The 72,089-nt window shown below is 34.7% G+C and overlaps 3 pseudogenes across 3 annotated transcripts; all 3 read left to right on the forward strand.

The window, feature by feature from the left end:
* Positions 1-22,882: 22,882 nt before the first annotated feature.
* Positions 22,883-27,314, forward strand: LOC143630125 (G-type lectin S-receptor-like serine/threonine-protein kinase At4g27290; annotated as a pseudogene). Its single transcript, XR_013153104.1, has 7 exons — positions 22,883-24,585; positions 24,754-24,879; positions 24,974-25,116; positions 25,357-25,564; positions 25,643-25,880; positions 25,964-26,114; positions 26,206-27,314. The product of XR_013153104.1 is annotated as a G-type lectin S-receptor-like serine/threonine-protein kinase At4g27290 (transcript).
* Positions 27,315-50,827: 23,513 nt separating this feature from the next.
* LOC143630127 (G-type lectin S-receptor-like serine/threonine-protein kinase At4g27290) lies at positions 50,828-55,170 on the forward strand (annotated as a pseudogene). The gene is made up of 7 exons (XR_013153105.1): positions 50,828-52,252; positions 53,239-53,382; positions 53,459-53,598; positions 53,836-54,043; positions 54,111-54,348; positions 54,473-54,623; positions 54,720-55,170. The product of XR_013153105.1 is annotated as a G-type lectin S-receptor-like serine/threonine-protein kinase At4g27290 (transcript).
* An 8,880-nt stretch (positions 55,171-64,050) lies between these two features.
* LOC143630130 (4-alpha-glucanotransferase DPE2-like) lies at positions 64,051-70,334 on the forward strand (annotated as a pseudogene). The gene is made up of 21 exons (XR_013153107.1): positions 64,051-64,901; positions 64,976-65,093; positions 65,182-65,236; positions 65,325-65,579; positions 65,673-65,869; positions 65,960-66,038; positions 66,146-66,184; positions 66,310-66,429; positions 66,514-66,615; positions 66,703-66,786; positions 66,874-67,116; positions 67,216-67,341; positions 67,436-67,509; positions 67,597-67,668; positions 67,876-67,995; positions 68,080-68,177; positions 68,266-68,425; positions 68,513-68,611; positions 68,704-68,901; positions 69,873-69,966; positions 70,069-70,334. The product of XR_013153107.1 is annotated as a 4-alpha-glucanotransferase DPE2-like (transcript).
* The last annotated feature ends 1,755 nt before the right edge of the window (positions 70,335-72,089 follow it).

The raw sequence follows: 72,089 nt of genomic DNA on the forward strand, positions 1-72,089 counted from the left end.
AAATAAACCCTAATATCTAAAGAACACAATCAATAAATAAAAGATCTATGTGAAGCAATAGTTAACAATCAATCAAGATAACAAACACTCATATGCATCATGAAAACAAAATCAAGTCTTTACTATTAAATCAACAAAACCATAATCAAAATAATTGTCCAAAGCAAGAATCAAATCAAAGCATGTTCATCAAACCTAGGTAGACATGAAGTCTAGCCTAGAATCATCCTTAAAAAAAATTCCAAACAAGTATTCAAAACAAAGAAGAAAGACATGATAAGAATAATGAACAAGGAACGAAAGTTAGAGCGAGAAAACTCTTGGTGATTGATCCTTGAACACCTCCTTGAAAGAAATCTTGATCCTCCTTGATTCCTAACTTCAAAATACCTTAAAAACCTTGTTTATCTCCTATAATCGGCTGCCCAAAGTGTCCAATCTGTCTAGGTTTGCAAAAGAGATGTTTATATAAACGAGCTGGGCCTTAATTTGTGAAAAATAGCTGATCAGGATCCCTAGGCGCCGCGCGACGGGCCTTGGCCTCCCCGGTCGCGCGGCACGGCGCACATTAGGAGGGGAATTTCCAAATTTTCTTTTTTTATTATATTATATAACTTATTAAATCTCTTCTTTGAACTCCATGTAACGATTAGGAACTTCTAGAACTTCTTTTCCTTGACCACCAAGCCATAAATCTATGAAGAAAATAACAAAACATTAGTGATGTAATCATGTAATCATTGACGGGCAAAACGAACAAAAACTTCACATGAAATGATAGAAATAATTAAAGCTTAACATCAGACACCTAAAGATTTAAAACATGATAAATATAAAATAAACTTGACTCAAAACCTTAAATAATAAAAGAAGAACAAAACACGAACTAAACCGAACTCAAAACATTAAATATACATAACTTTACAAGGGATTCGAGATGTATAAATAGACGTATATCAACACACTTTCCATATCCACCATCAGATCAACATATCTAATGCACCAGATTACTTCTTACACTTCTTAGACACACTCTACTTCTTATTATAACCCCACCCTATATATATATATATATATATTAAACAAAACCGAAAGAAAATTTAAAATGAATCGGGTTTTAAGGTTTGAAAATTAACGAATGTTGCAGAACACCACCATAAACACGTCACAGCTCCAACATCATTTTTTGCCGGATAAATTGTCACACCCTGACCAAAGGCGGCGGAACATGCCAAGGTGTAACGATTGCCCATAAGCGCATGACACTAATTAAAGTGACAATATTTAACAAACTCATTTCATTTCACAACATCGAAAATGTCACATTACAATATTCATGAGATTGTCACAAAAAATATAAAAATATAGCAAATCAAATATTGTTCATTTTTGCTAATATCCTAAAGGTATTTGTGACGTTTTCTTCAAGTCTCGAGTTAACCAAAAGTCAAACCTGAAACATTTCATAAATAAAGTTTACCAACACATAGGTTGGTGAGCAATTCATAAGTTTGAGCATAATAGTATATGGTAAGAAAAAGCCACAATCTTGTATATGAAACAATAAATAAAAGAAATAACTTGGATAAATAGATATCACAAAACACGCGACACCTAGCTATAAGGGATGCCACATAGTCTAGGATTTTATAGTTATCGTTAATTGCATTACGTTAACGATACCTTGCTATAAGGGGTTGCCAAATAGACTATGATTTATAGTTCCACCAACTAAAAACGATAAACACATAGGCATATAATCATAGAACCCCAAATCGAGCGATTATTTAAGTAAAGTAAAGAAGCTTCATATAAGATATAATTTTTTTCTATGTAATTAAATAAAGTTTTACGTGTTAATTAACATGAAAATAAATTTAGATTGGGCCAAAGATAAAATTAATAAAATTTTGGAATATCAATAAACGTTTGGTGAATCCCATACACAAATTGGAATCTTGAACTATTCATATAAATTGGAATCACAAAAATGTTTGAATCTTAATAAACATTTTGAAGTAAACTAATCATTCATGTCATGTGGTTTCATATCCATCCACATGTTCCACTTCCACTAAGGCTAAGCAATGAAAACCAAGTTGGTTTCATTCTCACGTAGGAACACATCATGTCGAAAGATACATTGTATTATCATGTATGCTTGGATTCTATCGCTCTATTAAATTCATTATGAATGAATAAAATGTTAGTTATAAGACAAAATGTTAAAACAAATAGTAATCTGGTTTGGAAAAACAGTTAAAGAATGATAAATTAAGGATTTAAGTTTAGTATAATTGTTTCTAATATTATATTTCTGAAAATTTATAAAATTCAACGATTTAACTCACACAAATATAAAATTTTACTTATATCAACAATTATACTATGTATAATAATTATTAAGCAAACATTTTGGAATAAAATTTTAAGAACCATCCACAAATGTCAATTTCGTCATATATACCGTTCTGAAAATTTAAATTCAAAACCTTTTAAGAACCTAACAAAAGGAAATATTTAATTAAGGAATTTTTATATTCTAATTAATTATTAATTATTATTTGATTAACTATTTGACTAAGCATCCATAAAACATTACATTTTAGTAATTCAAATTTTGAAAAACAATTAATTCTCATCCCCTACTTTTTGTCCATACTTTAAGGTAATTAAAATTACCTAATTTTTGGTTTTTAATTAATTCAGTATATACATTCCTTATTTATTCAAGTCTCCTAAAATTCAAATACTTTACTATTTATGTATAAATACTTCACTTTCACACAAGAATTCTTACATTATCACACCACCACCAAGCAAAAACAATTATCTTTGTTTCTAAGGTTTATATTTTTTTCTTGTGTTTATATCATCCATTTTGTTATTTAGTTTTTTGAGTTAAAAGTGTTATTGTTCTCATATGGTTTGAGATGGACACATGGCAGGTTGAAGAGGCTAGCATCTGAAGATTGTCATGATGTTTTGAATGTTATAATTTATGTTATGTTTTAAAAGACAAATTATGGATAATTGTAATAATGGTTGATGTTTTATATTATTCCGTGAAAGTTTTAATTAACTCTGATATTTAGAACTGTGTTTATGAGTAAATTCAACACCAAATGTAGGGCACCGGTAACGGAGCCTTACACATTTATCAAAATTAATTACTTACTAAAATAAAATTGGTGAGATTAACTTTTCTAATTTCATCAAATATCTCAAAATTTAAAATCATTTGGATGACCGGATTAAAATCACATTCAACTACCAAAATTACATATCATTCAATTTACCATAATTATGTAAAATCGCCGGTTTATGAATTAATTGTAATTAAAACCTTTAATTATTACATATATAAACAGGAAAATGTGTTGACTTTTTTTATTTTCAAGAGTGCTAGGGCCCAAATTGTATAGTCAGATCTGTGGTCAGCTCAGGATCCTAAATATGCTCAGGATCCCGAATGTGTTCAGGATTCTCGAATAAGTTTAGTATCCTGAGTATTAATGCTAATAAATAGATACTTCTCTCTTGGCGTTGATTTATAATTGCAGATATTCATTGTTGATTTAGTCCATCCGAAATTCACAATTGGTGGTTGAAGAAAACGTGTCGAATGAGCTATAACCGTTAGGAGTAAGGGCCAAGTAATGGTTAACATTCAAATATTGACTGTATGCTGAAATCTCGCACTTATAGTTAATATTAGCACGTGGGATGAACGTTGATGAACGTGGATAGACTCAAAGAAGAGTGCTCCAGCGGCTATTTTGGAAGACTCTTTCAGTTCCGGGATATTCGGAGAGTTAGTTAGGGATTTCAGCCTATCCTGCCGATACAAGTATTCTGAGGATTATACTTCGGGATATCCAACTGTCCATTATTGTTTTGTTTGTTTTACAGATATAACCACGTGTTTAATGTGCTTCTAAGAACGTGGGTTTGCAACGGTTATTTATAAGGCTTCGTCAATTTGAACGTGGGAGGCAATGGAAAGTGGAGGACTTAGTCTAGGTTTATCCCGGATTTCTCAGAAATTCTGTTGTAACTTTTTGTTTATATAAACAAGCTGATATGATCATTTAGAACACACACTCCACTTATTTTAGCTACTAGCACTCATTGTATCACATAGCATTCGATCATTTATCAGCTCCACCAGTTGTAACCACCTTTTTGTTATTAATAAAATTGACGGTGATAGTTTTCACCGTCTAGGGGGTTTTTTTGTGCCGGAGATTCTCACAATCAAGGGCTTTTTCCCTCGTAATCAAATCATTGTGTTCACTCTTTTTTCGTTCAAACACTACACCTCACGTATTAATTTGATCAAAAGTTACTTTGTTAATTTTTGACCGAAACAATTTGGCACCCACCGTGGGGCAAACGGTGCTTTGATCATTATTCACTCTCAAACTAAACCCTACTTTCAATATCCACAACATGTCTTCCCAACCAAAGATTGTTTCCTCTTCTGCCGCAACTTCATATTCCTCTGCGAGGCCGCCTATGCCTCATCCTCCTCCTCCTACTGGTGGTATCCCGAAGAAACCTGACAATGTTCAAAAGAAATCTGCTACTCCTATGTTCTCGGGATCAAGGTCATCTCCCTAGGATCCCGTCATGGTGTCCAACAACGACCTTCTGTCTCTGTACAGACGGTTACAGGAACAGATGGATCACCAGAAGAAGACCAACCAGATGCTCGTGAGGGAGCTGGAAGATTTCAAGAAAACCAAGAAGTCGGCGAAAGAATTAACACCACTAGTCCCGAGATCTTTGGATTTCACTCCTCCAGGATCTTCAGGATTGGTGCGTCCGGAGCCAACCATGGCGCACAACTCTAGATCCTCGTCTTTCCAGCATTCAGGATCTGCGGAATTGCACTTATCTGGATCCTAAGGATACCCGTATGCACCCTCTACTGGGCCTCTTCAATATGCAGGATCCTCAGGATTGTCACAGCTGGGAGGACCCTCAGGATTGTTTCAACAGTCCGGATCCTCAGGATTGTTCCGTCAGACGGGGTCCTCAGGTCCTTATCAGCAAGCGGTATCCTTAGGATTGTTCCATCAGGCGGGATCCACAGGTCCTTATCAGCGGGCGGCATCCTCGGGATTAGCTCAAGCTCAGCAGCTCTCAGGATCCTCTGATGTGCACTAGGGAGACTTTATCCCGATGCAGGCTAACGCTTCGATCGCTCCGTTTACCACCCCTGGAAATACTATGTTTGGGAATACGAGCTACAACGCCCAGACTGTTCCTCAGAATATTAATCAGGGTAACTCTTTCAATACAATTCCATTTAATTCTAATCAAGGATTTTTGCAGGATGCAGGCATAAGTTCCAAGTTTAGCCCAAGAATTACAGAAGCTTAAGGACATGATATCAAATGTTCCTGGTGTAATCCATCCCATAGCTGAAGTTCCCACTTATAGTTACAGAATATCCCGATTTGTGCCATCAATTGGTGACGTACAGATCCCGAAATGGATTCAAACCCCAAATATGAAACTATATGATGGTTCAACGGATCCTGAGGAACATGTCGCACAGTATAGAGAGAATATGTAGAGCAATCCAATCCCTATGGAAATCAAGGAAGCATGTCTTTGCAAGGGGTTCGGGTCTACCTTGATCGGAGCAACCATGAAATGGCTACTGAGTATCCCTCCTAACACTATCACTTCTTTTTCTTATTTAGTTAACTTATTAAATAACCAGTTTTCTTGCAGTAGAACTTTTGAGAAAATGACAGGTGATCTTTATAGGGTTACCCAGAATCCTGGGGAATCCTTGAGAGATTTTATTACAAGGTTTAGTAAGAAGTCGCTGGAGATTCCAAATCTAAACCCAACTTCAGCAGTGGAAACTCTTAAGTTGGGGTTAGAAAAAGACTCCTCTTTCTATGATGATCTTGTTATGACTCCATGCAGGTCGTTAGATGAAGCAAGAAGCAGAGCTCTGAGGTTTATCAGGATAGAAGATGACAAGAAAAACTTTAAAAAGATTGATATCCCGAAGTATGATCAGACGAACAGGAAAGCAGAATCCCCGGTAAAATCATATCAATCAAAACTTTACTATAAGCCTGATAACCCCAGGATTAATACAGTAGATGATGAAGACTATCCTAAGGTCTCTGAATATTGTTTTTCTGTTGATATTGGTGGATTAATGTGTGCCATGCAGGATTTAGGTGAGAAATTCAGATGGCCAAGGAAAATGGAAAAACAAGGAGCCTAGAAAGACAAATCGAAATGGTGTGCCTTCCACGAAGACTTTGGGCACTTGACTGATGATTGCATCGTACTCATAAGAGAGATAAGCTATCTTCTCAGCAAGGGACACTTGAAAGAGCTACTTGGCAAGAAGGGAAGAGAGAAGGATCCCGATAAAGTTCTTGAAAAGCCGACTCCTCCACCAACGGATGCAAAAACAATCATGTTCATATCCGGAGGATCTGACATATGTGGAACCTCTTATTCTGCTGCAAAGAGAAATGCTGACCAAAGAATGTTAGAGGTGGCTGACAGACCAACAAAGACATCCGTTCTCACTCAAGAGAGGATCATATCCTTCGATGAAAGCGATAGAGTCGATGTTCAGGATCCTCACCATGAGAGTTTGGTAATAACTTTATATGTGGCTAACCATTATGTACGCAGGATCCTCATAGACGGCGGAAGCTCTTTCAACATTATTCAATTTGACGTGCTGAAAAAGATGAATATTCCTGAAGATGAGATCGTCCCCAGTTCCTCAGTATTGGTTGGATTCAGTGGAGAGACTAAGAACACTATTGGGGAGATCAAGCTCCCAATATATGTCGAATGGGTAAATAAAATGCAAAAATTTTGTATTATTGACTGTTTATCTTGTTGCAATATTATATTAGGCAGGCCCTGGATACATGACATGAAAGTAGTACCCTCCACTTATCACCAACGTGTGAAACCCCCAAGTCCGTGGGGAGTTGTCAAAATCATCAGTGATCAACAAGATGCAAAGAATTGCTACACCTCTTCTATGAAGTGTACTGCCAAACTCCAGCACGCGTAGCAATTACAGAAGCCTGCACGGATGTAATGGAGGCCAGGGAACAAGAAATTAAAGAAGTACCTCTTTATCCTGAAGATCCTGAAGTCAAAGTGCTGATAGGAACGAGCATTCATGAGGATATTGAGTCGAATTTGCTCGATTTCTTCAAGTCAAGGCTGTCAACATTTGCATGGAAACATGAAGATATGACAGGTATTTCCGAAGATATTATAACACATAAACTTGGAATCGATAATTCTTTCAGGGCAATCCATCAAAAGAGAAGAAAGTTTGCACCTGAAAGAAACATAATCATTCAAGAGGAAGTAGAAAGACTCTTGAAGGCAAAAATGATTAGGGAAGTTCAATATCCCCGATGGTTAGCAAATGTGGTGGTTGTACAAAAGAAGAACGGCAAATGGAGAGTCTGTGTAGATTTCACAGACTTGAATAAGGCCTGTCCTAAAGATCCATTCCCTCTACCACACATCAATTCGATGGTAGACCCTACAGCTGGCCACGAGATGCTGACATTTATGGACGCATCTCAGGATTTCAGCAAATCTAAATGGAGCCCTCAGATCAAGAAGACACGGCCTTCATGACTCCCACAGGTATTTATTGTTATATTGCTATGCCCTTTGGACTTTGAAATACAGGTGCGACCTATCAGAGGTTAGTTAACATGATGTTCAAAGAGCAACTGGGGGACACGATGGAGGTCTATATTGATGATATGGTGGTGAAGTCCAAGAAAGCTGAGGATCACCTCCAAGATCTCAAGACCGCATTTGATATCCTCGACAAATACAACATGAAGCTGAATCCTTCAAAATGCCATTTCGGAGTAAAGGCTGGCAAATTCTTGGGATACATGGTCACCAAAAGGGGGATAAAGGCGAGTCCAGAGCAGATACAAGCTATCCTGAATATGAAATCCCCAGCATCAGTCAAGGATGTTCAAAGGCTAACTGGTAGGATAGCAGCGTTCAACAGATTCATATCCAAATCCTCAGAAAAGTGTAAAGAATTTTATAATATCCCGAGGAAAAACAAAAGGTTCGAGTGGACAAGTAAGCATGAGGAAGCTTTAGCATCCTTAAAAGCTTATCTTTCTTCTGCTCCTCTATTGGTAAAACCCGAGGAAGGTGAATCTCTATCTCTATATCTAGCTGTATCAAATAATGTCGTAAGTGCAGTTTTGGCTAAGGATCTCGAAGGTCAACAACATCCCATATTTTATGTAAGAAAAAGTCTTTTGGATGCTGAAATAAGGTATTCTTATCTTGAGAAATTAATTTTAGCACTTATTATGGCATCTACTAAACTTAGACACTATTTTGAAACTCACCCTATATGTGTTAAAACTAATTACCCTATTAAGTCTGTTTTGAGAAAACCAGAAACGTCAGGTACGATGGCAAAATGGGCTGTGAAGCTGAGTGCATATGATATAGCATATGAACCTAGGACTGCCATCAAATCCCATGCATTAGCAGATTTTGTGGTTGATTTCACCAGTGAACTTAAAGAAAATGCAGACTTGGAAGTCCAACAACTTGAAGAAACCAAAGATAAGTGGACTCTATACACTGATGGTGCTTCAAATGTTAGAGGAACAGGTCTCGAGATCCTGCTGAAATTGCCACAGGGGGACATTATACCTCAATCCATATCCTGCAGATTTCAAGCCACAAATAATGAGGCAGAATATGAAGCTTTGATAGCAGGATTACAACTAGCAATCGACATGAAAATTAGGTCTATTCAAGTACATGTTTATTCATTATTATTAACTAATCATTGAAAAACTAATGAAATATCTAGAGCTAGTAAAAAAACTAGCAAAGTGTTTCGAAATGTTTGATATTTCATAGGTACCTAGAGAAGAGAATGTTGAAGCAGACGCCCTAGCATATTTAGCTTCATCCTTTAGGATACCGAAAGGTGTCAAGATCCCTATCATACATATCCTGAGCCCAGCAATAGAAGAGCAAGGTGTCAATGAAATATCAAAAGATGATGAAGATATGAGAGTCAAGAATCTTGAGGATAATGAAAAATCTTGGATTATCCCGATCAGGAGATATTTTCAGGATGGAGTTATCCCAAGCTATGAAAACCAAGAGCTTTTCATACAAAGGTAATTCCATATACTATAATGAATGATATATTATACAGAAAATCTCTTGCAGGACCATATCTTAGGTGCTTGGAGAAGGCAGAAGCTCAAGAAGTTCTTCAGGATATCCATGAAAGAGATTGTGGGAATCACACTGGGGGCAGAGCACTATTCTCCAAAATCCTGAGGACAGGATACTTTTGGCCAACGATGAAGAGGGATGCTATGAATTATTCTCAGAAATGTGATGCATGCCAAAGACATAACAACATTTTGCACCAGCCAGCAGATCCCTTGTATCCTGTTATATCCCCTTGGCCTTTAATGAAGTGGAGAATGGATATTGTGGGAAAACTACCAAGAGCTCCAGGAGGAAAAGTCTTTATGATGGCTATGACAGATTATTTCTCGAAGTGGATCGAAGCAGAAGCCTTTGTTCAAGTCAGAGAAAGAAGTTATCTCATTCATCAAACGCAATATCCTGAAAAGATTTGGGATCTCGGCAGAGATAGTGTGTGACAATGGCTCACAATTCATTGGCAAGAGAACAACTAGCTTCTGTGCCAGTTGGGGAATAAAGATGATCACGTTAACACCTGTCCATCCTCAGGCTAATAGACAGGCCGAATCAAGCAACAAAATCATTATCAATAACTTGAAGAAAAAGTTGGGGTCTAAGAAAGGAAAGTGAGCCGAGGAACTACCTTTTGTTCTTTGGGAGGATAGAACCACTTCGAAGAATGCTACTGGTCAGACTTCTTTCTCATTAGTATTTGGAGCTGAAGCAGTTATCCCTACAGAGATGGTTATCCCGACAGCCAGAGTCAGTCATCAAAATCCTGAAGATAATACTCGAAGTCTACTTGAAGATCTAGATGCGGTAGAAGAACTCCGGGATTTATCAAAGATCAGAATGGCATCTTATCAACAGAAGATAGCAAAGTCCTACAACAAGAATATCAGAGTTCGAAGATTTCAAGAAGGGGATTTGGTTCTCCGAAAGGCATTTCAAAACACTACAAATCCTACGGATGGAAAGCTTACACCAAAATGGGAAGGTCCTTACTTGATCGACTCAGAAGCAGGACAGGGGGCATACAAATTGTCTACTTTAGATGGTGACTTGCTACTAAGGGCTTGGAATGCTATACACCTCAAAAAATATTTACGTGTAAGATTTCTATCCCGAGGATAACTATTGTATTAAGCAGCTAAGGTATGTATTCGAACTTATATTTTTATTCATTTTCAATATTATTATTCTTCAATCAAGATACTGACTTAAGCATCGGAGGGGTGTTAGCAAGGCTAACACCCACCCCTCACTTAGAGTTGACTGTTTTGTAGCTTGAAGATATGAGGTATTCTCATATGAAATGAAGTTAATTTGGGCCTTGTCGCCAGATATATTGGGCCTTGTCGCCAGTTCATTTGGGCCTTTGTCGCCAGTTTCTTTGGGCCTTGTCGCTAGTTAAGGTATTATTCAATGCCTTCTAAGGTTTAAGGGGTTTTCTCCTCTTCTTAAGATCGGCTGTAGCGCACGTTTATTCAGCCGTAGCTCGAGAGGCGGGGCCAGCACATGAAATATAGTGATTTGTTACCTCGTTATCCTCGGCTATTGGTCTGAATCTCAAGTTAATGGTAGACGTACCATTCCTAAGGTTTAAGGGGTTTTCACCTCTTCTAAGGGCCTTGTTGCCAGTCTATTCCTATGGTTTAAGGGGTTTTTACCTCTTCTAAGGGCCTTGTCGCCAGTTTGGTTGACCTTGTCGCCATAATTTCTGAAATTATTTTCAGGATAATGTTGATATTGCAGGTCTATCTGTGTATCCTTAGAATTGAAGAAACATTCTGGAAAATAAGGTTGAAGTAGTCTATACATTATCAGAGTTAGTTGCTATGTGATTCTAGTATGACTTCCTGTTTATGAATATTCTAAATTACTTGTCTTATTTATAAGATGAAATTTATGACTTGCTATTGGTTTATTGGGTAAAACTTAGGCTATTATTAAAGAACTCCATTTCTAATAAACTCAATTTTTTCTCTAAAGATTTAATAACAACAACAGGGATTTCGAAGGACTGGTCTATTCTCGTAATGATGTAAACTTTAGTCAGTGCTAAGTCATAAAATTTTGGTGCTACATGGAAAACAGTTTATCGTTAGAAAATTTAACAGCTGAAATTGGTAAAAACATGTCAAATTTTGGGGACAATTGTTAGGGTCCAAATTTTATAGTCGGATCTGTGGTCACCTCAGGATCCTAAATATGCTCAGGATCCCGAATGTGTTCAGGATTCTCGAATAAGTTTAGTATCCTGAGTATTAATGCTAATAAATAGATACTTCTCTCTTGGCGTTGATTTATAATTGCAGATATTCATTGTTGATTTAGCCCATGCGAAATACACGATTGGTGGTTGAAGAAAATGTGTCGAATGAGATATAACCGTTAGGAGTAAGGGCCAAGTAATTCATCAATATTAGTATTCTTCTTTCTAACTCCATGAACCTTCTCAAAATTACGCTTTCCACCACCTCTTTATCCAACACACTTTACCATTTCTCGAGAACTAGAAACCGCTCGCCCCTTTCCCGAACTAATACTCACCAAACGGCAATCGTCAAGATGAGGACCCATGCCCGAAATAAAAGATTCTATCGAGTAAACTGGGTGACATGGATAAATGAGACCGTCTGACCACTCGGATGTCTCATGGACTTCACCAAATAAGTGGCACTTTCAACACCGGCTCTAAGAGTGATCTTACCTTCAAACACATCAATGACCGCCCTAGCGGTACGTAAGAATGGACGACCCAAAATGATAGGAACTCTCTCGTCGGGCTCCATATCTAAAACAACAAAATCCACGGGGAAAACCAACTTATCAACCTTAACGAGAAAATTCTCCACGACACCCCTCGGATACTTAACAGAATGATCGGCTAAAGACAACGTCATATGAGTAATGGTGAGCTCTCCTAGGCCCAACTTTTCATATAAGGAATATGGCATGAGGTTTATGCTAGCTCCAAGACCGGCTAATTCTTGACAAGTCGTATCACTTCCGAAAAGACATGGACTGGTAAAAACACCGGGGTCGGGTAATTTCTCCGGTACTTTATTAAGGACTACTGCAGAACACTCTCCATTCAGCGGTACAGTCGACAACTCCTCCAACTTATCCTTTCTTTTAAGAAGATCTTTCAAAAATTTGGCGTATTTAGGCATATGCTGGAGGACTTCGACGAACGGGAGGTTGACATTCAATTGGCTAAATATATTTAGAAAATGCCCGTAATATTTCGTATACCTTTGATACTTTAGACGGGCGGGATACGGGACATAGGCAGGGTCAATGATGTGTGGTAGTGGCTGGAGTTCAACCGGCTTCTTTTTAACTTGTGGCTCAATAAGTGGTGTTGTACCTTGTGACTTACCCGGAGCCTCTATATCTTTCTCCTCATATACCAACTCATCATCCCCATCTTTCTCAACTTCTATGCTAACTCTCTCCAGACCAAAAACCCTACCACTACGAGTGGAGATGGCTTTCAATTGAGCAGCCGGATTAGTTTGAGGAATACCCGAAAACTGACCTGGGGGCCTTTCTTCTAAACGACGAGCAATATCACCAACAGTCCTTCGAATATCAAGAATAGCAGATTGTTGGTTTTTGAAGAGTAAGTCATGATCGGCGAACTTTTTATGTGTTGCTTGATCTCTCTCCAGGATTTGCTTCATCATATCTTCCAATCGACCTATTCCACCACTTGAATCCTGCACATTATTTTGAACATTAGTACCATTGGTATTATTATTATTGAAATACTGACATTGTCCTTGATTATAAGAATTCTGAAATCCGGGTGGTGCGCCCGACGGACGCCAATTAGAATTATTCCGATTCGGGTTTTTGTAGGTGTTCCAGCTCTGATTGTTGCTACTATTAAAAGAATTTGGAAACCTGTTTTGACCAGCAATAAAATCGACCTCCTGATTCATCAACGGGCACTCCAAAGTGCCCTGTCCACCCCTACAAACCTCACACCTATCTACCTTGGCCTTCAGCTCCTTAACCTCTCGAGTTAGTGATTCCAAAGCAGCAGCCACACTAGTATCCAGATTAACCTAGTGTACACCTCGAGCGGATGAGGATGTACTGCTAACAGGAGTGGAATTCCCGCGTTGTGGCCTTTTGGCGAGGTCTGATTGAGCGAAGCTCTCAAAAATCTCGTTACATTCGGCGACATTCTTCCTAGCTAGTAGACTTCCTCCCGCGGCTGTGTCGAACCGAACTTGGGTTTCGTAGTTCAACCCATTGTAAGATTTTTCCACGAGAGCCTATGGAGCATCGAGACAACAAGCTCTGAAAACGCTCCCAAGCATGACAATATTGTTCACCTGGATCCATGTTAAACGAGTGAATCTGATCACGAAGAATAGCCGCTTTAGCCGGTGGGAAATATCTCTTGATAAACGCAGAACGTAGTGCTTCCCAAGTGGTGAACGTGCCAGGCGGCTGAGTGTCGAGCCAGATAGCCGCTTTACCTGCAAGTGAAAACGGAAACAGATGTAAGAAAATAGCATCTTCAGTAGCACCTTGTAAATTAAAAGTTTTAAGAACGCGATAAAGTCGGTTAATATGAGCGGGTGCATCCTCGTCATCCCGCCCCGTGAACTGATTAGTTTGAACGATATTGTTCATGACGTATGACGAAATCTGCCACGAGTTGGGATTGTCGATCTGGGGAACAACGATGCATGAATGGATTCTGGTTAAGCCATCGAAGGCTTGAGCAGCAATTATCCTATCGTCGGCCATTTAAACTTCTGGTTGGCTTTTCGGGCTTTCTGGTGGTGAATTGTGCGGTGACGATTTTTTTGACGAACTAGCCTCGGACTTCAACGGGGAAAATTCAAGATCAGCCAGTGGTGGTCCTTGCGAACGAAGATGTGACATAAACTTGAAAAACGCAAAAGACCGAGTGAGTAGACTCGAAGACTTAAAAATAAACAAAATTAAACTAAATTTAAATTAGACTCCTACGACTCAAACAAAAATAAAACAAATAGCACGTATGTAGCAATTAAGTCCAATTAAAGCTAATAACGCAATCGCCAAAAGTCCCCGGCAACGGCGCCAAAAACTTGATGTGTTAAAAACAGTAAATTAAATATTAACTAAATTAAACAAGTAATATAAACTAGACCTAAGACTCAACTACACAAAACACAGGCAAGTGAACCGGTCAATTGTACTAAAGCTAAGTAAGTCCGGAATATGGAACCCACGGGACTCTATAAATTACGTAAATTAACTAATTAGACTCGACTTACAACACGACTATTTATTATTAATGTTTAAAGGGGGGTTTTAAACTAATATTAAACTAAGAAAATAAATAAGCAAGTAAACGAGAAACAAGCAATCAAACACAAAATCGAAACCAATAAGAGAAGGAATCTACCTAGGTAAGAATCCCATGTATCAACAATCATCAAGCAATGGATAAATAACAAGTTATGGAAACTGATTTCTAAACATATTCATCTAACAAACCCTAAAGGACCCTTCACCGAATCAAAAGAAATCCCAAAGAACAGTTATTAGATTATTAAGCAATCAGTTATATTGATTTCCTTACAGTCATCAATTAAGGTTAATTAATAGTATCATAGGCAAGCAATCTCACGAAACACTAAACCCTAGATAACTTGATAAGCTTAACACGACATCATGAACAAAGATCAACACAATAAGCAAGAATATTGTCAATAATCTATCCTAGCATGCGATTGACCAAGACACATGAACAACTCCTCACCTTACAGCTATTGGAATTTAGCAAAACATTCAAAATCCTAATCAACGATCAACAAGCTTCTATGATCTAATAGGCTTATTCAACCATAATAATCAAAACACCAAGTAGTGATTAAACATAAACCCTAATATCTAAAGAACACAATCAATAGATAAAAGATCTATGTGAAGCAATAGTTAACAATCAATCAAGATAACAAACACTCATATGCATCATGAAAACAAAATCAAGTCTTTACTATTAAATCAACAAAACCATAATCGAAACAATTGTCCAAAGAGAGAATCAAATCAAAGCATGTTCATCAAACCTAGGTAGACATGAAGTCTAGCCTAGAATCATCCTAAAAAATAATCCCAAACAAGTATTCAAAACGAAGAAGAAAGACATGATAAGAATAATGAACAAGGAACAGAAGTTAGAGCGATAAAACCCTTGGTGATTGATCCTTGAAAGAACTCTTGATCCTCCTTGATTCCTAACTTCAAAATACCTTCAAAACCTTGGTTTATCTCCCAAAATCGGCTGCCCAAAGTGTCCAATCCGTCTAGGTTTGCAAAAGAGATGTTTATATAAATGAGCTGGGCCTTAATTTGTGAAAAATAGCTGATCAGGATCCCTAGGCGCCGCGCGACGGGCCTTGGCCTCCCCGGTCGCGCGGCGCGGAGCACATTAGGAGGGGAATTTCCGAATTTTCTTTTTTTTTTTATTATATTATATAACTTATTAAATATCTTCTTTGAACTCCATGTAACGATTAGGAACTTCTAGAACTTCTTTTCCTTGACCACCAAGCCATAAATCTATGAAGAAAATAACAAAACATTAGTGATGTAATCATGTAATCATTGACGGGCAAAACGAACAAAAACTTTACATGAAATGATAGAAAGAATTAAAGCTTAACATCCAAGACACCTAAAGATTTAAAACATGATAAATATAAAATAAACTTGACTCAAAACCTTAAATAATAAAAGAAGAACAAAACACGAACTAAACCGAACTCAAAATATTAAATATACATAACTTTACAAGGGATTCGAGATGTATAAATAGACGTATATCAACACACTTTCCATATCCACCATCAGATCAACATATCTAACGCACCAGATTACTTCTTACACTTCTTAGACACACTCTACTTCTTATTATAACCCCACCCTATATATATATATATATATTATAAACAAAACCGAAAGAAAATTTAAAATGAATCGGGTTTTAAGGTTTGAAAATTAACGAATGTTGCAGAACACCACCATAAACACGTCACAGCTCCAACATCATTTTCTGCCGGATAAATTGTCACACCCCGACCAAAGGCGGCGGAACATGCCGAGGTGTAACGATTGCCCATAAGCGCATGACACTAATTAAAGTGACAATATTTAACAAACTCATTTCATTTCACAACATCGAAAATGTCACATTACAATATTCATGAGATCGTCACAACAAAATATAAAAATATAGCAAATCAAATATTGTTCATTTTTGCTAATATCCTAAAGGTATTTGTGACGTTTTCTTCAAGTCTCGAGTCAACCAAAAGTCAAACCTGTAACATTTCATAAATAAAGTTTATCAACACAAAGGTTGGTGAGCAATTCATAAGTTTGAGCATAATAGTATATGGTACGAAAAAGGCACAATCTTGTATACGAAACAATAAATAAAAGCAATAACTTGGATAAATAGATATCGCAAAACACGCGACACCTAGCTATAAGGGATGCCATATAGTCTAGGATTTTATAGTTATCGTTAATTGCATTACGTTAACGACACCTTGCTATAAGGGGTTGCCAAATAGACTATGATTTATAGTTCCACCAACCAAAAGCGATAAACACATAGGCATATAATCATAGAACACCAAATCGAACAATTATTTAAGTAAAGTATACAATAACGTTTGTGGGTTTAGATTCAAGTATAAAGAATTTAGTTGAATAAGTATGAAATGTCACCCCAAAACGAAAGATGGAAAACGGAGTATGAAAGTACTCACATTCAAGTAATAAACTTGAAAGATGGTTGATTTGGAGTTTAACCGGTATGCCAGGGTTTAACGAGCGAGGCCTAAAATAAAAGAAGTCTTGTATTAGGAAGGTTGTCTGGGAAGTCTTTAGGATAAAAGAAAATGTTAAGTAATGTGAACAATCAAAGTTAAAGGTTTAAAATGTAAATATTTAATCAATTATAATATTAACCCTTTAAAAATGTAAGTTTGTTCGAAATCGGGTTAAAGTATCTAACCTTAATATTTACTCAACCTATGTTAAGTAATAAGGTGGGTAAATGCAAGAATGCAAGTCCCTTCGGAATATAGATACTAAAACGGGTTTTTAACGAGTGTTCGGGTTGTTGGTTCGGGTCTTGATAATTGGTCAAACCCAAAGTCAACTTTCCAAAATATTAAATGTTATGAGATAACTCATAAAAATATATTAACACTTAACGAAGTATGTAGTTCTATTGTTTTAGAACTAACAACGAACATTAAGCGAGTGCTCGGTTTTGTCGGTCCAAACTTGGTTATGAGATCAAGTTGGATCCAACATTTCCAAGTACTTATGAAAATAATTAAAATCAGTTTGTAAACTATTTTTAAAAAAAATATACAAGTCTTGATAGCTAAAAACACACTTGTGTGTCTTAAGCGAGTAAAAATCGGATTGGTTCAGCTTCCATCTCACAACAAGTTAATAGATGGTTTCCACATGCCCTAATATCAAAGAACTTGTATAATAATGTACAAAAGAGAATACTTAAGTTTTTTACAACCAAAAAGTTAACAATGAAGCTTTTAAACAAAAGTTTGGTTTACGGTCTAGAGCTATTTACGGTTAAACCGAAGCATAGACTCTTAGAACCCTTGACCATGGAACTTGTAAATATGACTAACAAACTAAAATAAGCAGAAGTTAAACATGATTAATATGTGCAAACAAGTTATATAAGTGTATATATATCAAGGACCACGAAAGTCTTACATGAAGCCTTGCCTTACGAGACCTGAAACTTAACCGACCGGGGCCGAAAAAGTAACTACTAAAGGTAACAAGGGGTGTGTATTATATATATGTTGTGCCATATGATTCAAGTATTAATTTAGACTAAGATAAACAAATAAAAATGAAAGATTGCAACAGTTTGACTTTCAAAGTCAAACCCGACATAAACATGAAAATAACCTTGTAAAGTCTTTGAATTTAAGTGAGGAAAGAGTTTATGAGCAGGGATTAACGTTAGGGTGGGCCTTGTATTTATAGGATGAGCTTAGAGGAGTTAAACAAGTGATTCAATGGTTAAAACTCGGATTTAATGGACCAAAGAACCAACAAGGGAGACCAAAATGTTGGCTGCTGCAGGTGCAGCTAGCGCTACACGACCAGAAACAGGTCCCCCGTCGCGCGGCGCGGCGGGTAGAGCTGGAACATTTTTTACAACTTTTAAAAATGACATTTTTGCCCCCGAAGTTCGTTTTAAGTGTTTTTAGCGCGTTTTAAGGCTCGTAATGGATGTTTTCAACACTCGACAAGTGTAAAACAATATTGTAACATAAAAACCATTATTTTGATTATATCATAAGTTTCGGTTTACAAAATGGGTCGGTTTACACGTTAAACGAATACAAAAACAAGTACAATCGAGACCCGAATTTGACGAATGTCACATAAATGGTATTCCATCAACATCATCACATGAACTTCAATATTCTTGAACATAGAACCAGAAACAAGCATAGTTTTGAAACAAAAATAATAACAAATCTGGCGATTCAACTAAAAAACACACACGAGCACCCATTGTTCTTCGTGTTCATATTAAAAAAACTAGAAAAAAAACTTCATAAAAACCATAAAACGAACCTCAAAATTGGCACTGAATCTGGATTTATGAACCTGAGGAAAGTTTCAAGCACCTTTATTTCCAAGATCTTCAAACTTTATTTTCAAAACTTCAACGAGTCTTCAAGAAATTAACGTCTCGGTTCGGGCAATCGAGGAAATAGAACACAAATATCAAGAACAAAGTTAAAATCAATTGATTCTAACCCGATCTGATACCATTTGTAGGTCCCAACACCGGATCCAAAAACGGCCGGATTTTGTTCTTGATAAACAATCGAGACGGGTGCGGTAAATCAAACGATCAGGTAATTATAAAAATAATATAAAGGACAAATGATCCCGTAATCGATAAAAGATTCATATAATAAACGAATACTGACCCCACCCAAGGTGAGCTCCCCTTGGGTGGGTGATTTACACCATACAAACACACACAATAAAGTAAACAAATGTCCTATTTATAGCCTAACATAAATATTCTAGAAGATCTCTTCTCTGTTGAAGCTAAGCGCGTGCATCGAAGCTCTCGTCTCGAAACCGGATTTCTCGCCCATTTTAATTATTGACTTGACCATAATATATTTAACGGGCTTCACATTTTGATATCATAAGTCACAAATTATTGGTCTTACACTTGGGATTCAAACAGGTTGTTTAACACACAACAGTACACCTTAACCATTTGGTCTAGATTCTGAGTTTCACTTCACTTAAATATATATAGATGATAGAACAATTACGCTCCACTATTAGAACACAAAGTTATAGTTAGTTAGCTCATGTATTTATAGAGTCTTACATCAAAGTCTAGTCAATTCCACTTGTGATACTTGCATTATTAGTGTTTTAAGATAATAATTATGTAATCTTGTGGCCTTTGTACAATTGACATAAAAATTTTCTCCTAATTGTCTGTGGTTGCAACTAACAACCATGTCTGCTAATATATATTTAGGTGGTTGTTTATGTGTTAAACCAAAGAAACTCTACATTGTGTGTTCCATCTACGGTTGCAACCTTCTTCATAATTGTTGTAACATGGGATTTAACAGATGTTATTCCTATCAGATCGATAATGTAATGCGCATAAAGGGCCGCGATCCGAGGTGGCAAAAAGCCATACTGTGGAACACCACTCCCCTCCCTTATGGCCCAGGTGCATGGAGGATTCTCATGGAAAATTTCACGGAGTGGAGAGCTATGCGGGAGACATTGTATTAATTTTTAGTGAGCTGTGGTTTTTGTCTATGTGGTTTGTCCAAATATGTGGTTTTTGTTAAATAGTTTCAAATTTGCGATTTTCGTCTCATGGTTTCATTTCACTTGCAATTAAACCTGAATTAATTAACTTCGTTAAGTCTGGACGTTAATCCCCTCACGTGAGGGGCATTTTATCCTTTTTCTCCCCAAATAAACCCGAGTCGTAATTCGCAAGCTCCCCTCACGTGAGGGGTTGGGGTGTATTTGGGGAAAAAGGACAAAAATGACTCTCACGTGAAGGGTACGGTGATGGGTTTAACGACCAGACTTAACAAGTTTAATGAATTCGAGTTTAATTGCATGTGAAATGAAACCACATGTTTGAAACTATTAGACTAAAACCTTAAATTTAGATAAACTATATAGACGAAAACCGCAGTTTAGTCTTCTTTTATGAACGTTTTAAAATAAAATTCATTGAAAACCTTGTTAGTTTAAAAGATAGTATTTTTTTTTCGTCTCGTATATGGCTTTAGCACGTACTTATAATATATTGATATAACATATATATGTACTTCGACTACCCTGATGAAAACTATAAAATTAACTTTTTTATTCTTTTTATTTTTAATCTTTTACGTATGTAATATTTAAACGGATCTGGTTTAGTGATTATCTTTAGTAGCTATTATTTAATATTTTTGTATGTTTTTTAATTATTACATAATGTTTTTAATCGTTAATAGAAATTCTTTGTTTAAGGTACAGTTATAAGTTGAATCACCCCAAATGTGTAAAGTTGTGCTCAAATGTAAATGAAAATGGGAACTGGGGATATTAGGTCGTCCGTAATGGGCGAGAAATGGTAGGCGATGGGGGGTGATTTTGACATGGAACACCCCCTCACCCAGCGAAAATTGGGACGATCGGGGAGGGGGGGGTGATGAGTTTTGCTCGCCCAATATTATTATTATTTTAATGTTTTGACCGTTGAGAAGTGATCACTAAATAAAAAAACAAAATTGAATAAAACAATATATATATATATACCTTTTCTCCTCCAACTTCATCTTCATTTCATACAAATCATACACAAATTTTTCAAAAATCATACAATAATGGATCCTAGAAACAACCCGAACCAACATTTCCTTCCTTTCGATCAATACCATGGTTTGCAAAGCCAACCGAACCAACCAAGCCAACCGAGCGTAAACATGCAATGGTTCCCGAACACCGGAAACCAACCGAACCTAAGCTCTCCGTTTCCTTTTCCCGACCCGAACTTAAACATGTATGCCAACTTCCTCAGGCCCCAAAAACGTGTGCCGGCGTTCGGGTCTATCCAACTGGAGCCGGAGACTCAAACGACACAAGCCTCCAGTTCAAGCCAAAAGATGACCTGTAAACACAAAAAAAAAATCAATCGGGGGAACCGATGGCGTTGTGTGATCCATACAAGCAATGGACGGAGGATGAGGAAGTTGCCCTAAAAAAATCTTGGATCGCCATTTCGGAGGATCCTAACGTTGGTAAGTATTTTAATATTAAGTATTTATATAACTTTATTTAGTGTTTATTAAAAATTTATATTAATTGTGAAAAGTAATTTTAATTTGTAGCTCACTTTCAAGCCGTCGAAATATTTTGGAGGAAAGTATTTGAAGTTTGGCTCGTGTTAACGGGTAAACCGGAAGAATACCGGGGTAAAGAAGCGGTTCAATCTCATTGGAAGGTCATAATTCCGAATGCCAAATAGTTGCCGGGATATACAACCGCTTGAGTGACCGCGGTTGGCATAGCGGGAAAAACGACGCCGACATCCAATCTCGAGCGTTAAGCGACTTTCGAACTCAAGGGCAAACCGAAGGGAGGATCGAGAAAGCGTTTAAGCATTTACGTTGGGATAAACTTAAGGTTTACCTGAAATGGAATGGGGCACCCACCGTTTCGGTCGCTCGACGAGCCGACGCATTATCCCGAGCTTCAAAAAAGTCGAGGACATTGTCTTCGACAAATCCGAGCACACCAACAACACCCTCCGATGTTTGTAACTTCAGCCTCGTTGACGAACATGACACAGTTATTTTAGAGGACGACGAAAAAGTACATGAGTTGGTTCGACCCTGCAGGAAAGCAAGAAAAAAGAATACGAAAAAAGGGGAGGGTTCTTCGTTGTCACGATTCAATGTGGAGGCCACGAAGAAGTCGAACATCTAAACGAGGTGTTCGGTCGTTTCGAAACCCATATCATGGAACTTACCGTTACCATGAAAAAAACCAACAAACACCACGAAAAGCTTGCCGTTGTGTTTGAATTGCGGCAAATGAGTAAAGATTACGAATCCCTCAAAGCGGCCGAGTTAGACGAAGAGGTCGTATTATTGCAACGGCGACAAGTTTTTAAAATGCACGAATATTGTGGATATTAGTTTTATGTTTTTTTTGGTTACGTATTTTTTTATGTCTTTTTATTTTTATGTGTTTTTATTTTATTTTTAATTTAATGGGTTTTTATTTGTTTAGTTTATTTATAAAAAGAAAATAATTAAAAAATGTGACATGGCAATGAGAGGCTACAACACCATTACATCCATAAAACAAAAACTCATCATTTACTGACCGGACATCACGTGTCACAAGTCCACCTATTTTGTAACCCCTCTACTACACATAGTCTGATATACTTTTCTTTCTTATGGGTTCTTTGTACCATGATTCAGATACTATATCAGCCTATCAGTGTCTTTTAATAATTCAGTCCAAAATTTGCTAAACAACCCCTTAGATCTAGAGGTCCAGCCATATTCATGGAAAACATAGAGGCGCCATCAACAGATGGACCCATTCCATAATTTTAATTGTAAGGACCATGGGTTAACTTTTCTTGGATGAATGAGTCAAGAGAAAACTCATGCAATACAAAGTTTGATATAGACAGCTCATCCAGCAAGCAAGAAAACGGATTTTAGTCACCAACTAATTCCTTAATTGCCGTGTGACCCAGGATACGGGGAACCACATACCCACTAGGCAACAAGGGCATAAAAGCTTGATGGAACCATTTTCTTTCTTAATAAAGCAGGTGAATGCAACCCCTGCAATTAATAGCTCACTTATTAACGTACATGTACTATGTAGCGTGAGAGTAAAATGCTGCTGCTATATATTGCAAATAACAATAAACAGAATATTAATATATTAATATCAGAAGAAGATGAGAGGAAAAATGGAGAGAGTAGCTATAGTTGTTCTTTTACTTATTTCATTCCACATTCAGAATATATATACCGCCGAAATCGACACCGTGTCAGATTTAAAGTTCTTGACAGAAGAAGATACGTTGGTCTCACCTGCCGGAACCTTTGAACTTGGCTTTTTCATGCCTGGTAGCTCTGAAAATAGATACCTTGGTATCTGGTATAAGAAAATATCAGTCCAGACAGTGGTTTGGGTTGCCAACAGAGATCGCCCACTCACCGTAGCATCATCGGCTGTTTTGAAGATTATCCATCCAGGAAGTCTTGTCCTCATGAACGATACCAACACAACATCATCAGGTATAATGTGGTCATCCAACACCACATCCTCAGGAAATGCAACGGCAAAGCTTGACGACATGGGAAATTTAGTCATTACAGACGGAGACAACCAAAAGCTTCTCTGGCAGAGTTTTGATTATCCAACTGATACTGTTTTACCAGGCATGAAGTTCGGGAAGGACTTGTTGACGGGCAAGGAATGGCATCTATCTTCATGGAAAAGCAGTGAAGATCCAGCTCCAGGTGAATTTACCTTTAGCATGGACACATGCGGTTATCCTCAGAACATACTCAAACAAGGAACAGATATCAAATTCCGGTCTGGACCATGGAATGGTGTGCGGTTTAGTGAGGCTTCAACGCTCAGCCAGAACAACATCTTTACATACAACATGGTTATTAATGAAACATTGTTTGCTTTTACTTATAATCTTAAAAGCAGTTCTGTAGTATCAAGGTTCACCTTGACTTCTTCCGGGGAGCTACAACTTTCGGTATGGGTGGAAGCTAAAAATGGCAGATATCAATACATTATCAAATGGGATGTGTGATCCATACAACATTTGTGGTGCTTATGGAAGCTGTAACACAGTGAGCTCACAGAGATGTTCGTGCTTAGATGAGCCAAAATTTGTGCCTAGAAACCCAAAGGGTTGGGAGGATGCAGCTTGGTCTGGTGGTTGTATGAGGCGAACACCATTGGATTGTGAAAATGGAACAGATGGGTTTATAAGGTATTCTAATGTAAAATGGCCAGACGCACACACTTCCTGGTTTAACATGAGCATGACCCTAAAGGAATGCGAAGCAGTATGCCTAAAGAATTGCACTTGTATGGCTTATGCAAATACAAATATAACAGGGAAGGGAAGTGGATGCTTGCTTTGGTTCAATGACCTCTTAGACATCAGAGTAATCACCGACAGTAACGGTGGTCAGGATATATACGTAAGAATGTCGTCCTCTGAAATAGGTAACCATCTCTTACTAAATTTCCTGAACACGTATTTATTTTAACACAAAAGTAATCCACGCAGATGGATTTTGATTTATATAAACTTAATTAATTTCATATAGCTATTATGTATCTTAAAATTACCAATGTTGTCGCTATGTTAATATCATGCACTTTCTCAACCAGTTAAGGAGAACCGAAGAACAAAGATCTTATTAGCAGTCTTTCTAGGAGTTATTATAATGGGCTTGATCTCTACATTATTCTGGTATGCATTTAGAAAACGGCATCATGCACAGACAATGGGAGAAGGTAAACAACATCTGTATGATGTACAGTTTGGAGTAACACGAATTCTTTAAGCATATTCTGTCAGTTTAAAGTATGTCTTATTTTTAATGCATAGGGGAAACATCGCGTGCCTGTGAAAGCCAGCAGCAAGAAGTCATGGAGTTACCTTTGTTTAGCTTCTCAATAGTAGCACAATCTACTGCTAGTTTTTCATCAGAATGTAAGCTTGGAGAGGGCGGATTTGGACCGGTTTATAAGGTAAAAGTATAAATTAGTTCTTTGCATGCACTTTCCAAAGTATAACTTAAAAATCCCATCATATATAATCTATAAGATTAGAGTGTATTTAAGAGATTCAATGGAGACAGGATGTAACTTATCAAACGAAACAAAAGATGGATCCATGCATTATAAGCATCCCATATATATAATAGATACAAATGGAACTCAAAATTTGATGTTTGTATAGTTTTTCACAACAAAAATGGTTATCCCCAGGGTGTGCTAGAAGGGAAAGAAATTGCAGTTAAGCGCCTCTCAGCGACTTCCAGACAAGGACTTGATGAGTTCAAGAATGAAGTCATCTGCATTTCAAAACTCCAGCACCGGAATCTTGTTAAGCTCCTCGGATGTAGCATTGAGGGAGACGAGAAATTGTTGATCTATGCATACATGCCAAACAGAAGTCTAGACGTGTATATATTCGGTCAGCATCATATACATATATAATAGCGGCTGATAAAATACATAAATAAAGAACTAACTAAACCTACATGCTTTGCAGATAAAACAAAGAGCACGCTTCTTGATTGGTCAAAGCGATTCCATATCATCGAAGGAATTGCACGAGGACTTCTTTATCTTCATCAAGATTCACGACTAAGAATCATTCATAGAGATCTTAAAGCTAGCCATATTCTACTAGATAATGACATGAACCCTAAGATATCAGACTTTGGCATAGCAAGAAGCTTTGGAGTAAACGAAACTCAAGCAAACACAGAGAGAGTCGTCGGTACATAGTAAGCTACAAAATCTAAATGCATAAAAGTTATACTTTCCTTAAGCTAATTATATTACTTTTCTAAACTATTTGCGAACACAGTGGATACATGTCCCCGGAGTATGCATTAGATGGTCTTTTCTCAACAAAATCAGATGTGTTTAGCTTTGGTGTTTTGGTGCTGGAGATCGTAAGTGGGATTAGAAACCGCGGATTCGTTCATACTAAGCATGACAATAACCTTATTGGACATGTAAGTTCGTGACTGGGCCCACAAACTACTCTTTAAATTTTTAATTATAGTTCTCTAATCTACAACCAGATAACTATTTCCACATACTCAGGCGTGGAGAATGTATAATGAAGGCAGGTCAATGGAGCTCATTGATTCAACTTTAGATGAACCAAGTGATCCATTCCAATTGTTAAGATCAATTGAATTGGGCTTGTTATGCGTTCAGGAAAGCCCAGAAGACAGGCCAGATATGTCATTTGTTGTTCGAATGTTGGCCAGTGATGGTGCATTGCAGAAGCCTAAGCAGCCTGCATTTTTTACAGAACGGAACTTAGTTGGTGCAGATGTCTCTTCAAGCACTTATCCAACAAGCAATGATCTAACTGTTTCAGATGTAGTTGCTCGATAACTGGCACATACATAACTTCACTTAATTTTGAGCGTTTTTGTGATTGTTTTCTTGTTGGGTTAATCCCGATCACCTTTCCAAGTTAAAGTTCAGGTACTAATATGTTGGACTTTGTTAGCAACGTTATGGGTGCTAAATGCAATCATTGTAATTAAATCAACCAGTGTGCCGCACCCCTTCGTGAATGGGTATAAACACGACACGGCCACTGACCATGATTGTATATGTATCTGTTCCTCACAGATCGGCATACATGTTCTTCATGAATTCTATAATACAAACTGGTCTTATTAATTATTTTTTTAATTAATTGTTTAATTTATATTACTTTGTGTAATCAAGATATGTTTTGGCATGGACTGGGTGAATTAGAGTTCATTGAGGGTGTCTGTTGCCCTATTGACTATGATCCTTGGCTCGGTGGAGTACTCAGGGTTTCTGGTTCGACGTGATCTTCCTCATAGGTCTCATCCAGATTATCATTAGTTGTTATCGGTTCTCCTCCGATCATAAAGTCTACACATTTGGGTTCATCATTAGCTTCTGTGAGATGATTCTTTCAATCCCACACCTTGCTTTCTTCAAATTCTATGTCACGGCTCACCATTATCTATATTGGGTTATATAATTGATACGCTTTACTTCCAAGTTCGATACCCAAATAAATGGTTCTTTCATTTATATCATCAAGCCTCCTTAAATTTACTCCAGGAATCTTGGCATGAGCAGAATAGCCGAATATTCTCAAATGTTTTAAATTCTGCTTTCGCCATGTCATTGCTTCAAGCAGTGCCATGGGCTTTGGTTGGTGTGTGTAACAACCCCAATTATAGGACCATCTTTTCTTTTGTCTTGTCATTTACTTATTACTTGTGTAAATTTAACTAAGTGTTACATGCCACAGCTCATTAGAAAGATGATCTAATCCGAAACTTGAAAATAGAACAAATTTGATACAAAACTTTCTAAGCTGAACCGACACACTTCACATGGGTTCCCCATAACTGGTGTTACATTCGTCAATTTCGGGTCACTTTTGTTATGTAAACCCGACCCGTTTGTAACCCGAACATTTCAAATATATAAAATATTGGATCTTGTCATTTAAAATATATAAAATATATATTTTTTTTTATTATGCATTGTTTGACCATTTAAACATACCCATTTTTATGCAAACCATAAAAGAATCTTTATACCCAACCCTTCACTCTTTCCCTATATATACACACTCATCTTCTTCATTTTACTCTTGCTACATCTCCAAAAACTCTCTCAAACTCCATAGATTCAAGGTTGTTATTTCTTATGTATTCTTGAAGTTTTGACTTCTCAAGTCAAACTAACTATAGTCTTTCATTCTAACTTGTTCATCTAACATTACTAACTCTTGAATATGGTGGTACAACATATATATAATACACACCCCTTGTTTCCTTTATTTGTTACTTCACCGACTTTGGTTGGTTAAGTTTCGAATGTCATAAGGCAAGGCTTCATAGAAGACTTCGTGTTCTTGGTATATATTTACACACACATAACTTATTATACATATCACTTATGACTAACTTCTAACCCTTTAGTTTGTTCATCTTATTTACAAGTTCCATGGTGTGGGTTTGTATAAGACTAACCTCGGTTTAACCGAAACTAGTCCAAACCGAAAACCGAACTTTTGTTTACTAGTTTTGTTAAAATAGTTGTTTAAACATGTTTATTGCTATATTTGAGTTTCAAAAATCATTTTTACAAGTTCTTTGATATTAAGCATATGGAATCCATCTATGAACTCGTTGGGAGATGGAAACCGAACTAAACCGAAACTTTTACTTAAAAGACTTTAGTTAACTTTTTTTGTTGTAAAATTTAAGTTTTCTTCATTTATAAACCAATATACAAGTTCTATGATATTTGGGCATGTAGAAACCATCTATGAACTATTTGTGAGATGGAGACCGAACTATACCGACTTTTACTCGCTTAAGACACACAAGTGTGTTTTTAGTTATCAAGACTTGTATATTTCTTTAAAAAATAGTTTACAAACTGATTTTAATTATTTTCTTAAGTACTTGGAATAGTTGGATCCAACTTGATCTCATAACATAGCTTGGACCGACAAAACCGAACACTCGCTTAACGTGCGTTGGTAGTTCTAAATAATAGATCTACATACTTGGTTAAGTGTTAGTATGTTTTAATGAGTTATCTCATAACAATTAATATTTTGGAAAGTTGACTTTGGGTTTGACCATTTGTCAAGACCCGAACCGACAACCCGAACACTCGTTAAAAACCCGTTTTAGTATCTTTAGCCTAATGGAACTTGCATTTTAGCATTTTTCCCACCTTATTACTTAACATTGGTTAAGTAAATATTAAGGTTAGATACTTTAACCCGGTTTTGAGCAAACTTACATTTTTTAAAAGGGTTATTATTATAAATTCTTAAATAGTTACATTTTAAACCTTGAACTTTAATTGATTAGTTTTTGCAACAATTATTTTATTTAAAGATCTTCAAGACAACATTTCTAAATCCAAGACTTTCTTTTATTTAGGCTTCATACGTTAAACTCGTCGTTCCGGCAAATCTCCAAATAATCAATCTTTCAAGTTTATTACTTGAATGTGAGTAACTTCATACCCCGTTTTCTATCTTTTATTTTAGGGTGACATTTCAACTTATCTAAACTAAATGTTTTATACTTGGGTCTTAAACCACAAATGTTGTTGTATACCTTACTTGAGTAATTGCTCGATTTGGTGTTCTATGCTTATTTGACTATGTGTTTATCGCTTTTGGATGGTGAAACTATAAATCCTAGACCATTTGGCAACCCCTCATGGCAAGGTGTCGTTAACGTAATGCAATTAACGATAACTATAAAATCCTAAACTATTTGGCAACCCCTTATAGTTGGGTGTCGCTAACTTGTTAGCGATAACTATTTATCCAAGTTTATAGCTATTATTTATGGTTTTGTATACTAGTTTTGTGGCTTTTCATACTATATATCTATTGTTCAAACTTATGAATTGCTCACCAACCTTTGTGTTGATAAACTTTATTTTATGAAATGTTACAGGTTTGCATCTAGGTTGATTATGGAGTTCGGTGAAGAAAACGTCACAAATACCATTAGGATATTAACAAAACTGAACAATATTTGATTTGCTATATTTTGTTATATTTTGTTGTATTTGAGTTATGAATATTTGGTTATGTGAAATTTTCGATGATGTGAAATGAAATGAGTTTGTTAAATATTGTCGTTTTAAATAGTGTCATGCGCTTATGAGCAATCGTTGCACCCCGGCATGTTCCGCCGCCTTTGGTCGGGGTGTGACAACTGGCAAGTATAGGCCCATACTAATAATACCAAAATATGAACGCTTATATCTATGGAAGTGTTAACACATAAGTATATTGAGCTGCACACGTGTATTTGAATCATGACTTAAAACCCGCCTACACTAAATAATGGTTACTTGAATGTATGTATTTATATATATGAATATGCATGCATATTAGAAAATATGTACTCATTATATATTACTAGAAATTGGTTAGTCGTATAAAACTATACAAATTCAATACACATTATATATCTTAAACATACAGTATTTAAACTTCTAATTAGACAACAACTCCTAGAGTTTTGCTAGAATAAAATTTGAAATTAATCTTTTATTTCTTCTCCTAATCATCGACATGTATGAATGTGTGTATATCCATACATGTTAATTTATTTTAAAATTTAAATGCAGTTTATGATTAACCTTGTAAAGCCTTTATTATCATTTTGTTTTAATAAATATCTGTGTAATCCTTATATTTTGTTTTATTTTTCCTACAAAATCTCTCCAAATCTTCCAAAGATTTAACCAAAATCTGTTTACTTGTAAATTCGTCCATATTATTTTTCCAAGATCAACCCTTTGTAGTAATCCCCCAAATCTTTCCATATCTTCCCAATTCCAATGTGAAATTACGTTGCAGAAGTTCTAGCCAATCCTAATCTATACAAAGACCTTCTACAAGTTCTATAAGAAGCATCTGATCATTCTTCATCCTCCCCAACTCAATCATTCCCTCTCAAAAGTCTCCTGGTTTCTTTCTTATTTTAACCATTGAAGCCACAAAAATCAACTACCAAAAACCCTTTGATCGGTCCTAGAAAGTTTCATGCCTAGTAGCTTTGATTTCAATTCTCAAGTATAACCCTTAATTCCAGCCTTGAATTCAACCCAAAAGTACTCAGATCCTCTTTCGTTTGCTGTTGTGTTCTTGCCAAGAGAATGTAAGGCCCCGTTACCAGTAGCCCTACTTTCGTATTGGATTTACTCATAAATGCAGTTCTAATATCAGAGTTAATTAAAAACATTCGCGGAATATAAAAACTTTGATAAAACATTTCATAACAATTCAAAACTTGTCTTAAACAACCAACTTGTCTTTCGAAAACTAAGTAATTAAAACATAACACGCCCTGAGCCTTCCGATGCCAATCTCTTATTCAACGCCACGTGTCCCCTCAAGCGAGCTGCGTGTATACTAAAAATCAGCTACGCTGAGTGAGTTCTAGTTAATCATACATTATACAATACACACAAACTTATATTCTTTCATTCATACTTTCATACTTTCTTTTGTACTAACTTGCTTTCATATCTTACGTTATAAAGAGCATTACGCCCTACATTCCTCGAGTATTATTAGGGCTCGGTACCCTCCTTCCTCGAGTATTATTAGGGCTCGGTACCCTCTTTCCTCGAATATTAGTAGGGTTCGGTTCGCTAGTTCTCGAATATTAGTAGGGTTCGATTCCCTCTTCGTTACCATACAACCATACATCATACCTCGAGTATTATTAGGGCTCGGTACCCTTTTTGTAACCATACAACCATCCTTTTCTTCTTTTATTAACTTTATCACGTTCATACACATAAGCATACATATCATACTTACCTTATACATAGCGTTACAACCTGACAGTACGTGCAATATCCGAAGATCGTTCACGTACTATCAAGCAATCATTCATACATTTCACATTATTCACATAAGGCATACACTTATCTCTTAGGATAAGCGTATTAACAAACATATTGAGTATGCACACAGCCCCGAAAACATAACACATAAATGGGGCTAGAACTCACCTAAACACGGTTACGTTCACCGTTAATTGTTATTCCCTTCTTGAGCTGTGCACGGCTAACTGTATAACAATACACGTATCAATCATCTATCGCTATCTATATTGTGTTTCTAATTCAATTATAACCCACAACGAACGGGGTCCGGGGGCAGCGCCCCTGGCAGCGGGGTTCTAGGGGCGGCAGCCCCTAGCAGGGTCCAAGGGGCAGAGCCCCTGGCTGGGGTCGAGCTGTGTTAACACATTTTTCACTAGGATTTTAATTTATTTCCCAGCGAACTTAACTTTTGGCGAACTTAATATTAAGCGAATTTATCATTCAGCGAAGTTAACTTGGCGAACTTATCATTAGGCGAACTTGGCATCAGCGAACTTGACCAGTGGAGAATTTAACTTGGCGAAGTTGAACCTTAGGCGAACTTACATTGCAGGCAAAGTTGCGTGCTGGCGAACTTGGCTTGCAGTGAACTTGGCTTGCAACGAACTTAGCTTGCAGGCGAAGTTGGCTTGCAGGCAAAGTTGCTCAGCAGCAGGTCCTGTTCGTTCTAAAACCCCTTAATCATATCCGTTTCATCGTGAAACCTTGGAGATGAGAGTGACCAAACCCGTAAACGTTCTCATGTTCATTTTCGGATAAAACTTGACCCAAAAGCGCATAAAGTTTGGACCTTTAAACGTTCAAGACTATATCTTTCCATTTAATCGATTCGCACAGGTTTAAGGGTTCATTAGTTTCGTTTTAGCATCAATTTTACAACTTTACATTTCGTTTTCCCCCGATCTATTCTCGTTCTAAGTTTCAAGGCTAAACGTTTATAAAAACGTAAACTTTAGGATCAAAACATACCTTTTATACGTTCGGTTGGTCGCGTTTTGCTTGGTTATCTTGTATCTAGCTCGTATATGAGAGATCTATTGCTATTCAATGTTCGTTGGTCATTTCACCCTCTTCCTCTCTCTCGGCCGTAAATAGTAATAAGGAAGTGTGTGTGTGTGTGTGTTTGAGTGTGTAGAGATTATGATGGATATAAATTAGGGTTTAGGGTTTTAGGTTGGTTTAAGAAGGTATTTATACCTCTTGAAGCCTATGGACCTAAAGCCCATTACCACTTAATCCACCTTAATTAATCTAAGTCCATGATCCGTTCTTTACTCGATATTAATTAATTAATAACGCGAAATCACTAAACGTAACTTTCTTTATTTAACATTATAATATTTAGGATGTTACAGAGGAAGACCCAAAGCACCTTAAACTGGTTACCACACCTACACGTCAACCTTATAAGTTTCATGCTCCTACCTGCACGTTAGATTTCTAATCTCCCCTTACTATTTTTCACAGAATTTCACATGCTCTGAACCCTTCATACATAACCCACATCAGCCTAAACCGGACCCTAAGAGTTCTCATTATTGCCCCCAGTTTGATTCCATCGAGGTAAACCCGAAAACCTTTGTTAAAATCCTCATATTTTCACTTCAATCATTCGGTTTTTAGAGAGATTTTGCTCTGAACTTGATGCCCTTCCATTCTCACATTTTTCACAGAATACTTGATCTATTTAAACATTTTGAAACCCGCTTATTTTAGTTCCGACACCTGGTAACGATTCCTAACTCTTTTGCTCGTTTATTGCGTTTACTTTCATGACTTTTCACACTGATTAGGCACCTTTGATATCATACACACATAACATTCTAAAAATGATTATTTTCATATATTATGACCAATATAATCTGCACAACTTGCTTCGTTCACTACGAACCCGCCTACACGTGACACGCGCATTAAATCCGTTACCTCCCTCATAGTTAATCCATTAATTCGAAAACCCAATAAAAATTATGAATATCTAAGTACATGATTTTGCAGAAAGCCTAACCAAAATAACGAACTTGGGAAGAAGAAACACATTAGTTTGATATACGGTTTTGACACACGAGTATACCGAATATTAAAGCATCAAACCCGAAACAAACCCAAACCACATCATTTCTGTTCCATATTTTTATATCTTAATTTTACTGTGATAACCCACATATAAACATATAAGTGACCCAATTATTCATCGAATATATATCACAATTATTATCAATAAAACTGTGTGTAAAATGCTACATAAAAAGGTAAAGGCTACATCAAGTCCTTAAATATATGAAAGTATACATATACATAATAAATAACAGATTGAAATTGGTTTTGCAAGAAAAGAATGTGAAAAGTATATTTTCTTTAACAATTATCACATTTTAATCATATACTAAACAACTAAACCACCGACATATGAGTTTTAAACTAAACTATTGACCCAAACTTTATAATTTTCTTGTAACATTACGTTCGGAACACGCTAAAATATTTTTCTAGGAATTATGGTTATTTATGTTTTAGATACACATTTTCATTTCATGTTTTCACCAAATCGACGAAGCAAAACCTTAAAAATTTTAAATATATTTTTTTACAAAATACTTTTGGGTTAACTATAAATAAAACTATTTTTAATGCAGGCTAATATAGATTTTCAAGAATTAAATTACATTTTTAAGCACTTAATCACTTTTAATTTTATAACTAGAAGACTAACCTAATAATTACGTATAACTAATATTCTAATCACATTAAATGACATATTTATATATAAGTTATAGGTGTATAAAGTATATTTCGAAGTCTTAAGATGGTAGGTTACGTGTTAGATACACAACTAAACACTTAAAATACGATTGTTACGAAAACCAACAATATCAAGGCATATTTTTGAACAAAATATTTATTCCAAATGATCTTAAACTAAAATATACATATTTACGCATTATACAATTAGCACATCAATTTTTGTTAGTAAGGATTTAATTTGCATATTTATATTTATAAGGAGACTTTGCAACCTAGCGACTAGTATCGCCAAAAGACAAAATGGTCTGATATATAACCCTAACTTATGTTTATAAAAGTCACTCGATACAAATCTTATTTCATTACAAGCCACCACAATCCCAAACAACCTTAGTTAAAGTATATTAACCTTAACCAACTTAGGTCACGAGCACATATAATATGATGCATATTACTTTTAGTGACACGTTATGTGGATTTAGGGATGTCTTTCATTTGAAGCCATACAAGATTTCTTTTATGTTTTTATCTTCACGCATGCGCATAGGCCAATGTGAGTTCATGCACTACCTTTTTTCTTAAATTTTTGGGTAGATACATGCTTCAATATGTTTTTAAACTTATTGGTGTACTATTAATCAAGACCGATTTAGCTGCCTTAAACAATCCCCGACTTTGTAGCACAATCATTAACTCCAAAAGGAGCCATGGGATATATGGGTAGTACTATCTGGGAGACCCCCGCACACAGTGGGCCTACATCATGGGACGACCACCCGCTGAATGATAAAATGTATATCTTGTGACATATATCCGCGCCATTTGTAACTTATGTTGGGCAGACATAAGTGTAATTTGACCCATAACAATAAGGGGTATGGGTAAGGGGTATTTATTTTAGATGTTCACGGGTCGTGAACACATGTTTGATTGTGAACTTGCTTAATGTGCACCATACGATCATTTTTGTATATATGTTTTCATAACTTAAACTCATGAACTCACCAACTTTTTAGTTGAACCAATTATTTTAAGCATGTGTTCAGGTACTTTAATTCGGATACGGAGATTTAGAGTCTTAGACAAGAGTTCGCTTGGAGATAGAAGATCCTTTTAGAAGACTTATATCGAACCGTAGAGCTTAACCTGAAGAAGCCGTACATTTTCACCTAATTAGATGGTAGTTGAATTTCTAGCTTTGTAGTTGTATTAGACATCTGATTGTAACTTTGACCTAGTGTCTTAATATAAATTTGTTACCTTATTTCCATTGTGTTTTGGTTGGTATTCAATCGTCACGTCCAGCCCCCAGTAGGGATGTGACAGTGTGTGATTTAGCACATACCAATGTTGCAAAAGTCGCTAGGCCTAGGCGGCCGACCTCCTTGGAGGGAGTACTCGGAGTACTCGGACATGATAAATATAAAGAAAATTAATTTTTGGGTAATATATATATTTCAAATATCATAAGTTTACTAATATTTATAACAAAATAAATGAATATCAATATAAATAAGAGAAATACATTTTTAAACACTAAATTATTTATAAAAAATGTTAATCATTAATTAAAAAAAATGATATTCGTTCTTTAATATTATAGAAATACGAATTATGTTGCATTTTTTAAGTGAAAATAGATCCAAGTTAACCGACTAGATGTGATTCTGACTAATGTTGACCACCTTTGAACAATTTTTATTAACTAGGCGGAGTTAAAGAAACTCCCCCCGGTGCCATACCTTGTAGCGAGTACTCGGCCTTGTAGACTTACTTTTACAACAGTGGCACATACACGACATGTCTCACTTCTTCGCCACATTTTCTTTTGGCATTCACACCTTTTAGCAGACTCCGTTTAGTTCTGATCACGGTTTTGTTCATGCGTTCTACCACTCCGTTTTATTGTGGAATATACGGGGCTGTGAGTTGTCGTGGTATGTCGATGGTGCTACAAAAGGTCTTCAACTCATTTTAGGTAAACTACCCAGTTGTTAGTTCTCAAAGTCCCCTAGTGTTATTGATTATAATGAGCTGCTGAATATTGTCTTGAAATACTTAAGGGCTTGTTCATCCCATTTTCTGCTTTTTCTAGGGAACAATTATTAATTCTCTCATTTTGTGATTGATGTGAGCCCAGGTTAGAACTAATTCAAACTAATTGTTGTTAAGTTTATTATCGTTGGAGGCTGTTGAAGAATATATTAGAAGTCCAAGTTTTTGGTTTCAATAAACATTAATTTTATTTCCTATTTGCTAGGATAGTTTGTTTATTGTTGATTAAGTCCTTTTGTTTACGTTGTATGTTTGCCTATTTAAGGCTTTCAATTATTCTATGAAAGTATCTCAACCATTCGACAACTTCTATTATTATTAATAAAATTGATCCAAAAGTGTGGTATCAGAGCCATAGTTGGATATGATATTTGTGATCGTATTCTAGCGAAGTGTTTCATACGGTGAAGACTATCAAGTGTTTCTTGTTCGTGCAACAATACCCCGGCTTTAAGTGAAATACGCCCGGGTGCAACGTACAGATTACTCATAAGCTCGTAACACTATTAATAGTGAGAATATATTTATTTTATTCCATAATTTCGCAAGTACACAAACAGTTTGATAATGAGACAAACAACATTACATCTAAATGAAACAAATATTATTCATTGAAATAACCTAAGGTATAACTAGTTTTCTTATCCTGGCACATCATCGTATCAACCTGCAGCACGTTTAAAATAATATATTTTGTTACAACATATGCTAGTGAGTTTTCATAAGTTTTTGAGTATATAAATGTATATAAAAAGCGTGATTCAACCATCGTCATGCAATAAATATTCAAACATAATATAAATGAAATCAAATAGTGTTGTCCTCTCGTAAATTTAGCCAAAGTTGTAAAAGTCAGGGAAATGAGAACCACCTTACGTATACAACCGAAGTTGTAACATTAGATGGTGCATGTACGTCCTGTCGGTCCCTCCCACTATGTGTATGAATTTGTATAACTTCCACCATAAAAACAGTAAACACATTGCATATAATTCACGTATAATCATAAACAAGACGCGAGAATATTATTAACACGAACGATATGTGTGAATCGGTTTGTAAACAATTTCATAACTAATGAGATAAAAATTTGTGACATGCTACACCCCAAAAATATCTCACTTGTTAAATAGCGAGAATGAGTAAATAAGCGAAGATGTCTTTAAGTGAGTGAACCGATAGGGTCCGTCCAACGAATGACCCTAGATAACTAAATGGCTTGGATTAAAAAGAGGTTGAGTAACAAATAATGTGGTCGATATGTTCGGTTAATAATTATTAAAAAAAAATTTGTTAAAAAGAATATGTTTATTTTAGTTTTATAAGTTAGGTTGAAAAAGATTACCTACTTGAGTTTTTAGTCAATTTATTTTAGTTTTAGGGAAAATATAAGTTATAATATTTATTAGTGATTTTAATGAGTTCGGTTCGTTTCCGAACCGATTATTATTTAAGAAAAAAAGTTTAACGAGTGGTTCGTTTTTTATCGGACATGAACTTGGTTTTGAGTCAGGTTTATGTCCAACATGTTTGAAATGATATGTTGAAGAAACATGATAGAAAAGTTTAGTCTTGTTTATTAGTTATGCAAAAGTTAGTTTTTAACATAAACTTTTGATACTAAACCTAAACGAGCCGATTAACGAAGAATGATGCGTCACAATGAATGTCAATGTTTTGACATTATCATTGTGATAAAAAAGTTTTAGTAAATAGAAAATAGTTATTACCCGAGGTTTGACTGTGAGTAAGAAACTTGAAAAACTTGGGAGCCTGACTTTGACTCTAAAGGTCAAAGTTGTAAAGACACAAAAATTGGAGAGGTTGGAAAGAATGTGAGAGTGAAATGAGTTGTGAAAAGGAATGAGAAGAGGTAGAAACCTCTTTATATAACCAAAAAAATCATTAATTTCTAGATAGAATGAATTAATTAAAATAACTAGTTAAATGGCAAATCTTTTGGGCATAAATCATGGAATTGGTCAAAATAAATATAGTTGTATGTCATTCAAATATGCAAATAACTGTAATTTAAAAAACAATGGTTGAAATATAGTCAAATGCATTTATAATTATCATTACAAGTTCAAACAAAGCACAAACAAATTGAATTGGTCTTGGCTCGAATTCAATGTTTGATATAACATTAATAAATAAAATTAAGGTTGAGACATGAGATAACATAAATAAATGCATAAAACTCTTTGCTTTATAAATCTACCAATACTTGCAATTTAAAACGGGTCGGGTTTTCTAGTTTGAAAATTAACGATTGTTGCACTTATTCTAATGGAAACCAATACAAGTGGTGTACCTTCCACTCCATTGCGGATCTTCAAAGTATACAGCTACGAATTTTGGAAAAATTGTATGAGGACGATTTTTATATCACAAGATCTCTGGGATCTTGTGGGACCAAAATACAATGACATAAATGGAGATCGGGGAAAGGCTACGAGATAATAAAAGAAAGGATGCTAAAGCCATATCACTGATTCAGTTTGCTACGCAAATTGAGATCTTCTCTTGTATTGCAGGAGCTTCCGTGTCCATGCAACCTTGGACACTCCTACAAAACATGTATCAAGGTGATTAGAAGGCCAAATGGTGAAATTGCAAGGGTTAAGGCGTGAAGGACATCCTACAAAACATGTATCAAGGTGATTAGAAGGCCAAATGGTGAAATTGCAAGGGTTAAGGCGTGAATCTGAAACGACTCAGATGAAAGAAAAAGATCAGGTGGCAGATATTTTTTATTTAAAGTCATAAAGATAGTTAATCAAATCGCTCTTATAGAGATGAAGTAACGAATCAAACTGTCGTTGAGAAGCTTCTTCGAAGCCTACACGACCTCTTCTTCGAACATATAAGTAGGGACTGCTAGAGTGAGCCTCGTGATGGTTGGGTATTTTGTATATATATTAGTGTATTAATTATGTAGTTTTATTGAGTATATTATTAGAATTTTGGTACTTCATATGTGATTTTGTATTTCAGGTCAATGATCATTAAAGGTGCTAAATTGGAGACTTGTACGAGCATGGAATGATATCGCGGGAAGACCAGAGCATGATTTGAAGTCTTGGGAAGTGTTACAAGGATTCGGGAAGAGTATGATGAAAAATCATAAGCCGATGCTAAAACTGAGCAAGATGGGTTGACAAAACGCGACAAAGAATAAAACGAGCATATTCTGGGCTAGAAAATGAGTTAAAGAACCCATAATATATGAATATTGGGTCTCTCGATGAGAGGAATCTGAATATGAGGTTATATTTGGTCGTGGTACGCGTAGAGATGCGTATATGTCCATCGCGTATCACGATGGACATAAAAAGGGGGGAAACGAGTTTTAACCTATATCTTCTATTTTACAAACCCTAAACCATTATCGCGAATTACAGCAGCTATTAGGCGATTTTGGGTGAACTCCAAGGCTACCAATCATCTCTTGATCAATCCTAATGGCCTTTCTCATCATAATTGAAGATCTATCGATGACGATGCTCGGCTAGTCTTCTCGAATCATACCCGGGATGTAGAGTATTGTATTTTACAGTTTATCCATGTCTTAAGAACGAATGATTTGTAATTGTTTATGATCAATATATGAGTATTGATGTTTGGTATTATTGTGCACTCAGTCGGTTTAGGTTTATTTCGATCAGAACGATTAGTTTTCCAGTTGCTATGACAGTTGCTTGTAGGGTTGTTTTGACTAGTTTGAATATGATGAAGCTTACAATTTCCCTATATTAAGTCACACTGGCAGGGACTGTTTGATAACCAGTGCCATGTGTTAGCGATTGCTGATGCCAAAGGTTTGCCTAGTTAGTCAATCTGATTTGATCTTTGACAATTAATATGTTAAGTGAACATGATATTACTGTATGTTTGCTTACTTGAAACCTGGGTGTGATTTGTCTTTTTTAATTTTTTGAAATTTGTTTAATTGCTTGCTTAACATTAACCCAAAACTTGTTTGCTTGTGTGATCAGCACTATAAAATGTTACTTCATAATCTAGAAATATGTTGCATGTTACACTGACCATATACTCCTCGTGGTTTGACACCCTACTTACCCTAGCTTTCTAAGGAGATTAAGAACTTGATATAATTGTTTTTGAATAGATAGCAACAGTCTAGCATCACCTAGGCGCAATCCGATAGGAGAAGGTGAAGTACACATGGATCTTGCTCAAGATGATGATGATATGAAAGTCACTGTTGTTGTTATGGTTGCTAATAGTAGAAGACAAAGGCATGATTATACTCGAGGTTAAACCAGGAAACAAAAAGGTATTAAGTAATGTTCAATATGCGCCTGAGCTCGTAAATAATCTTTTGAGTGTAGGGCAACTTATGACAGTTGGTCATAAGTTATTGTTTGGCAAGGGTGCGTTTACCATAACCAACAAGCAAACTCGAAAGGTTATGTTCAAGGTTCCTATGTCAAGCAATAACACATTACCCCTTAATGTAGCACTTTCCAATGGTGTTGGGCTCTTGGTTGTTGATGATGAGACCTTCATATGGGACCTAAGGTATGTTAACTTGAATGAAAGAAGCTTGCAAAGTCTTCGTACGAAAGAGTATGTGTATAGGATGTCAATGGTTGGACAGTGAAATGTATATGAAGGGTGTGTTCAAGGGAAAAAGACAAGAGAAACGTTTCTTAAACATGGCTTGAGAATTAGAGAAGTTTTGGATCTTGTTCATGCTGATATTTATGGATCACTGCCTTCACAGTCATTATGAGGTAACAAATACTTTTTATTATTCATCTATGAACTTAGCTATATGACATGGGTTTATTTTTTTGTTGAAAATCCGATGTGTTTAATAAGTTCAAGTTATTTAAAACCAAGGTTGAGAATGAAACACGCTTCAAGATTAAAGCTTTGAGACAATGATTGCGGTGGATAATTTATTTCACATGAGTTTATGAACTTTTGTGAAAAAGAAGGGATAAGTGGAGACTTAACGTATATTAGAAATAGTTAAACTAAACTATTGGTATTATTGCAGTGTAGGGTCTATAATGTGAATTAGAATTTGATAACCGTAGCTATCTTTATCAAAGGATATAACACTTAGAATTAGGTTATATAATTACTGCATTTGAAAACATATACTAAAACATATATGGTACTTTGGTTGTAAACCCTAATTAATTCTATTCAATAAGATTCCCTTCTTTAATCCTTTGTATGTTCTTGATGATATTGAATCCTTGATTGCTTGGTCTTGATATCTCACATCCGGTATCAGAGCATTGAACGATCCTAGGTTTCCTATTAAATCATCATTGCGCAAAACTGAACATCAAGAACAAGAAAGGGCATGGTACGAGCGTACTAGAACTTATCCTCAACAACATGGTTACATTCGAATCAAAAGTGAGCCTGCAATTTACTTTAAAAATGTAACAACTCGGATTTTCATATAATATATCAAATACCAATATCCGACCTGCTTTCATTTTTGGGTAATTTTAATCAATAAAAATATCGTATTTATCGAGTTATGATTATTTTATTTTCATTATTTATTGTACTTATTTAATTTATCAAAATAACTTTGAATTATAAGCAAAATACACCATAAACTTTAGTTCAACCTCATTATGTATCAACACAAGAACTTGATGGACTAAATTGCAAATCTGCATAATATACTATATTTTACCCATTAACCTGTAACCCAATTCCAGATCCAAACCCGTTTGGATCAAACCCGCAACCCATTTTGATTTCTTGAAGCTTAATTTTCTTTCTAAACTTAGAATTGATATTAGAAAATCGTTCATATGTCTATTACGATCACACTGGCATATTTAATTAGGAATTACGATCTATTTGATATGAATTGACATAATAAGCAAACCGTTATAAATCAAGTCATTAACTCATTGTGATACCATTAACAGTTCATAATAATCAAATTGAACTGGTATGCACCTTCATCATAACCCAGCGACCTAGAACCCTATATCAATTTCACCGTACTTGACCTGCCGAATCCCGTTTCTGGACCTCCCTTGGCCGACGGTGTCTCGTCTCCATTCACAGTCATTTCGGAACTTATTTAGGTAATCGAACAAGTATCATAATCGTTTAATATGTATTAAAGTAACCCCAATGTGAATTAAACAAACGTTTAGCCATTTGATTAATTGTATTTCTAGGGTTTATAAGTCAATTGGGGTTACATTAGTGTTCATAATTAATGTATTGTTCCCATACTTTAACCAACTGACACACCAGCCCAGTTGGCCGGTGTGTGTGTGTCAAGAGCTTAGAGCCGGGTTGGGGCGCATGTTCGAGCCTCCCCCAGCCCAGCTTTTAGTTAATTTAATTTTTATAATTGTTTTTAATTATTTAAATAATTTATTAATTAATTATAACTAATATTAAATATCAAATAAACATTATTTTATTAAACCAACGTCATTGAGGTTACGTTTCTTGTCAATTAATCTCGTTACAAACTTTCGTGTGTGGGTATGTATTATAAGTATATATTAATAATAACCAACATTATTTTATTAAAACCCGACACCATTATTGATGATTTTTGTCGTTGAACGTGTTTACAAACTTCTTTCATTTATTATATATGATATAGATATGTGTAATAGTTCGGGTTATCAGAATACAGGTTATCAGTCAAATTAGAAACAGTATGGTAATAGTTCGGGCAGCGGTCAGAACGGGTACAATCAGAGAGATTCTGGGGGTTACAATAAGGGTTATCAAAAGAGTTATCAACATGGGCAAGGAAATTATTCAGGTAACAAAGAGGAGTCACTTAAGGACGTGATGGAATTATTGAAACAAATGAAGTCAGATCAATAGACTCAGAATAGAAATTGGGAGACTCAGAATAAGGCATTGAATCAGAGGTTGGAGCTCCAAGAGAAGACAAATGCCACAAGAGATAAACAAGTGAGTCAACTGGCTGAAGAAATGGCGAGCCTAAAGAGAAATCCATCCAAATTACTAAGTGACACCTTGAAGAATCCGATCCATCAAAGTAGTAGTTCGTCAAACTCCAAAAATGCACATGTCTGTGCCATCACAATTAGAGATAGTGTGGAGAATGACACGGTTGAAGAATTTGAAATGGGGGCACCACTCATCTCTATTCAGATCGGTGAATTCAAGAAGACCAAGGCACTTGTTGATTATGGTGCGAGTGTGAGTGTTTTACCGAGGAGTGTGTATGATCGGTTTAACTTCGGGCCTTTACAAGAGGTTGACACCACCTTGGTGTTAGCTGATTTCACTCGAAGACGACCACGGGGGGGAGTTGGTTGGTGTTGCGGTAAAGATTGGTGATTTTTACTATCCTGGAGACTTTCTTGTTCTTGATTATGAACCAGCTGAGAAGGAAGAAGAACCCCGAGTGATATTGGGTAGACCGTTTTTGGCTACTTCAAATGCTCAGATTAACTGCCGAGACGGAATAGTTTTCATGACCTTCGGTAACCGTAAGTTAATTTTAAGTATATTTTAAAATTCATATGATTATTCTTTTGAAAATAAATATTCTAGGTCATGTGCTACTAATGGGTGTCTTTCTCATGTAAATAAGAATGACGCCAAAAAGGAGAATAGTGTTGGTTTTGACAGGTCTAAGCGTGAACGAGAGAAGGAAGAGTTAAATGCAGTAGATGTAAAAAGTGGAGTAAGTTCAACAAACAACACTAAGATGGTGATGGAAGTGGTGGACGATGAGAAAAAGGACGGACCAAACAAGAAGAAACCACCAAAGAAGGAGAAGGTAAAGAAACCACCCGGATTCGAGAATAAACTTAGGAGGTTGGCATGTTTTGGGCCCAGGTGGGAGGCATTAGAGCTACCATTTTGTTGGAGAAGTAAGAAGAATGAGGTGGAGCAAGGTAAGCACTCCATTAGACCACCATAACCGCCAAATCAGGTAACGGTATGGCTGAAGACCTTAACAAAAACTTACCGCTGACCGGGAGGCAACCCGACCTTTTTGTTTTGTTTTTCTTTCTTTATTTTTGGTTTTCTTTTTGCGTGTTACTTTTTGTTTGTGTTTTGTGGTCATAGTAAGTCCTAAGTGTGGGGAAGCTCATGGTGGTTTTGTCAAGATTCGGTGGAGTAGATATTGTCATATCATAATTTAGGAAGTGCGGGTCAAGGTTGCAAAAGTACTCATCAGCAGGACCCGTTTGACATAAGAGATTTGAATCAGGTCCATGTGTCTTTCCCTATCTTTTATTTGTTGTTGACTGTTTAATAATTGTGTTATGGGTGGTTGGGTGGCGTGATAAACTTTTTGGTCGTGTGGGTGGTGTATATGTTTATGTTTAAAAACTTTGTGTGTTTCTTTTAATAGTTTGCAACTTTATTTAAATTCGGAGATGGGTAATTGGTTGTCCATTGAATTGTAATTGGTATGATTATCCCGTGTTTGCATATGTTTTTGAAAATCTGAATTACATTGGGGACAATGTAAAGTTTAAGTGTGGGGATACGGGAAAGCTCTAAGGGAAAGAGTTGTGAGAAAGTAAAAAACGTTAAAAATGTCCCGAATTTTTTTGCAAAACAATGGAAAATGATAGAAAAATTGGGAATTGTCTTTCAAAACTAGTATATATGAGATAATAAAAGACGGAAACACACTTAACTTAGGATGTGTTGGTAGGCACAGCCGATAATGAAAGATTTCTGAAAATGTATTAATATACATATAATTAAAATCATTAAGTCTTATGGGTTCCCATCTTAGAAAAGTGGAGAAACTGAAATGTCTAAGTCAATGAATAAGCACAACTATAGGTTAAAACCTTGTAACTTTTAAAATTTGATCTCACTTAATGGGCACAAAAGTGTGGCAATTTATGAATTCATCAAAATGAGCATTAAAAGCTAAATAATCGAGAAAAGATCCAATAATTTAATGTGTCTCCCTCTGGGATAGTGACTTAGAGATGACATCTATGAATGAGGATCGAAAATATAATGGCATGATAAAGATCCAATAATTTAATGTGTCTCCCTCTGGGATAGTGACTTGGAGATGACATCAATGGATGAGGATCGAGAAAAATAATATTATGGCATGATTAAGGTCCAACAACCTATGTGTTTTCCCTCGAGTTGGTAGCTTGGCGGATAGGCCTCTGGGTGAGGGTCAATGAATGTCTTAAAAAAATAAAAATTTAATAATAATAATAATAATAACATAGAAACCAACAGCTTATATGCTTCTTACTGGGCTAACAACCACGGTGTGAACATCCATAGGTGAGGTTTAATATATAATTATATGTAAATGTTCAGATTATATATCATTCTGTGAGGTTAGGTTTTAACATTTACAAGCTTTTGGGTTATAGTGGTAGAAAAATCTTTTTGATTTCATCTTTGCTTTGACATATCTGAAACAAATTAGGTGGATTTGCGATTCTAGATGTGGCACCCTTGGATTATATGTTAACTTGAACTTAAAATCTAAACATGATTAGGGGTCTGATTTGTCGGCGGTTTGGTTTAAGTGGACAACAATACTGGTAATCGCGGTTTTTGTGTTATCTGTAATTAATTAAAATAACCTAAGTGTTTTGAAAAGACAGTTTATGGTTCTCATTCCATTATAAAAATTTTTCGGGACGAAAAAGGATAAGTGTGGGGATGTGATGTGTGGGTAAAAGTATGTGTGTTTAAGTGTTTTATATTGTGTGTTTTACTTGTTTATATGTATCGAACACAAATACTTTGATAGGTTTTATGTTTACAGGTGTGTGGAGCTTAACAGAGCTTAAAGAAGCTAATTTTGAGCATTCATGATGGAGTGGAAATGAAAGTGATGATCTATGAGGTGATAGAGAATTGAATTACGAAGACGTGGCCGCAAACGGGGAGGAAAACGGAGTTGAAACAAAGATTCTATGAAGGAAATAGTGTTTTGGCCTAACAGACCGTAAAGCAGATTGACCAGACCGTAGCTTACGGACCGTAGCTTACGGTCTGACCGTAGCTTACGGTGGCCAGACCGTAGCAGTCTGACGAAAAAAGGGTTTTTATTGTTTTTTCTTCCATATTTAAGGCCCAAAAACCCTAGAGTCAGGCATCAATCATAATCAGTCTTGGGACTTCTTGGAGGCCATCATACACCATCCTAACATCTACCAATCACCACAATCATCCATGTTCTCATCATCTGAACCAAGAATCAAGATCTTCAAGATGCATATGCTAGGCTAAAGCTTTTGTGACCATCTCTGGGCGTAGGGTTGTGTTTATAAGCAAGACCTTTTGGTATTTTGAACCTTAATTTTGGATTTGGATTTGGTTAATCATTCGGTTAGTTGAATCTTTACAATTGTTTATGCATTCAACAATTTTTCATAATTGAATGTTTTGTGTTTTTATCAGTTTATTGATTTGTGGTCATCAACTTTTAGGATTAAGTTCTTTGAGTCATTGGCCAGTTTATCATTTACCATTAAATCACTTACATTTATCAAACCTTAAAATCGGTAATCAATTAGGTTATTATTCATCCAAACCAATTGTTCGGATTAAGTTCTGTCAATCAGTGAGGTCAAATATCTAGTCTTTTGATTATAAGTGTAATAAATCGAGTTTTCCAAATAGGTTTAACAATTGGTCCAGTCTGCTTCACAACCTGAAACCTGGAGTTTGGTTACTTTTCTCAAATCGTTTACAACCAAGTCATTATTTAATCCGCTTGACATCGTTTGTCCACCCTAGAATAATTAATTAAAAAGCATTAAACTTGATTAGTACTTTCCACTGATTCCCTGTGGATTCGACACCTTACTTGCCCTTGCTAGTAAAGGTATTCTATAAATGTTTTTGATTGACCTTTCGACATCGATCACCGGGGAGTTTGAAATGACTGATATTAGAAAGTTAACTTACTTTCTTGGCTCAAAATTTGTGCAAAGAAAAGATTGTGTGTTTGTGTCATCAAAAATATGCATATGAAAAGATATGAAAAGATATTCGGAGGTTTAGTGGGTGGATTGCAACTTTCCAATCAACCTTATGAATTTTGGTGAAAAGTTACAAGTTGGTGACACATGTAATCATGTATATGAAAGGATATTCGGAAGTTTAGTTGGTGGATTGTTGTCTTTAACACATACACCTATGCTGGCTTTCTCTGTTTGATTGATTTCACGTTTTATGCATAAACCTCATGTTTGTCACGTTTTTTTTTTTTGGAAAAATAACAGTACTTTTTGCTTAAATGCTTATCATTTTTTCTAAAATGGCTTATAATCTTTTTTATCGATTGTTAGAGTTAACTACATTTTGCACCCTTGTGGTCATCAGATGAATGCACTTTGCACCCCCAACTTCTACAAACTGATGTAGTTTGCAACCAGCCGTCAACAGTCATGAAACACTTTGTGTCCCTATAGTGACAAGTATTTGAGGGCCCACCATGTTCTTCCTCTTCATCTTCTCCACTAAAATCTTCATCTTTTCCAAACCACACCACCCACCTTCTTGGCCGCACCACCGCCACAAACAACTACCCCATCTTCACTAACGAAGTCATATTGAATCTTTATTTAACTAAGAAAAAAAATTAATTCATTTGAATAAATTAAGTTCAACCGAAAATTAAAAATTTGTCATTCCATGTAGAACGACCATTTAGCTATTGTAATGTGTGAATTTGAAATAAAAACAAGAGAATATAGAGTTTGTAGTTACAAACTCAATTGTTCTCCAAAGAGAACCCACCAAGATAAAAGTGAAAATGTCTCTCTGGTTTGAAACCATTGCCATCGGATTTGGCCACTAGTCCAAATCAGCTTCACATTGATTATTAAGACTTCTTTCGTGTAACTAAACTAAATGCGTAAACCCATATGAATCGATGATTATTTGTAACACAACAACTAATAAAAAGTAAAATAAAGTGGAATTCGCACATATCATTTTGATGATTTAGAAGGAACTGAGATTGAAGAGATTGAATCTTGGCAGCCTTGATGGCCGATGCATTTTCGTCTACTGGTGTTGCAGATTTCTCGGTCTTTAGTGCACATTAATTTACTGCTGATCGAGATCGATCGACGACTTAACCCCAATTTAATATTCGTAGATCAATTACACTAACATCCAGTACTTCCTCGCCTTTAGGCTTTCTTACACACAAACAATATAATTTACATAACAAGTTATTCTATAAAAATGAGATAAAATCAAAAGATGAAAAGGATTTGTGGTCTAAAAAACCCTTCAACAAATATAATAATAAAAAATTCGTAATTCAAAATATAAATCAAAAACAAAAAAGTAAAAACACTAAAATTTTTCTCCCATCGTCCTATTCAAATAATAAAAACAAAACAATGTTGAAAAAAATGATCATTGTGTCTTTTTATTTATCATTATGTTTTTTTGTTTATTTTTGTCATTAATTGTGTCTTTTTTTTTCTTGACATTGTGTATTTTTTCCTTATTATTGGGTTATATTACTAAACATTGTGTTATATTTTGTTTGTCATTGAGTTATATTATGCGATCTATTGTCTTTATTATTTATCATTGTGTTTATCTTTTTTCCTCGACATTGTGACTTTTTTAATGAAAAAGATGGGATAAACATTTTAGTTTTTTTTTTTTAAAAAACTTTTTTGTTTTTCATTTAACATTTTGGATGTTTTTTTTATATTTTCTTGATTTTTAATGGTTTTTTTATTCCTTTGTATTTTAACATTTTCCTATAATTTAAACTTAATTTATGTATGTGTAAAAAGACGAATGTGGCTTGGGCCTACTATTTTTTTAATTTAATAAACTAACAGAGCTAGGCTGCTAAACTCAAAGTGCATCGGTTTGCAGACGTCAAGAGGTTAGGTGAGTTAATTTCGAAAGTGGGGTTGCAAAATGCATCCGCCCGTTAACCACATCGGTAAAAAGGTATTTATCTCTTAAAACAATTTGGTTGTACTTGTTTCATGTTTTTTTTTATAAAAAATTATAATTTTGTTCAAATTTAACATGAAAAACTTTAATATGTAAAAAGGTTGTTGGTGGATTTGTGGAAAAAAATAGTATAGGTTTTTTTCTCATTGTTTTTTTATGGTATATGCCCATTAAGACAAGGTTTTTGAATTTAAAGTTTTTGTCATATGATGGGATTTCATATTTTACTTGAGTATACAATAATTATACATACATCTGAGATATCGGCTAGATTCAAATATCACTTCGTTAATAAAAAAACTTGGAATAAAATGCAGGCAATTAATTTGTTGATAATCTTGCTAGGTAAGGGTGCCTATGACATGATTTGTTCATATTTTTCATTATATGTATTATGTATCATGGGTCTTGAAATGTTTAGGTATGAAATAAGCTCGAGCTTTAAATTTATTTTTAAATTTTTATTATTTAAATAATACGGTATATTACACGGCTCAAAGTGTTCTCTAATAAGCCGTGATCTTGTCTTAATTTAATAGTCTAGCAAGTAATCATTAACTCAAATCACTAATAGTAAATTATTATCATAATTATTTAGCACTAAATTAGCATAAGAATTTAGTAAAATAGCATAATCATTTAGTAAATCACTAATAAACAAAAAGGCTACATACATAAAAACTCATGTGAATAGGGTACGGGCCAATTAAATGCACATGTTACTTTTTTTAATACTAGTGTCGGCTCTGAATACAACAATAATAAAATAAAATTAATACTTATGATAGATCCTTAAATCTTCAATTCGAAGGAACGACACATTATTTTTCCTCGTCATTATGTGTGCCATAATCACATTTTTTTTAATTTAGCAAAATACCCGACACTAAATAACATTAAATAAAAGAATTTTTTTATAAATGGAAAAAAAAAACATGAGCTAAAAGGGTTTCTAGAAGAGAGAAAGAGACTTGAAGGTTTCTAATGCCGGATCCTAAAATGATGACAGATTGTATAAAAATATGGTGAGGTGACCTTTTATTCCGTGTTTCGCCATTTGAAATGGCAGAAGTGAAAAAGTTATATTGTGTTCCGCCATTTCAAATGGCGTATACTATTACCTTCTAGCTAATTATATTCACACTTACCATTTGAATGCGGATGTCTTATTCACACTTGTCATTTCAAATGGTAGATGTCTTTCAAAGGTTCAAAAAAAGTATAGGGGTAGGTTACTTTGATATATGAGATCTACAAGTCAAAATGACGGATTAGAGGGTAATGAGACACCAATTGAAATGGCAGAACACAAGATAACTTCATCACTTTCGTCATTTCAAATGACAGAACACGGGATAAAAAATCCACCTCACCAGACAAAATCTAACACCACATGTTATCATTCTAGAATCCTACATTTGAAAATAATGGATCACCTGAAAACCTTCAATTCTCTTTTTCTCTTCAAGAAACCCTGTTAGCTCATTTTTTGCCACTTAAAAAAAAATCTTAAATAAAAAGAAGATGAGTCATTAATGGCTCATTCAATAATGCACAGGTACCATATACCATGGTAGGTGGGAAAAAACACTTTCATCACATGCTAATGATAACCGCATAAACAACAAACAAGATCCAAAAAAAAAGGTTTTAGAGGCTTGGGAGGATAATATTTAGATTGGAATGGAGCAAGTAATTATATTTGTTCTTTTACTTGGTTCACTCCACGTTCAGAAAATCTCTACGGTTGAAATCGACATCATTTCAGATTTACAGTTCTTGACAGAAGAAGACACGTTGGTCTCGCCTTATGGAACCTTTGAACTTGGCTTTTTCACGCCGGGTAGCTCTGGGAATAGATACCTTGGTATTTGGTATAAGAAAATATCTGTTAAGACAGTGGTTTGGGTTGCCAACAGAGACCGGCCACTCAACGTGGCATCATCAGGTGTGTTAAGGATTGTGCATCAGGGAAACCTTGTCCTGATGAGCAATAGCAATGATATATTGTGGTCATCTAATACAACATCCTTAGGAAAAGCAACTGCAAAGCTTGATGACTTAGGAAATTTAGTCATGACAGATGGAGACAACAAAAAGGTTATCTGGCAGAGTTTTGATTATCCAACTGATACTCTTTTACCTGGAATGAAGTTCGGGAGGGATTTGTTGACGCGCAAGGAATGGCATCTATCGTCTTGGAAAAGCGATGAAGATCCAGCTCCAGGTAAATTTACCTATAGCATTGACACACGCGGTTATCCTGACGACATACTCAAACGAGGTGCAGATATCAAATTCCGGGCAGGACCATGGAATGGTAAACGGTTTAGTGGGGCTTCGGAGTTCAGCCGGAACACGATCTTTACATATAGTATGATTATCAATGAAACAATGGTGGCTTTTACATATGATCTTATAAACAGCTCTGTTGTATCGAAGTTCTCCTAGATTTCGTCCGGTGAGCTACAACGTTCTGTGTGGGTGGAAGATGCTAAAAAATGGCAGCTTATTGTACAATTACCGAGAGGGATGTGTGATTCGTATAACATTTGTGGTGCTTATGGAAGCTGCAGCACCGCGAATTCGCAGGCATGTTCGTGCTTAGATGAGAGTAAATTTGTTCCTAGAGACCCAAAGGGTTGGGGGCTAGAAAACTGGTCTGGTGTCTGTGTGAGGCGAATAGCATTGAATTGCGAAAATGGAACAGATGGGTTTATAATGTATCCTAAGGTAAAATTGCCGGACACACAGAATTCGTGGTTTAACATGAGCATGACCCTAAAGGAATGCGAAGAAGTATGCCTAAGGAATTGTAGTTGTATGGCTTATGCAAATACAAATATCACAGGGGAAGGAAGTGGCTGCTTGCTTTGGTACAATGACCTCAGAGACATCAGAATAATAACCGACGGAAATGGTGGTCAGGATATATTTGTAAGAATGTCCGCGTCTGAATTAGGTAACGACCTCCTACTTAAGTTTGCTTACCATGTATATATTTTAACATAAAACTTAACAAAATGGGTTTTATACTTGTATTATAAGAAACTATACTCTACACATCCATTTGCGTTTGTAAAGAGTTGTTAATTATTTGTTAAAAGTAAAAAAAGAATGATTTATACTAGCTTGGAATAATCTAAAAAACTAGGAAGAAAGTTATGGATGGGATTTGTTGTTTCCCTTTCTCAGTTAATATGGATGCATACACCGCTTTTATAGATGTTGCAAAAGAAAGCCAATCATCATAACTTTTCTAGTAACTAGATTATCAGAAAACCAACAATCATGACCATAAAAAAAAGTTATGATAATTGATATTCTTAACCATTAAGCTAGACGCCGCTTTTGATTCGATGTTTAGCTTGAAACCAGAAAGAAGCGAAAAGGAAAGCATCTATGATAAGTTGGTTCATCAAGTTGAGACCAAAATGTGAATGATCTTATTGTTGAGTTTTCTTTTTTCGTTATTCTCTCTTCATTCTTCGTTCTTCGATCTCCCTTCATCTTCTTCTTCTTCTATGTTGCATACTAGTGATGCGTTTGTGGTTCCGGTTTTTAAAGTTCACGGTCTCTGTATCATACAAACAAACAAACGGAAATGATTTGGTCACCAAGAGTGTTTGAAGCTCTAATACCATATTGAAATTAAAATACATTAAGAAGATTAATTATACTAGATTAGAATTATCAAAACTAGGAGAAGGTTATGGATGTGAACTCATTTTTTCCTTTCTCAGTTGTTACGAAAAACATACACCTCTTTAATAGAGCCATAGAGATGTTACAAACGAAAACCAACTATATATTTTAATTTAACCAGTAATTAGATATGAAAACCAACCATCATGAATACATAAATGCTATGATGATTGATGTTCTTAACACTGATTTCATGGCTATTATATCTAAGATACCAATGTTGCCTGTTTTATTATCTTGCAGTTACTCAACATGTTTCCAAGAACCAGAGAACAAACAAGAAATTCATCTTATTATTAGTCTTTCTAGTGGTTCTTATAGGTTTGAGCTCCACGTTGTTATGGTATACACTGAAATATAGGCGTCATTCACAACCAACGGGAGAAGGTAAGCAGTTTAAAGCAATATGAATTATTTGAGCCAATTCAGTCAGATTATAGTTTGTCGTGTTTCTAATGCGTAGGAGAACCATTGCATATCTATGAAAGCCAGAAAGAGGTCATGGAGCTTCCTTTGTTAAGCTTCTCTACAGTAGCAGAATCTACTGCTAGTTTTTCGCCGGACAATAAACTTGGTGAGGGCGGATTTGGACCAGTCTATAAGGTATATGTGTAAAGTGTTTACTATGCACTTTCCAGAGTATAACAGAATATCTGATCATATATAAACCATAAGATTAGAATGGTATTTCAATGATCCAATGAAGGCACATTATAATCCACTAAACATAACAAAAAGACGGATTCGTTTATTATATGCATGCCATCTACACAAAGAGATACAAATGGAAGTCATACAATGATGTATATAGTTCTTGACGTTGTAAATGGTAATTTTCAGGGTGTGCTAGACGGGAAAGAAATTGCAGTTAAGCGCCTCTCAACAACTTACAGACAAGGACTTGATGAGTTCAAGAATGAAGTCATCTGCATTTCCAAACTTCAGCACCGAAATCTTGTTAAGCTCCTCGGATGCAGCAAAGAGGGAGACGAGAAATTGTTGATCTATGAATACATGCCAAACAGAAGCCTAGACTTCTTTATATTCGGTCAGCGTTATATAATAGTCGTTGATTAATATTATGAACTAACTAAACCTAGGTGCATGTTTGGCAGATAATAAACAAAGCACGCTACTTGATTGGACAAAACGATTCAACATCATCGAAGGAATCGCCCGAGGACTTCTTTATCTGCATCAAGATTCACGACTGAGAATCATTCACAGAGATCTTAAAGCAAGCAATATTCTGTTAGATCTGGACATGAACCCTAAGATATCAGACTTTGGCATAGCAAGAAGCTTTGGAGGTAACGAGACTCAAGCAAACACAGAGAGAGTTGTTGGTACATTGTAAGCTTCAAAACCTAACTATATATATGTGTGTGTGTTTTTTTTGTGTGTGTGTGTGTGTATTTATCATTATATTTTTCTTAAGGTCATTATATTACTCTTAGAAACATTTTGTCGACTGCAGTGGTTACATGTCCCCGGAGTATGCACGAGACGGTCATTTCTCAACAAAGTCAGATGTGTTCAGCTTTGGTGTTTTGGTGCTGGAGATTGTTAGTGGCAAAAGAAATCGGGGATTTGTTGATCCCAAGCATGACAATAACCTTATTGGACATGTAAGTTCACATCTCACAAATTTCTCTTTTGAGTTGTAATTATAATTCTTTACTATATAACAAAATAACTGTATGCACAATAAACATTAAATTCAGGCTTGGAGAATGTATAATGAAGGTAGGTCAGTGGAGCTCATTGATTCAACTTTAGATGAGCCAAGTGATTCATTTGAAGTTCTAAGATCAATTGAAGTGGGTTTGTTATGCGTTCAGCAAAGTCCGGAAGACAGACCCGAGATGCAATCTGTGGTTCGAATGTTGGGCAGTGAGGGTGCATTGCCGAAACCTAGGCAACCAGCATTTTTCACAGAAAGGAAATTGCATGGTGCTGATTTCTCTTCAAGCACTTATCCAACAAGCTCAATCAATGATTTTACGGTTACAGAGGTAGTTGCCCGATAAAAAGCGCACATAACTTCTCATTTAAGGTCGTTCATATCGTTTTCTTACTACCATCAAATACAAGGCTATATGTTCATTGCACATACATAACTTCACATTATATTTTTTCTTGCTGTATTGCGGAGTATAATGGTAGTTAGGGGTACGCAAATAACCAAAGTAACCCAACCGTAACTAAATTAACTGAACTAAACAATTACTGATGGTTTGATTAACCGAATGTATGGTTTGGTTTTGGTATGTGGCGTAAACAAACTAATCGAACCGATTATACATAAATCTAATCAAAATATGTGTTCTTATTAGATGCAAGAACTCCCTAATCATCATCGTATATACCGATTAAAACAGGCACATGGCTGGCGCACTGTAAAACATATGAATTATAAGTCATTGATTGTAACAAGTATTAGGTAAAATGATTTGATAATAAAGCAGAGAATTAGGCCAAATACTTATATGCATCAATTTGCACCGTTTAATTAATATTGCAGTAGACACAATTCCAACTCAACAAAGACATTTTGCTTTCTATGTGTTAGGATAAAGTAGAAACAGTTGACTTGAGACAAATTTTTTTATTATAAAAAGCATAAGAATCAACTGAAAAAAACTGTATGATGGTGGCGTAATCAATAACATGATCAATTATGTCCTTAATTCAAATAGAGGTATTTCGATTTTTGGCTTATATAACATGAAAAATGATTTTTGCAATTTTAATTTTCCAATTCAAAGTTTATAGAAGAAGAAATTATCAGTAAATCATGGGGAACAGCAGAATGAGAAATCATCTGGATGCAACGCAAGCATAAATCATTGATTTGTGGAACATATAGTTATTTGTTATTTTAACCTGATAGTTGTGACCCGATTCGTTTCTAGCCCCCATTCACAAAATTTCATGGATCCGTCGCTGGGCAAAAATGTAATATAATTGTCTTAATTATTGTACTTATAAAATAGTTACTCTAGTTATAAATAATTGCGCTATTTATAAAAGCCATCACTATAGAATAAGGTAATTACACTACAACACTTAAAGCAGCTAGTTACACGTTAAAAACAGAGGCGGATCCAGAAATTTTTGTTATCGAGGGCACAAAATTGATCGAGTAAAACAATAGATCAGGTCAAAGAGGACAAGGTTGTCCAACCATTCTAGAGGCCTAGAATATAATAAACTTTCTGGATATATGAAAGCATAAATTGGTCTTTTCACACACTAACCTTTAAAAGTTAAAATGCATACTATTATATATATATATATATATGTATATGCACCCACTTCTTTATTATTGCACAAACAATCAACAGACACTATCGTCATTGCTATAACAACCAGTGACGTAACTATAAACTTTTAAAAGGGGGCTCAAGTATGTGTTAAATGAACTATACGAAATACTTATTAATAGTTCTTAAAGTTACTTTTATTTAATTAAACAAACTGATATAAACATAAACACGAGTGAACTAGATTATTTTTCTTAATAACCAAAAAGAAGAATATGTAATTAAACCCTACATGCCACAAAAGTATGAATAAACTATATGACACAAAAGTATGAATAAACAAAAGTGCCATATAATAAAAAATACATATATTTTAACTTAAATCAATTAACAAATAAAGTAATATTTCATAAAACTTTGATACATCGTCAAAGTGTGAAAATCGTTGAGAGACAATATAAACATTTAGTTTCTTGGAAATTTAAAAATTTTGTATTGATTAATATGTTTTTTCAAAATGATTATTAGTTGTGACAATGAAAGTTTTGTAGTTTGTGAAAATAGAAATCAAAATGTGAAAAAGAAAGTTTTAATCTTGAACTCTTGGAACACGTGAATTGTGGTTAGAGAGTGCTTGGTTTTTGATAGTTTGGCTTGAAGTTGCTCGAATTTTTTATAGTTCGGCTTGAAGTTGCTCGAATTTTTTAGAGAGTGCTTCAAGCTGTTCAATGACAAAAGTATTGGGATCGACGTGGTGCATTCCTTTATGTGTTGGTGTAGATTTTGCTGGGTTATAAGCGAAACTCTATTTTGCTGCCTTTTTCATGATTTCAAATGCTTCGTTAGGTGATTTGGATACCAGGTCTCCACCGGCGACTTGGTCGATGACCTGTTTGTTATGACTGGATTGTGCGTCAAAGAAAGTTTGTACTTGTAACCATAAGCTTAGTCCATGATGCGGGCATCTTCTCATAAGACTTTTGTATATCTCTCATGCTGTGTGTAACGATTCATCATCATCGATCCGGAATCCGGTAATGTTGGCTCGATATTTGGCAGTTTTATCAGGCGGAAAGTATTTAAGGGGAAACTGTTCAAGCATCTAGTCCCAGTTGGTGATGGAACCAGAAGAAAGGGATTCTGTCCATTCTAATGCTTGTCCCCTTAGAGAGAAAGAAAAGAGTTTGAGTTTGATCTGATCTTCTAAACAGTTTTGAATTTTAAAGGTTCCACAGATTCGTAAGAATCGAGATATATGAGAAAGATGGTTCGTCGATGAGACCATGAAATTGAACTGAATTTTTCACTATATGAATGGTGCTTAATTTCATTTCGAAATTTTCGATGATTTCGGGTGGAGCCATTCCATTGCCGTAGCCTTCGAGAGTTGGCTTGGCATACTGGCTCACGTTTGGTTCTTTGTTTGGTGTTGCCATCATTTCTTCAGTTTGATTTCCTTTTGATGTTGTGGCTTCTACTGATTCGTCTTTGATCGTTTCAGCAGCTTTTGTTGCTCGTTTGCGTATTCTTCGGCGAAAAAGTCGTTCCAGTTCAGAAATTGAGAAACAAACTCAGGTCGAATATAGAGGACATACATGGGATTAAATGAAATTTAAACTATTTAAAGTTAAACTAAAGGTTAGTAAAATCAAAGCTAAAGTAAAGGTTAGGCTAGCCTTTAAAGAAAAATCTAATAATTAGTAAAAAAATAAACTAAAAGTCAAAAATTTATACAATTATAAACAATGATTAAATTAAAACTTGGATCTTTCTTAAAAACGTACTGTATCCCCGGCAACGGCGCAAAAAACTTGATGTGTGCTTTGCGTGTGGTATAAAGGATGGGATGTAGTTTTCGCACAAGATCGTGTTTTAAATTTATAAAAGTGATTTATATTAAGAATAAACACATACAAAATAGGCAAGTGTACCTATCGTATATGTAGAATAGTATTGGTAAAACCAAGTATCAATCCTTGGACACAAATGTTTCTACTAATAAATCTTCGTTTTACTTCAATCAGAGAGTTTAATCATTTTGGGGTCGATTTTTAAACTTTTTATAAAATAACTTATATTTATAATATATAGGTGACGAGAAGAGAAATCCTAAATGAGTAACTCAATTATATGAAGGTTACCATCTAAGATCAAGAATCCACTCCATTCTTCCTTGATTATTAATAAGTAAACATGTGATAAACTTGCCCTAACAATATATGATAAAATAGTCCCTCATTTCTAAGTGAACATATTCTATGGAATAAAAGAAAGTAGCATGCATATTTTCAAGTCCATTCTTGTTTAATCTCATACTACCACGAGAATGTCAATTTAAGTAGGCAAGTAGTTTAGTAAAGTAGAAAGATTATGATTGACTTCGATTTCTCAAATACCAATTCTAACAACTTCGGGTGATTATAGTTTAGTCACACAGCCTCTCCTTGGTTGATTTAATTATGTTATAATTACACATTCAATTAACATATGATTTCTTTAATTAGCATGATAACTTAAGCAATCGTGTTAACAATGTTATTTCAGAATTATCAAAACTAGAGAAATCGATCATAGCTTGTATCTCATCATTTCTAAGTACAATATAAGGATCCATGTTTTATCTTGAATAAGTTATCAGGGTATTCTTTTTACTATTTCTAGTCTTTAAGAACATGAGTGAATCATGAATGATTGTTAATCATCAACCTTGATTTGTTGAATTAAAGTGATAAAACGTTTTTCATCAAAGGATAATTGCAAAATAACCATGTACTTTACCAAACTAAATCACATATTTAATATAATCATCAAGTAAAAAAAGCTTATTCATAGAAATTAGATGGTAAATGGAGTTTAGCTCATAATGAGCATGGTTATGAACATCAAAAGAGATGAAGATAACAAACACATGATCAAACTAGAATAAACTAACCAAATGTTGATAATTCATCCTTCTTCAATGGTGATGGATGATGATGATGATGGATAATGGTGATGATAACCTCCAAGCCTTCAAACTCTCCACAAGACCTTCAATATGAGTGTAAAGTGAGTGTTTTTATAAGAGAAACTTGTATTGAAGTTTTCTTTAAGCACACCAAATGAGTGCAACATGCTCATCTATTTATAGGCTGTCTGGGAAGCCAGGCACGGCCCCGTGCTCTATGAGGCACGCCCCCATGTCCATCTGTCCACTCGCATTCAATGCCCTGTTAGATCGTACATGATGACTCACCACGGGGGCGTGCTTCATGAGGCACGACCCCGTGTTTTTGGGTGTCTGTTATATTTTCTTGTGTCTTTTCTGAAAGGTGACCACGACCCCATGCCCTCTGAAGCACCGCCCCATGTTCAGTTGTCCAGTATAATTTCTTGCATATTTTTGTCTTTACTTGCACAGTAAACATGGGGGCGTGTTCCATGAGGCATGGGGGCATGTTTCACTATTTTCTTGGGGTTTCTTTTGTTTTATTTGGCTTTTCGTTCGTTTCTTCGTTTGAGGCTTAGATTTACCTTAAAATACACTTTAACATGATAAGTAGCTATTTGAACTATATTATTTGATAGAAGTTACAGTTTTTAGAGATTATATGATGCTAAAAAGATGTATATTTTAATATACATAACATGCCATTTTATCTTTGATAGATACCATTTGAACATTGGTAATATTTTTCATCTCTCGAAAACATGAATAGCAAACGGTTGTTAATTTCTTGAACAAACTCATTTTTTGGTACACGTATTACTCGTTCACTAAAGAAATCTATATTTTTTTAATCATCAAGAATAGAAGGACATACAAGTCAATTTATCATCGATTAACAGTGGGCTTAGTTCTTACATTTGTATTTCTAAGGTAAGAATTTGTCTTCTCCACCTAAAAACCAAAACATGTAGTCTAGTGTTTATTTTTGTTTGTGGATTGTTAAAATGGTGAGCTTAACATAAATGATGGGATTGATTAAATAGTCAAGTAAAAAAAGAGAAGTTGTAAATGAATACCCTTATAAAACAAACCGTTGACCGAAACTCATTCTAATCATTTACTATTTTGACTTAAGCCATGTTTGATCCTTTAATCAATTAAAGAAACCCGTTCGTTTAAATTAACATAAACACTGAGAATACATAAATAGTGAATTTAAATAATCATATATATATTATAAGCTTGCTCTTCATCCAATAATATCATTTTTTATAAAACACTAATATTAATTAACTAATATAATATATTTAAAACCTTAATTTTGAAATAATTATTCAAAATCAACGTGAAAATTAGTTATTTTTAAAAGCTTAATATTAATAACTAATACATATATTGTGTAAAACAAAATAATATATTTATGTTGGTATTAAACTTTTTAAAACAGGAAATAATTATCAAAAAGAGAAAACGACATATTAAAAAGAAAAAAATGAAATATAAAACTATTAATATATAAGCAAGAGAATCTACCTATTGTTCACATGACATTCAACTAGGCCTTCTACATAGGATACCAACTGTACAAGTTTCCAATTTAATAATTTCAATCATTATCTATTTTGGTTTAATTAAAATTATTAAAATGAAAAATATGTTGTTGATAAGAATTGAATATAGTACCTTCTTTTACAATGTTTTTGGCTTACAAATTGAACTAAATGATTTGATGCTAACTTCTCTTTTCCTTATTAGATATAGATTCATAACCTTCCATTTTAAATTCTTTTAAATTACAAATACGTATTATTCTTAATATATGTATTTTAGAAAATATGAAATTACTTATTTATTAATATTTATTATGTAACTCATATATGTTATTTGTCGTTTTTATAATTTTCATATGCGTGTTGTTACACAGGACAATACTCTTGAGAGAGATAAGAAAACGTTTATAAATAATATTCTACTAAATGACATGTGCCATTTAAAAACATTTGTTTATTAATTGATATATGTAATCTAAGATATACTTTTACGTTTATATTTGGATCAATAAATAGTCAATTTTAAATTAAGTCATGCATACGAAAACTCAAAACACATATCTTCAATTAATCCACGTTTGAATTTGTTCCAAGAAATTTCACGTGGCATCATTGCTTCTTAGCTAAGAGTAAGGAACATGGGTGGTTGGTTTAATATTTTTTTATTTGATTTTCAAAATATAACCATTATAATAAAATAGTCTTTATTTAAAGATCATTTCTAAAATGCCATCAACTGTATTGGGCTATAATTTAAAGAATCTACGTTGGGAGGAGCTCGATACGGGTACGAAAAATTCCGATCCTGAAATTCATAAGTTTTTGATATCGGTATTTAAGGTAAAATTCAGAAAATACCGACACCATATCGTACCGATACCAAAAACTCAAAACATTGGTATCGATTTGATACCGGTATCAATCGGTATCAATACCGAATTTGTTCATACGTAATCTACATGTATTAAAAAATTCCTCTAACCGAAAATCATGCGGTTTTAAAATGATCAATCCTCTATATGTGAGAAAATATATAGCAAAACAAATCAATTAATTTTCCAATTTTAAAATTTAAAAGGTATGAAAAATTGTTTAAAATACAATGCTTATTAATAACTTTCTAAACACCAAATTTATAAACTTTGCTCACATAAAAACCTACACATGTATAAGACCGAGCAAAGTCAGGACGTTTTGGGCAGTTTTAACGCAAAGCTCTGGGAAACACTGTCCTCCCTAGATTTTTCCCTGCATTTTGGTGGAGAACGTTGTGTACACAACGTTGAAGAAGGGCTCACTTTTCTTAAAAAAAACCACCACAACCATCATATCCATCTTGAAAACTGGCCTACCACCGACGACAAAATAGTGATGATGAATTGTCCCATCGTCGGCGTCATCTACGACGTCCGCATCTTTAGCTGCCGATTTTGCAGCCCCACCCCCTCCACTATCCCCTCAAAAACCCCAATTTGACAGATCTAGTGGTGATAAATTTTGAATCAAAGCTCAATTTCATTCAAACACAACATAATCCACCAGATTAAGGTTGAAGGGTTGAGTTATACTACAAAAGCTCATAAAAATGAGAAACATAAGAAGTCATAATTAATTGACACGTGTTAAGTGGGGACAAAAGTGATAATGATATAAAAGTAATAACACATATTTTTTCTCTCCAAATACAAGAAATATGTTAATTCACCAATTATTTTAAAACGTCTATAACTTTTTCACATGATATTTTTTCTTAAATTATTTTTTCACCATAATAACAAGCGTTTTTTTATATTTAATATAAGCATGACTTTGTTATATAAAAATTAAAACAAAAACTACGTCATTGTGTCTTTCTGCTTGTCATTGTGTCTTTTTTCGTCATTGTGTATTTTTTTATAATAGTAACAACGTTGTGTAATCATAATTTTTTGTAAATATATGATAAAGTAACAACAAGTTATCAAATACGTAAAACACAATGATAAATACATATTACACAATAACGTGAAAAGTAAATTACAATGATGAATGCATATTACACAATGACCTAGAACGTAAAACACAATGGAAAATACACATTACACATTGACCTAAACGTAATATACAATGAACGTAATACTCTTTTTCTCAAATTAAGTGAATGCCACATGTCAATCCCGAACAAAAGACAATGAACATAATTACACAGTGATTGTTAAAAAGACACAATGACGGACAAATATAAAATGATAAGTAGAAAGACACAATGACGAACAAAAAGATCAATGACGTAATTTTTGTTTTAATTTTTATTTTCAATATAATTACCAATTGAAAAACACAATAACAAGAACCTATAACATAACTCATAGAAAACCCAATTGAAAACCATAAGGACCAACCAATAACACAATACATAAAACCCACAATTTTTTTATTTTTAAATAACGATCTGATACTCATATCAAATATAAAAAAACACTTGTTATTATGGACAATTTTTTTTCCAAAAAACAATTGTCGTACGAGAAAATTATGGACGTCTTAAAATGATTAAGGAATTAACATATGCTTTGCATGCGAAAAGAGAGAATCAATAATGTGTGATTCCTTTTATGATCTTTTCATTCTTTTTTTTATTTAAATTAATCACAATCATTAAAATATAAGCTCAATAGACTATAAATTACTTATCACATTTTTTATTTTTGTGCCGATTTTATTTTTAACTTTATCTTAGGGTTGCTATATAAGATGATTTGAAAATAATCCGATCTATTGATTGTGAGAGAAGCCCTATATATAACTAATCTATTGCAAATAACCAATCAGGCCTTCATGCCTTTCAATTCTTCATTTCAAGTCCTCCAACTTTACATGATCACTCCTAATCCTTCCATTTTACTCAAGCGATAAGAATAGCCCTCAACAAACAATAAACCAATTTATACATGTTTATAGGGTTCATAAGGGTATTTAATAATATATATTTTGATTAATTTTAATAAAAAGAATTAGAAATACAAACTAGAAAAAAAATGTTGTAGAAATAACTGCTGCAGAGTTTTAAGAAAATTTTTAAATCAATTTTTTTTACAAAACTCTAAACCAGATAGTGTAAAACACCCTTATATACAAAGTTTTAACTACGTACGGTCTAAGTTGTGGGTTGATAAACGTTTAAAAAGATTAAAAAATTATGAACACTTTAATATTATTATTTTATTCTGCATTAGTTAGGATAATAATAATATATTATTATAACATGATATCTCTCCCAATACACGTTACCAAAGAGCTCAAATTTTCACAAGCCTCATAAATGTTGAGCTTTGGGTGACGTTCAAAAGCTTCAAGCCCACTTTCTCTCTCGTGAAAGCTGTGTTTTTATCACTTTCTTGCCTGCCTTTTCCCATAATATCTTCTTCTGGTTTGTTTTTATCACTTTCTTACAATAATAAAAATATCTCACCCATCTTCCATTTGTTTGTCTGGTTATTATTTAATTGCTACCACAATATTCTATTCTGAATTCTCATATTCACGCACACTAAGTGACTCCTACTTCAAGCAAAGGTACCCATTATCAATCTTGATTATCTTCTGATTCATTTTTCATTCTCATTTCATTAAATTTATTAAATTTGAACATTTTATGATATGGGTCTTGCAAGATTTCGTTAGATTTCATCTGGGTATGATCGCAATTGTGGAATTTGTGAAATTGTTAAAAAAAATGGTTAAATTTGATATTCGGGTACGAAATTAACGAACTTTATTGTAAAATCTTGAAAATTTGATGTGGGTTTTGTTTCATATTAGGGGAAAATGGTGAATTTGGGGCTGTTTTCTGAGATCAAGCCTCCGGTTTCAGTGAATGTGAGGTTCAGAATACCTTATTATACTCTATGGGGTCAGAGTTTGGTTGTGAGTGGGTCGGAACCGGTTCTTGGTTCTGGGAATGTGAAGAAGGGTCTGTTATTGACCCCTTTTCGTGAAGGTGATGAACTGATTTGGGGCGGGAGTTTGAGCGTGCCGATTGGGTTTCAAGCTGAGTATAATTATTATGTTGTGGATGATAATAAGAATGTATTAAGATGGGAAGTTGGAAATAAGCGGAAATTGGTGATACCCGAAGGAGTTGAAATTGGGAAGGTGGTTGAGTTTCATGATCTTTGGCAGGTAAAAGTAATGTTTTAGATTATTATGTTGTTAGATTATTAGTTTAATTGCGTATAATGACACTATTAATGCAAACTGGTGGTGATAGCCTTCCTTTTAAAAGTGCATTCAAGAATGTCATCTTTCGGAACAGTAAGAATTTAGCTATTGAGAAACCACTTGGCGCCCTTCAGAATAAGCTCGATCATGATGGTAATATTTTATTATCATTTTTTGAGGTAAAAAAATCATTTCTTGTATAATTGTTCAGTTAAATTAATATTAACGACACTGCTTTCAGATTCGGTTGTTGTCCAGTTTAAATATGCTGTCCAAATATATCAGAAGGAATATCGGTAATTTTTATAACCCTTGTTTTCCAATTTAAACTCCAGATGTTTTTATAAACGCGTAACTTCCATGTGGTGCGTGTTTTTGTTACAGATATATGCGATTGGCAGCTCGGTAGAGTTAGGGAGATGGAACGTTCATGATGGAATTAAACTTAATTTTGCTGGTGAATCGGTTTGGGAAGGAGACTGTGTAATACCAAAGGCTGCATTTCCTATAACATATAAATATTGTAAATACGGGGAAAATGGAATCTTCGATTTGGAATATGGAGAAAATCGGGGGGTGACGGTTGATGTTTCAGCCAGTGGGCCAAATTATATTATTCTATCAGATGGCATGATGCGAGTAAGATTTTAGACGATTAATATTTTAATTGTCACTTTATTTTCATGTGTGTGGAAAACAGATTGTGCTTAATTTATTATGTTTTTAAATAAGGAAACGCCATGGAGGGGTGCTGGTGTTGCAATCCCAATGTTTTCGGTGAGGTCGGAGGATGATGTGGGAGTTGGAGAGTTTGTTGACCTGAAATTGGTTGTCGGCTGGGCGGTTGATTCGGGTTTTCATTTGCTACAACTTTTGCCTATAAATGATACTTCTGTGCATAAGATGTGGTGGGATTCATATCCATACAGGTATGAATTTTATGTTATGAATATAAGTTTTTACACAAAAGATTTTGTTTCCCTTTTTTATGTTCTTATTATTACCTTATTGCTATGCAGCTCTCTGTCTGTATTTGCATTGCATCCGTTATATCTTAGACTCCAGAAACTTTCAGAAAATATACCAGATGATATCAATGTAGGTCCGCTAAAATAACATGACGTGAAGATTTATTTAAATGACTGTTTTTTAATTTAGTTTAATGCAACGGTATTTTCCTTATGTTTATCGGTTCTTTTTTGCAGCAAGAGATAGAAAGGGCAAAGAAAGAGCTTGACAAGAAGGTATTTCTTCGTTTATTATCTTAGAATATTATGTTGTTATAAAGTAATTTTTTCAATTAGGCATTTAAGATAATTTTATTGTGTATATATTGATATTAGTAAATTAATAATTTGTCTTGTTTCAGGATGTAGATTATGAGGCTGCTATGAATACAAAGCTTTCAATCTCCAAGAAAATATTCGATTTGGAGAAGGATTCGATACTAAATTCTGATTCCTTCAAGAATTTCTTATCCAATAACGAGGTACGTGTGGAAAATTTAGTAAACATTTTTTTCTCTTATTTTCTTTACTTTATGTTGTTCATTTGTTTTTGTTATAATATACAGGAATGGTTGAAACCGTATGCAGCTTTTTGCTTCTTACGAGACTTCTTTGAAACTTCAGACCATAGCCAATGGGGTACATTTAGTCAATTTTCAAAAGAAAAGGTGATCATATTAATATTAATCATATTAAAATTTTATTTGTTACATGGTGATATTCTAACACCTTTCATAAATTTATAATTTCGTCAGCTTGTAAAGCTCGTGTCCAAAGGCAGCTTCCAGTATGATATCATATGCTTCCATTATTATATACAATACCATTTGCACTTACAAGTAAGTTATCACGTGTCTAATATGCTTTTCTGCAATATACGATATGTGTAATAAAGCTAAATTTAATATCATTATTGGGATCATTAGTTATCAGAAGCTGCAGAATATGCAAAAGAGAAAGGAGTCGTTTTGAAAGGGGATCTTCCAATAGGTGTCGATAAAAACAGTGTCGATACGTGGGTGTATCCGAATTTGTTCCGAATGAACACGTCTATGGGGACCCCACCAGATTATTTTGACAAAAATGGTCAAAATTGGGGGTTTCCTACTTACAATTGGGAGGAAATGTCTAAAGACAATTATGCTTGGTGGCGTGCTCGTTTATCACAGGTTATTTGGTTATTATTATTATTATTATTATTATTATTATATTTAGTTTTGTTGTCTGTTTACTGATTAAATCGTTGTTGAACCTGTTTTTGGATACAGATGGCAAATTATTTCACGGCTTATAGGATAGATCATATTTTGGGTTTCTTTAGAATTTGGGAGCTTCCGGCACATGCAATGACGGGTCTAGTTGGTAAATTTAGACCATCAATCCCGCTCAGTCAGGTACATATTAAGATGTATTCTAGTTTTCTTTTTGTCATATTTAAAATGATATTGGTGTTGTTTTTGATGTATATGAGAAATATTTTAATAACAGGAAGAGCTTGAAAGGAGGGAATTTGGGACTTTGATCGTCTGAGCAAACCGTATATTCTGCAAGAGTTCTTACAGGTTTCCTTATTTCTGAATTTGGATTATTTATTTGTGTTTATGGTTCAAAGGGTCATGTTTATTGAAGTTGTTTGACTTCTTTTTCAGTAAAAGTTTGGACCTTTATTGACATTCATAGCCTCTTATTTCATGAATGAGTTTAAGAAAAATCATTATGAGGTAGTATAGTTTTCTTGGACCGGTGTTTTATTTATGAATGGGTTGGTTTGGGTTATGTTTTATCTAAAACGGGTCAAATGGGTTGTACACCCAAAGTGTATTTTCAATGCGTCTAACCTCCTAAATCATGTTGATTCAAGCACTTCATTTATTATTTATATAAGTCTAAAGAGTGTTTCGGGTCAACACGAATTTTGTCCATTGCAGTTCAAGGACGATTGCAACACCGAGAAAAAGATTGCTGCCAAACTGAAATCACTTGTTGAGAAAAAATTATTATTGGAAAACGAAGAGAAGTTAAGGCGGGATCTTTTTGATCTTGTGCAGGTAAGATATCAAAATATACATATATACAAGGAAACCGAATTACTTTTTCTATCTACTCAATTTTATATAAATGTTCATTGGCAGAATGTAGTGCTAATTAGAGACCCCGAGGATGCTAAAAGTTTCTATCCTCGTTTTAACCTAGAAGATACCTCAAGTTTCAAGGCTTTGGATGAGCACAGGTACTTTATATGTTTATATATAAATAAATTGAATTACATGTAAAAATTCCTTCATTAAGAAAATACTTGTGTTTTTTATTTTGTACAGCAAAAACGTATTTAGAAGATACTATTACGACTACTATTTCCACCGACAAGAAACTCTTTGGCGCCAAAATGCCATGAAGACTTTACCCGCACTTCTAAATTCATCAGATATGTTAGCCTGTGGAGAAGATCTAGGCTTAATTCCTTCTTGTGTTCATCCCGTACGCCTTCTTTAATATTATTAAATAACTTATCATTTTATTAAACGTTATTCGGTACGACTTATCTTTTGAAATGATGTAATGCAGGTTATGCAGGAGTTAGGATTAATAGGCTTACGTATTCAACGTATGCCAAGTGAGGCTGATTTGGAGTTTGGTATTCCGTCTCAGTATGACTACATGACCGTATGTTCTTTAAACATTTTTGTTTTAGTTTTGTACTTAAATAATTTGTAAATCATGAATGATAATTAAATAAGTCGGTGAACTTGTTACAGGTGTGCGCGCCATCATGCCATGATTGTTCTACCTTGCGTGCATGGTGGGAAGAAGATGAAGATAGAAGACGCTTGTTTTTCAAATCCATGATCGGTTCTGACAGTCTGCCACCTCAGAAGTGTGTTCCTGAAATAGTATATTTTGTGCTTCGTCAGCATCTTGAATCTCCATCAATGTGGGCAATTTTCCCTCTACAGGTATTATGTTTTTTTGAAATAATTTCATACCAGCTGCAATAAAATTGGTTATCTAAGGGGAGATTAAAGTTAGTTTTTTGCCATTTTGCCACTCCTATTTTAGCTTTTTTGGAAGATTTTTACCTGTTAATTATTGTTGATTATGTATATTATGCATTTATGCTACTAGGAAGAAGACATTTGTTGGCATAAAGCATAATATGAAATAGGTTTGAAATAAACGGGTTCAGGTCAGGTTCAGGTCGTGAGGTCGAACCTGTGAACCCTGTTTAGCTAGACAGTTGTGTTCGGGTCAACCTGGCGGGTTCGCGGGTTGACCCATTTAACCCAGTTTTTTTCTTATTTTGTTTTGTTGTTTTGTTTTCAAATTATGTTTTATGCTTTGAATTAAATTGGTAGTCCAAAATTTATAACTAAGAGAAAATTGACATATGTTTTATAATTAAAATGTAATTATTTTATATAAATTGTATTTTTTGTTGTAAAAATGTTAATTTAAAGTATTAATATGTGAAAACAATAAAAAAAATAAAAACTGTTAAGCGAATCGTGTTCAGGTCAACCCGTGAATGTCGTGTCATTTCCGGGTCCCTGTTTCTGACACGATTTTTTGATACAGGTCGTGTTCGGGTTTGTGTCAAATTTTAGGGTTCGTGTCGGGTTGGACCCGCGAACACAGTCTGTTTAGCACTCCGAACTTTATTTAGAAACAATATATAAAAGTGTTATAATTGGTAAAAAGGATAAGTTGTGATATCTTAAAAGTAGTGTGACCTAGCTAAATCAAACAAATGATTATCTTTTTATTACTACTTCAACTCTTCAAGCAGCTGAAGCGCATCCAAACACTATATTCTGCAACACATTTTTACATAATCAGTTTCAAAACACACATCCATACGCCTCCTTAATACATATAGCAACAATATTATCATTTTGTGCAAGTAAACACGTTTTTTTATGGTCCTCAGGATTTGTTAGCATTGAAAGAACAATAAACGACACGCCCTGCAACAGAGGAGACAATCAATGATCCTACAAACCCTAAGCATTACTGGCGATTCCGTAAGTGTAACTTTTTTAATAACATCTAGTTATGGATTCTGATCATTCAAACTCACATAATCACTTTCAAGACGCACATTAAACGTTTTATTTATCTTTCAGGTGTTCATGTCAGCATTGAATCCCTGTTAAAGGACACGGAACTTACAACAACAATTAAAGGACTTGTTTGCTCGAGTGCAAGATCTTATCCTGGTCAAGAGGAAGCACAACCAGGAGTAACCGTGGTCCCACAAAAGCAGCAAATTGTCAGTGACCCGAAGAAGATTCGTCCACTATCAAAGATACAAAAATCACAAGCATTGCGGGTCTTTAAAGTATTTTTTTTTCACCTTTTTATATGATTCCAGAAGTTAAGACTTTATTGATAATATGTCATGGATCATGGTTGCCATAAAAGTGTGCAAATCTGGGCTTATGACTCTTTCAAAGGAAATGCTGCAATAAAAGTTTTTTATGTTTAATTATACAAGATTGCATGTCTTTGCTTGTGATTTTAGCATGTGGATTCTTTTTTGAGTTTATTGTAAACTCCAAATTTAACCTGCATTGTCATAGACAACAGGGGATTTGGGATCTTTAATATGTTGATAAATGATAATAGAGTGGCTGCATTGTCATTGAAAATAAGAGTATAATTTTAATTTAATAGCATTGGCATTTAGTTTATAAAAATAAATTTTAGAATTTTAATAGTTTTATATATTTCCATTTAATAGCATTGGGTTCAAAACAAAACAATTTATTAAAATTTAATATATTGATGTTTAAGCCTATTGAGCAGCCACCTATGTAAGTTCTTTGGTGGGATGATTATGGAGGTTTTTCTTTGTTTGCTGGTTCATTTAATAAAAAAAAGAATGGAAATGAAACATTTTTTCTTTCTCTTTCTCTTCATCCTTCTATATTACCCTTACTTTTCATTCCTTTCCTTTCTATTCTTTCCTTTATTGAAACTTGGTAACAAACATTTGCTTATTTTCTTACATTTCTTTTCTTAAATGAAACTTGGGAGCACAACCATTATTTTCTTTCCTTATTTTCCTTTCCTTTCTTTCCTTAAATGATACTCGGAAACACGGAGTTTCTTCAATGGGGTGGTCATGGGTTCGAGTCTTGAAGGAGGGATTTTTCTAATACCCCTTACAAGATTAGGAGTATTGGTTGTTTCACATGGCACCTGATGTGGCAGAGGTCAAGCTTGATGATCACACGTGACGGTCACATGTGACATAAGCGTTGATAAACTATCAACGCTCCAATTTAAAATATATATATATATATATATATATATATATATATATATATATTATATTTATATGATATAAATATATTCATACAACCCATTTCAACCAAAATCAACCAAGAACAAACCAATTTCAAACCATAATCTTCTACAACTTTTCTATACAACCCAAAATGGATCCCAACTTTAACTCGTTTCCGGAGGTAATGCAAGGTTTGGTTTCACCTTCCAACGAATGGCTCAAGTATACCGCATACCTCCAACAACAAGGCCATTCAACTCAAACCCTTCAAATCGAAGAGGATGTTCAAGAGTTGGTGTCAGAAACCCAAGCCGAACCCGAACCCGAACCCGAACCCATGAAGACGAAGAAAATGGAGAATGAGGCAAGTGATGTTTAGGGGTGATGTTGAATGACGGGGAAAAACTGACGTGACACAGACATGATGAATGAAGGAAATGAGGCAAGAGATGTATACCCCTTAACCTTAAAATATTTTCAACCCTCTTCTGAAGAGTTGTCATAACACATACCCTAAGAACTCTCCTTATGGCTTCATCCTCCACTCCATTTTTCAATGTACTCATTCACTTCTAATTCATCGTTACATCACCAACTCCACTATCACTTGATTTACGTTATACTCGTTATTCATCACACTCCTTTTTATTGTCAATTTTATTAATACAATTATTAGTAACAACTAAAATTAATATGAACAATTAAGTTTAATATTAATAATAAAAATTAATATTAATGAATAAAATTATTATTAAAATTAAAATCAATATTAAAAATTAAATTAAATTTGTATTATTAATACAATTAATAAATAAAGTAACATATGTAAGTTTATTTAAAATCTAAAACATAATA

The sequence above is a fragment of the Bidens hawaiensis genome, unplaced genomic scaffold (assembly GCF_021521415.1).
Source record: "Bidens hawaiensis isolate Kalapana, Puna unplaced genomic scaffold, B.hawaiensis_p1.1 tig00005567_1, whole genome shotgun sequence".
NCBI classification, from domain to species: Eukaryota; Viridiplantae; Streptophyta; class Magnoliopsida; order Asterales; family Asteraceae; genus Bidens; species Bidens hawaiensis.